Source organism: Vigna angularis, chromosome 9, assembly GCF_016808095.1.
Source record: "Vigna angularis cultivar LongXiaoDou No.4 chromosome 9, ASM1680809v1, whole genome shotgun sequence".
In the NCBI taxonomy this organism is placed as follows: Eukaryota; Viridiplantae; Streptophyta; class Magnoliopsida; order Fabales; family Fabaceae; genus Vigna; species Vigna angularis.
Window position 1 is genome coordinate 11,018,400 of NC_068978.1, and position 59,727 is coordinate 11,078,126.

Consider the following 59,727-nt stretch of genomic DNA (forward strand, 5'->3'; position numbering starts at 1 on the left):
GAAAAACCAATGTCAGCGGATGAACCCATTGCACAAAAAAAGCTCAGAACTTCGACACAATCGACACTGAACGAGACACTTTGATCAGACCAACCATAGAGATCGTTGAACGTAAATCGTTGAAATCACAAACTCGAGAGAGAAAGAGAGACTTCGAGGCCAGCGACGACGGAACTTCCTTAACGTCGAGAGAGATTGTTGAACGTCCACTTTGAGACCTTTACCAAATGGAGAGAGAGAAGTTGAAATAAAAACTGAAAACCTAAAATGAAGAGAGAGGAGAAAATACTAAACAAAGAAGGGTGGTTTCAGAATTTTCAAATATAGAACCATGTCCCCTTTTCAAAATCAGATTTCTTTAAAAAGAAATTGTTTAAAATGATTCAATACATCACTTACACGTCGCGTTGTCAAATTTTTGGTCGTTAGAATATCGCTATCCATAAAATATGCTTACTATAAATTTTGTACTCTCGAAGTAAAATATTGGGTGGTAAAAGTCAGATAAAGTTTCTAAAACCTGACGTGGAAAACAAGTGTCTAGTCGATTACAGAAATCTATCCTTTCACATGAATGAATGCATTCTTACTATATAGTTTTATTGTGTGAGAGACACTAGTACAATAAGATAAATAGACACCGGTTAATTTTGTTTATAGGCATCGGTTGTAGAACCGATGCATATACGAGCGAGGTAAAACAAGACAGGCTTTATGCCTCGGGTCAGAAACTGAGATAAAATGAGACAGGATTATGCCTCGGTTGTTAAATAACCGAGGCAGTTACGTATTTTTTTTTTTCAGATTTCAAACGCTAACCGAGGCAGTTGCGTATTTTATATTTTTCAGATTTCGATCGCGATTCATAGTTGGTTATGTGGTACAGTGGAAACCATGTGCAAACCTTCAAAATTACCCAATATGCAACCAAAAAATCTCTTGGAAACTTGGAACCTGAAACATTTATGCAACCAGAAAATTCCAACCCGAAATTACCCAAGATTTCCCAATTTCAGAAACCCAATTTCATAGAACCCCAATGCAGAAAGTAATAAAAATGGGGATGAGGATCTGGTGGTGATGATCCTGGTGGTGGTGACGATCCTGGTGGTGGTGATCCATGGCGACCAACACTCCTACTCGCAAAACGCACCTCCAACGCGTCCTTCCCCTTCGTTTGCTCCTGTGACGATCCTGGTGGTGACGATTCTTCCCCTTCGTTTGCTCCTCCAACGCGTCCTTCCTACCAAAAGATCTCCAAACCCATCATTAAAAAACCCACCTTTGATCATCCTCACCCTCAGCCACTGCCACCGTCACAGACCCAACCACCGCCACCGTCACAACCCCAGCCACCGCCATCGCCACAGCCCCAGCCCCCACCCCAGCCACAAGCTCAACCTCATAACCCAAACCCACAACAGTCGCATGCCCAGCAGAACCTGCGCACGACCGAATCTCAACGCCTCCTCCCATTCAACAGCCCAAGCCTCCCAGGTCGCGCCTCTAGTGGATTCGCCCTTCTTCCTCGACGCTCGTCTCGCTCTCGCTCTCGCTCTCGCTCTCACTCTCGGTCTCGCTCTCGCTCTCGCTCACCGCTCACCGCTCTCGCTCTCGCTCGCTCTCGCTCTCGCTCAACCGCGGCGGCGACGACGAGTGGCTCACCGCTCTCGCTCAACCCGCGTCCTCAAAGGAGATTGGGCTGCCGCGGCCTCAAGGGACTTGTGATGATTGGAGGAGGAGGACAATTGCAGTGGAGAGGAAATGGGATGGGTAGGAATGAAACGTTTAGGGTTTACTAGTGCAGAATTTTGGAAGGTGTGCAGAAATATCAACTTATCAACTCGAGTATTTTCAAAACCGAGGCACTTAGACTATTAGGCATCGGTTATTGTACAACCGAGGTATATATTTTCCCTAAAATTACAAAATTGCCACCGTTCTATTAAATGTTTGAGGTTTTCTACCTCGGGTGTTCTCAGAATCGAGGCAGTAGCCGCTTTAGACATCGGGTTTTGGTCAACCGAGGCATATATTTTTCCTTAAACTACGAAATTGCCACCGCATTATTATACGCTTCGGTTTCAGTAAAACCGAGACGTATACGGCGCTTTTAAAACCCCATTTTTTACTAGTGAGAACTTAGTGAATATAGTGTTTTAGGTACAGATTTTTTTAATCCAATTTGATACACATGTCTTTAGAAATAAAATAAATATGAGTGATATTTATGTTTGTGATTTATGACACGAGAGATAATTAATCAGATTTATGCACTTTTAATTATGATATATACTTAATAAATTTACAAAATGTGTATCTTCAATGATGTATAGATGAGATTTGAAAGACGTATATAAATTATAAAAAGAAAAATATAATTTTAATATATACATAAGTATTTGTTTAGAATAATTTTTAATTAAAAAAATGTACATAATGAATATATTTAATATATTAATAAATATGTTTTTTCTATTAACTCGTACATATACTTATTTGTTGTTCTCCCATTATGCTACTCAATAAGTGATTAAGTAATTTTACAAATAAAACCAACAATACAAAACATAGTTACAAAACTATCTATTTGATATCTTTAAACGTGTCACATCACTTAAAAAATTTAACATTTCGAGATCGCCACAAAATATTTTTATAAATTATATAGGTTCATATAGTATTTTTACCATAATATAGGATATCATAGAATAAGTAGGTCAATATATAAGAATTTTTGTACTAGTGATTTTCTATCTATTGGCACAAAATATTAATGAAATGTAAATATGGGCATGATTTGGTGGGATCCATTTAAAACCGAAAAAACTAAAGTGAAAGAAAAGAGTTATTATTGAAGTGATTAAATTGAGCAAATATTATAAAAACACTTAAACTGAAAAGGGTAAAATTAAGTGAAGTAAAAATAAGGGTAAACACTTAACTTTAGTACATACAGTTTCTTCCATCTTAATTGAGATATTTTCTGAAATTAAAATTGTGACAAAGTCAAATTTAAATTCTAAAATAGACTATATGTCAGATACAGGACTCTTTTCGATTTTAATTTGAGATAATAACATTGAAATTCTAACATTCTATTTCAAATTTTTATAAATAATATCAATATAATAATGTTAAATATGCTAACATTTTAAGAGTCCAAAAAATTGTGTCTTAGAGTTAATAATGTGTTTTAAATGATGGAATTTTAATATTAAAAATTTAAAATATAAATAAAATTCTATAACCGTGTTATTATCTAAAACTATATTATCTTTATAAACTTCTTTTAACTTCCTTCTCATTTGTATAGCGATCAGATAATGTTGAAGTGATTTTTGAGGTGAGATCTTCTATTCTAATTGATTAGTTTTTGCAAAAGAGTAAGTTAATTTCTATTATTTTTCTTTGTCTGAGCGTTTATGCACATGTGAGTGTTTTCTTGTGAGGTTTGAGTCTTTTATAAGACTCTTTGTTGATTAATGGTTTTAATAGTGTGCCTTGATAATGTTTTTGTTGTTTGTAGAAGTAAGTAGAATTTCCCTTGTTGGTGGAACTGCTTTAGGACCTTTACAGTAGTTTTATCATCTGAAAGGTAAGGCAAGCTAGTTACATTATTTTAAATTAATGGAAAAGTTATAATTGTTAAATGTAAGCTTGAATGATTGTTGATTTGTGTAATTGAGTTGTTTGATGAAGTATGACCTATTAGGAAATTCATGAATTTTCCTTAGCAACTATTTGATTGTTATTTTGATATGCTAAAATGTGAGATGCTTGTGTTTGAGATTTCATTGGAAGTGAATTGAATTATGGAATTTGAGTTTAAATTAATGGTTGATTGTTTTGACATCTAGGGTGAGTGTTAGACTGATTTTGTAGGGTTGGAATGACATGAATCTCAAGAATTCTGTTATGCATAATTATATAAACTCTATGGACGAGTATATACTTGTTGGACGAGGTTAAAGTTAGAGAACTACTAACTTGGTTGTCGTTGGACAAGAGTAAAGTTAGGGAACTCATTGACTTAGCTTGCGTTGAGTGAGAATATGGTCGCTAGACGAGCTCAAAGTTAGAGTTACTAACTCAATGGTCGTTGGACGAAAATCTCGTTGAGTGCACCTAAGGTGAGATAACTCACTGGCTTGATAGTGATTGAACGAGACAAGTCTCACTCGACAAATTTCGTGATATTTTAAGGCTAAGATTCAGTGATAATCTTGTCAGGCGAGTTATCTGGTTACTACGCAAGGGTACTTTTAAATACTACTCATTGAGTGAATAGATTGTTAGACAAGATTAACAAAGTCCAACATCATTTTGTTCTTTTTATTTATGTTTAAGAATTCAACTTTTATAAATGTAATTATAAAGAATAATTTGTGATGTTCATCTAATTATGTATACCGTTTCCCTTGTTTTTTGATGTATTAATATTTTGTATGTTTGTTATCAATATGTTATATAGTATTAGAATTTATAAAATTTTATTTAATAATCTTATATTATTAAATGAAATATAAAATGTAACAAATACAAAATTATTAGAATCAATTAATGCACTCCAAATATTGTTCACTTTCATAATTTTTTATCATAATTTTATATTTAAAAAATATTTCGGAATATCAAATTAAGGTAATAGGATATATAAAAAATGAATAAATTTGTAATGATAGTAATATAATTATTTTTTCTAAAATAAAGATATTTGATAATATTTGGGTAAAAGTAGGGGGACAGCAATGTTTGTCTTGACAGAAAAGATCTTGCAGGTGAGTGCGTGAGTAATTCGGTATCTTCAATGCAATTGTATGAACCTTCAAATCAGAGCTCAGTGGTTGTCGTGTTAACGTTATTTCAACACTACTCATCCATTTGTTCATTATAGTATTAATGCATGCTCTTCTGTATTCTTGTCTTCTTCTTTCTCACATAACCTCTCCATGTTCTGCACACATCAAATTACTCTTTCTACTCTATCACTTTATTCTTTGACATTCTTTTTCATTTTAGTGGACCACTCAAGTATTTTTTTATATTTAAATAAATAAAAATAACTCTCTTTGTGAAGTACTTATTTATACACGGAAGTAACATGTTAGGATCTTACATGGATATACTTGTCAATTATTGAATTTGTTTTTGCTAATTAACCTTTCTTTTATGCTTTGTTCACTTGGGGAAGAGAAATTGAGAGAGAAGAATTGGGAAAGAGTGAGTGGATGAATTTGAGGGGATTTGAGGAAGAATTAGTTGTTATTTATTTGAGTAGATTTTGAGATAAATGAGAGTGGATTTGGAAGTAAAGTTTATGAAAATTAACGTAGGATTTGATTAATGTGAGAGATAAAAAAAATTTGTTTAATTGATAAAAATTAAAGATTATCAAAATGCCCCTAGTTATTAATGTAATATAAAATGATAATTGTTAATGTTATATTAAATTGTAAAAAAGTTTATAAAGAATAAAAAATTAACATTAATTATTAAAATTAATTTTAATATTGTACAAAAATTTTATTTTAGTAAAATGAATTTATTTTTAATTGTAATATTTTTGTAATATTATTTATTACCAAGGTGAAATTGAATATTTTTAAAAACATAGAACCACCACCACCCAAGCCTTTCTAACTTCTCTCTTTCCCCTTCGACCCTCAAATCCAAATCCAAATCCAAAACCTCTCTTTCTCCCTCTCTTTGCCTTCTCACTTCTCTCTCTTCACCTCCACCAAACCACGCTTCCCCGCTTTCAAACTCTCCTTTTCCCACTATTCCTCTCCCCTCTCACCATCGGCTTCCTCAAGACGACGTCCTCCATCGCCTCAACTCCCTAGAATCCTTCCTCTACCTTCGCGACCTCCCCTTTGGCTCCCTCTCCGTTTGCCTCATGCACCCCCACAAGACTCGTTCGACCGTTCTCCTCCTCGCCCACTCCTTCGTCGAGTCCTTGCTCATTCCCGCCGCTTAGGTCAACCTCCTCGCTTTCCTCATCAACCAGTACCTCCTCCAATGCCTGACGCTCCTGCCCAACACCGCCACGCTCATTACCTTCTACACTCAAACACCATCGTCATCTATTGTTGTTGCGTCTAAAGAAGACGATGAAGAACCATTACAAGAAGACGATGGAGCGCCCTTGGTTGGAACTGTCGAGATCTCTTTCAACAGAAGAGGCACCCCGGAACCGAATCCAAGTCTACACCATGGTGAAACGAATGCTTGGAACCGAATACAATAAACCAGAATCGAATACACCAAAAGCTTTCGTCTCCCACTGCAGTGTAACCGAATACACACACCCCATAACCGAATACAGCAACAACTTTCTTTTTTTTACATGGTATTATGATATCTAGGAAGGACAAAGATGAGATTTGCCTTCAATTCACTGCAAATCATCCATATCTGCGAGTGATACAAAAAGGACGTATCTCGCAAATCTATTGCATTCCATCTTCACAAATCGTCCAAAGCGAATATCTCAATTTCGTCTTCGCTTTTCCTTCTCAACAGTACAATCCTCGAAAGTGAACACAAAGAGATATTCTCACAAAGGATGAGATGCCTCTTCTTGGAAATGGAAAACAGTTTATTTGTTCTTCTACCTTGATTAAATCTTAAACATGCAAAAATTAACGGTTGATTAAGATTAATGTTGTTACAATTATATTATTTAAAAAATAAATAATAATTACAACTTCCTCTTGTTACAACCTATGGATCTTGTTGCCTTGCATCGTATCATTGACCATGGTGCAACTAGATAATTATTATACCTTTTTGAAAAATATTATCAAAATAAAAATTTTAAATATAATAAATGTTTATCTTTTTTGAATATCACATTTGGGTTTTAATTTTATCTTTTAAATATTTTATTAAATTAAAATAATTATTTTATTAATTTTATTTTTAATGATTATTTTTTTTTTAAATTTAACCATTGTTTTAAAATTTAATTATGTTTTAATTAAAAAATTAAATACAAAAATTATTTATAATAAAATTATAAAAATTATTTATATTAATTTTATAATTATGATAATAATAATAAAAATAATTTTATTAATTTTTATTATCATAAATAAAAGTGAACACTTATGTATTACTCAAATGTTACGAGCATGTATTTTCACTTTTTATATATAACAATTAAACATATAGAAAGAAGGTTATAACAAATATTTAGCGTAGCTGTGTATATAATTATTTAAACTGTTAGTTAAGATTATTGCAATCTATAAGTTGTCGTGTTTGGGTATTTGTTTTTGTTTTATTATATCGTCTTTTGAGTTAGTTTATAATTAAGATTTGATTCTTATTCCTTATAAATTTTAAAATGAAAGTAAAGATTCAAAAATTTATAAACAAAAGTTAGATATTAATTTCTTATTTTATCTTTAAATTATAAACTATTTTTTCTACACTATAATATAAAATATCTATAAATCTAAAGAACAAGAACATGGATATCGTTATTATGTTATATTGTTTTTGAGAAGATAGATAGCTATATAAGTATTTGTGTAGATCGATTAATTTGACTATCAATAACTAAATATTTTTTTACTAAAAATTTATTCTTTTATTCTCCTTTTTGATGTTTTGTTGAGAGGAAATGTTACTAGTTAGTAGTTTATCTGAATTATTTTGAGATTTTTAAAAGTATGACAGAAAAAATTTGCTTATAGACATATACTTTAATCCATGTAAGACAAGTTAATAATTAAATCTAATCAATGTTTAAAGTATGCGGTAGTGTATTTATGTATATAAAAGTGGAAATATACATAGTTACATATATGAAGTTAGGTGAGAATGCTTATTAGATTAAAGTTAATATTGTTTAGGTTAAATATAATGAAAAAATTATGTATAATCTTGTTTTGAATATATACACATAAGATAGTCTGATTATAATAAATGAAATATGAGTAAGTCTAAAATACAAATAATAAATAATAAACTAATTAAAGATAAGAGATAAAGATAAAATTAAATTAATATATCTAATACTCTTCTTCAAACTAGAACATACAAAATGTATGTACCAAACTTGTTATTAATATAATCAATAAAGACTTAATGAAAATATATGTTTCTGCACTTCGGTGATACCAAATTGTTAATAATTTGTGACGACGACATAGAAGACGAAATACCAACCTAGATGACTCCTGAGCAACAAATCTGGGTGATTATTCCATATAAATCTCTTCTTACAAATCACAGAAACACATTATTGACATCTAAAGAATAAAGAGGTCATTGTTGAAGAACCACCACGACTATAAATAAACAAACAAAAGTCTTCTTTGCCACAGAAAAAGAAAACATATATATGGATGGGTCAAACACAATAGTGACAAAAGGGAGGTCACAAGAAACAACAACAAAAGAAGTCATTGATGAACAGGAGAGAGAAACCTTAAAAATCCAAGATTCTTCAATCAAGGCACCTGAAAGAGGAAAAAGAACGACTTTGATGCTCTGAATAACTGTCTGAGAGGAGACGGGATGTGTGGGTACGCATGACGAACCTGAAAGAGGTAAAAAAAAGACATCGACACTCTAAATCATTGCTTAAGAGGATACGAGACATGCCACCATGTACGAGGAAAAATGGAGTAGATCTACATATTCAAAAGGCGTTAAGAGTGCGTAGGAGATCTGATGAAGGCGTCATTAACGACATGGTGGTCGCCTGATCAAGACAATCAAAACCATCTGATCATCGGTGAAAAATGAAACTCCGGTAGTGACAATGGTAGACAAGGGCGCCACCCGTAGTGATAGATGGCGTCGTCGCCGACAGCGGTGGGTGTAGTTGCAAAGGCAACAAAAATAATTTTCCCAAAAAAACTTAACTCTAATACCATGTTGAATATATTGAAGAAATTATATGAGATTAATCTCCCTTGTGTAGAATGTACACATAGGGTACTCTGTTTATAATATATAAAATATGAGCTATGTCCAAAATAAAAATAATAAATAATAATAAACTAACTAAAAAAATATATAAAAATAAGATAAATATAATATATCTAGCAATTTGAAAACATGATAGTGTATAATGCGATTGGGGTTTTGATGAATTTGAAGTATGAAATGATAATTACTTTTTAGTTAATTTCTCTACTAAGCTTAAAAACATTGATCTTGAGCTAAATATCACTATGTAAATAATTATACTCTTCACTTACCTCAAACAAAAATATGACACTCAAGTAATGAAGTGTATAACTCAAAACATAATAAAGCTTGAGAAAGAGATAGATTGAGATAAATCGTTCTCGTTTAGAGACATATCGCTAAAGTGATAGGCTAAATGTTCAAGTGTTTTGTTGAACACTTGGATGAGGAAATTAGAAGTGTTCATGAGTTATAGATAATTGAAGTATCATGTAGCCACATTGAGGTTAGATTGCTTAAGTACTAGTAAATAGAGATTTACGAAGAATATCTACATTGAATAGGTATATAAATATGAGTATGATTGAATAATTATAAATATGAGTATGAGTAATACTTTGTTGTTTAAATTGAGTATGGAAATAGGGATGAATATATACATATATATTTGTCTCGTCTTCATAAGTGTCAATCTTCATTTTGTTAATTGATCTAAAAAACTCATTAACTTTTTTTGGTTTAAATTTATCACTTATTATAATTATAAGACACATTTTTTATCATTTAATTTTTCTCTATATTATTTAATCTTTATCCAATTATTATTTGATATTTATATTAGGCTTAATACCACTTTTTGTCCCTATTTTTGTTAGCTTTGTTCGATGTGGGACTCATTTTTTTCGAATGTTCAATGTAATCTCTTATATCGTAATTTATATTTAATTTGGTTCTTTTGACTGACGACGTTTAAATAATTAATGGCTAAATGTCCATGTAACAAAAAAGAGAACGAGTTGTCACGAATCTCGCCACGTCATCACCATCTTCCCTAAGACAGAACCTTAATTTTCTTTCCACCAGCGCGTTGTCGTGCACCACACTCATTCCATCATCTTCTTCATATCGCTAGACCACCATGAGCTTTGCCATTAGCAACCGCACAAGCCACCACGAATCAACCAAGAAACCCAATCTGCAAAATAAACCTTCCACTACAACGAATAAACACAAATTTCGTGAGCCCAAATCACTATCACCATGAGAACCACCATCAACATCTCACAATCTTGATCTTCTCCATCGCGAACTAGAGAACTTCAATTTCGTGAGAACTTGCAAAGTAAACCCCTAAAAATCACAGAACTATTGAACCTGCAGAAAACCCATAATTCTCAAATCGAATATCAACCCTAATTCGCGAAATCACATCTCTTATGTGAAAACCTGCAAAATCACAAATTACACCACCATTGAACTCGTTTAACCTTCATTGATGATGCAAAACCATTTGCAAGAAGCCAAACCCCCAAATCGCTTTCAATTAAATCACAAAAACCTACAGAAATCAAAATCAAACACAACCTACAGAAATTAGGGTTTTTGATTTGGGGAAGATGGTGATGACGTGGCGAGATGATGATGTGAATCAGCCACTGTGAGCATTACTGTGTGACAACTTATTATGTTTTTCTTACGTGGACTCTATGTCCTCAACGATTTAAACATCATCAGCAAAAATGACCAAATTGAAAATAAATTATGATATAAGGGACTACATTGAACATTCGAAAAAAATGAGTCCTACATCGAACAAAACTGACAAAAATAGGGATCACAAACGGATTACGCCTTTATATTATTATAATTTCTTTATTGATGTTTGATATTGGAGAAAATAAAATGTGTATCCTGTCAAGATATGTCAAATATTCTATTAGCAAATATTAAGTAATCAAATATTGTATTAGTTATAATTTAGGTATTATTATAATTTGTGCAGATGTCATTCCTTTAATAGATGAGGAATTATAGTATCTTTGTATGTATATATTTGGTACACTACTATTTGAAATAATACATCATAATTATTCTTTAAACCTTTTAATATGGTATCAAGAGCCAAACGTTGATATCCTCTATCAGAATCAATGCTTCTTTTTTTTATTGAATATTCTGATGGCTCCTTCCAATAAAAATCAATCGGAGAAACATGATTCTGGGACTTTTGCGGCTTCCAAGAGTTATATTTCTATTGTTGTCGGATTTGTGACCAAGTCAAGTATATCTAACTCTGCCCTTAATCTTTTTGTTGTTACTAAGGGTAGTGATTGGATAATTGATTCAGGTGCTACTGATCATATGACTTGTGATCCTCATATGTTTATTAATTTTCCCTCTAATTGTTCTAAAATTGTTATTATTAATGCCAATGGAGTCTCGTCTCCTATTGAAGGTGTAGGTACTATATCCCTCTCACCCTCCTTATCGATTTTTGATGTTTTATTTGTTCCTACACTAAACTGTAATCTTATCTCCGCCAGCAAGTTAACCAAATCACATTCTTGTGTTGCCTTATTTTACCCAACCCATTGTTTTTATAAGAACATTCATTCCAAGGAGAAAATTGTAAGTGGTAGAGAGAGTGAAGGACTGTATTATCTTGAAAATGTCTCACAATAAACCCATAAAAGAGGGTTGACTTGTCTTGCAAATGATCACATACAAGATAAAAACAAGAAGAAAATTTGGTTATGGCATAAAAAATTGAGACATCCCTCTTTTGGTTATTTAAAAAAATTATTTCCATCATTATTTCATAAATGCAATATTTCTGATTTTCTTTGTGAAACTTGTGTTATGACAAAAAGTCATCGCGTTGTATTTCCTTTAAGCAATACAAAAACTGATTTTCCTTTTTCATTAATTCACACTGATGTTTGGGGCCCTGCCCCACAACCTACACGTAATGGAAAAAAATTGTTTATCAGTTTTGTTGATGATTGTACTATGGTAACTTGGGTGTTTTTTCTTAAACATAAAAGTGATATATATGATGTCGTTCGTTCCTTCTATCATATGATCGTTACACAATTTAACACATCTATTAAGGTCATTTGATCAGACAATGGAGGGGAATATTTTAAGACTGAATTAATAGAGTTCATGAACTCTAAAAACATCTTTCATCAAACTACATGTCTTTATTCACCACAACAAGATGAAGTGGCTAAGAGGAAAAACAAACATATATTAGAGGTGACAAGATAACTTTTGATAGATGGTAATGTCCCATCTTATTTATGGGGTGAGGCTGTGAGCTTTGTCATTTATTTAATTAATCAAACCCTTGTAGTGTGTTTAACTTTTGAAGGCCTTTCGATGTGTTATCTGATCATTGTATCCTTCCTCCCATAGTTTATTTACCACCTCATGTTTTTGGATGTGTTGTATATGTTCACTTACACCCACATCAACATACAAAGCTTGAAGAATGAGCGATCAAATGTGTTTTTGTTGGATATGGATCAACTCAAAAAGGTTATCGTGTTTACCATCCACCATCAAAAAAAATTTATATCTCTATGAGTGTGACATTTAATGAGCATGAATTTTTTTTATGTTGATTCTCCACTTCAGAGAGACAATGAAAGTGAAGTACATAATCATGATGTTAGTATGTTTGATATCTTAGATATAAAATTATATTGTGAAGATAAATTATCGTGTGAGGATCATTCTGCAAGAAGTGAGCCAATCCTAAATATGAACACTTCTTTTCTGGATCATAACCAATTGGATCAATCTTCTCCATAGGTTCAACTTGACTCTTCGGAGGTACCTTCTGATCTTATATCTGATAATACTAATTTAGATAAAACTCATCAAGGAATTGATTCTTGACTGCATGAGACCACCAGCACACCAAACACTAAGTGTATTACTGTTTAATATAATCTTTCACCTCGTTCTAACCATGGTCAACTCTAGCTAAATATGAACCAGACCTCAAAGCTAAAGTTAATTATCTCATTAGTAAATATATGTCATCTCACAGGTTATCCCAGTCATATGCATCATTTGTATTTCAATTATCTTCAATTTCTATTCCTAGTAATATATAGGAAGCTTTGGCAGATCCTAGATGAACCAAAGCAATGGTTGAGGAGATGACAGCTTTAGAAAAAAATAACACTTGGGATCTTTTGTCCTTACCTAGAGGGAAGAAAATTGTGCGCTATAAATGGGTATTTACAATTGAGTAGAGGCAACGACCTCACGACGGCAATGACAGAGCGAAGGCGCGACAATGGCGCAACTATTGTGAGGCGGAGGCGCGGCGAAGGTGCGGCGAGAGCACGACGAAAGCTTCTGCATTTCGCGGAGAAGGCATCTACGTGTTGCAGCGAGGGTTTTGTTTGGGGATTTTTGGGTTCTCTGTTGTCGCATGAGGCTAGTGTTTTGGGGTGGATGATTTTGGTTCCCTGTTCTGCAGATTTTGGTTCCCTGTTCTGCAGATTTTGGTTCCCTGTTCTGCAGGTTTTGATTCACGGCACAATCCTCCTCCTAGGGTTTTATTTTGTTCTCGAATTTTGGGGGTTTTCGTTCTTGATTCTGCAATTTAGGGTTTCTGTGATTGCAAATCGTTCTTGCAATTTGGGTTTTGAAATTGAGGTTTTATTTTCCTCTTCGATTTTGGAGGTTTTTGTTCTGATATCTGAATTTTGTCATTTGGGAGGTACGGGTTCGTTCCAAATTAATTTCTGTGGTTTCTGGTCTTGTAATCTTGATCTTGCAATTCTTGTTCTTGTTGGGGTTGAAGATGGAGTGGCCATGGGATGAGATTCTATTTCTTCTACGTTGATTCAAGGCTTGAATTAAAGCTTGTAATTCTCTTTTCTGTTTTGCGATTTGAGAAGGTGGGTCTTCAGTTTTAGTTTTGGCTCTTCTGTTTATCTGAGTTTAGGTTTCGTGAGCTCACATCTTTGTTTTGGTCAGCGTTTGAGTTTGAGGGTGGTGGTTTCCTAACTCAATTTTTCCCTAATTTCAAACACTAGATTTGTTAATATCCACTTCAACTTGTAATTAAACAACACATCAGCATGCACAAAACTAAATAATGACACGTTACTACTAGCTACTTCCAGATCATTATCCCATTAGCTCCGTTTGGTTATATTTAATGGAAGGGACTAATTTAACTCAAAATTTTAAAAGTGAGGACCCATTCCAAACACTTTTATAATGAGGGACTAAATTGATATTTGTCAACGAAACTGGGGACTAAATTGACTATTAAACCTTATAACAATATCTTGCATCTGAATTTGAGATGAAACAACTTAGAAACCTCCAATATTTTTTGGGTATTGAAATAGCTAGATCAAAACATGGTATTTTCCTATGCCAATGAAAATATACTATTGATTTTCTATCGAAAACTAGGTTGCTTGGGAGTAAATCAATTGATACACCAATTGAACAAAATCATAAACTCTTTCAGTGCTCAAATTCAGCAAGCACAGACAGAGGGAGATACCAAATACTGGTAGGAAAATTAATTTATTTGTCCCATACATGTCCATATATCACCTATGCAGTACCCACGAAAGCTTCATATGAATGTTGTTGAGACGATTTTGAGATATTTGAAGTACACTCTTGGAAAAAGAATTTTGTTCTCAAATCATGGAAACTTAAAGGTAGAAGGATACACTGATGCAGGTTGGGCAGGTTTAAAAGATGATAGAAGATCTACCTCTGGATACTTTACTTTTGTAGGAGGGAATCTTGTAACTTGGAGAAGTAAAAAATAGCCTATAGGATCAATATCTAGTGTTGAAGCAAAATTCAGAGGCATGACACTAGGTGTATGTGATCTTTTGTGAATTAAAAATATGTTATTAGATTTGAGCTTTAAACCAAATGAAACTATGAATTTGTAATGTGACAATACGTCGACTATAGCAATTGCTCACAATCCTGTGCAATATGATAGAACAAAGCATGTGAAGATTGATAGACACTTCATCAAAGAGAAGCTTGAAGTTGGAATAATTTCCTTTCTCTTTGTAAGATCAAAACTGCAATTGACTGATGTTCTCACTAAAGGAGTGCCAAACATAGTGTTTAATGAGTCTCTATTCAAGTTGGGAATTTGTGATATCCATGCACCAACTTGAGTGGGGATGTTAAGATATGTCAAATATTCTATTAACAAATATTAGGCAATCAAATATTGTGTTAGTTATAATTTAGGTATTATTATAATTTGTGCATATCCTTTCAACATTAAATACTTGATAATATTGTGTTTTATTTGTTGTGATTTTTTATTTTTAGTAAAAAACTTTAATTAATATTTGAAATAGTAATAAGGCGGATATGGATGCAAATACAAGTATATATTTGTTTTTCGATGTGAATAAGGATGATACACAAATTATATACCTATTAGATATAAGGATGAAATTTTACTTTAAAGATGAAGATGAGATAGTCATCCCCACCAGTGAAGATAAGACAAAAGTTATGACGTTTATTGGAACAATTCCGATAATAAGTAAATATTATGCAAACATAAGAATGTTGCTAAAATGATGAACACTTAAGTAGCAAGTTAAGTGATGGTTCAAGAAGTTACTCAAGTGATTATTAACAACTCAATGAGAAAGTTTGTTCCTAATTATAAAAGAGGTTTCCCAATCTATATAAACTCGCTCAAACTACATGTTTCAATATATGTATATATACATATATGTATGTTGGCATGAGTTGCAATGAGAATTGATGATATATAGATTATTAGACTAATTCACTAGTACAAACAGGCGAAAAGACAGCGGTTGTTTTTCATTATAGGCACCGGTTCTCGAACAGAGGCATATGCAGGCGAGGCAAAAAGTGTACTACTTTTGGCCTCGGCTTGAACCGAGGCATAAAGGGAGGCAATTTGACATCGGTTCATCTACAACCGAGGCCATATGTTCCACCCTACTGCCTCGGTTGTAGTCTGAACCGAGGCAGTAGAGGTTTTTTTTACGCAGCACTTTCGGCCTCTGTTGTGGTCATAATCGAGATTATTCCACCCTACTGCCTCGGTTCAAGCTACAACCGAGGAAGTAGAGGTCTTTTTTTTTACGCAGTACTTTCGGCCTCTGTTGTGGTCATAACCGAGATCATTCCACCCTACTGCCTCGGTTGTAGTCTGAACCGAGGCAGTAGAGGTTTTTTTTTTACGCAGTACTTTCGGCCTCTGTTGCAGTTATAACCGAGGCATATATCGCTTTTCTACCTCGGTTTTAACACTAACCGAGGCATATATTGTTGTTTTTTTTTAAAATGAGGTATGTTTCTGCGACATTCCCAACAACAGAAACAGACCTGCATATATATTTACAGCCAGAACAGTCGAGAATAATCCGGAAACGTATATTTTGAATGAAAATTATAATAAAACATAAGTACATTCAATTGAATCATAAATCAACTTCTTATAAGCATAAATCAATCAAATTATAATCATAAATCAAGTTTGAAGCATAAATAAAACTGAATGTACAATGTTAAACTAATAATAATGTAGAAAAACATCAAACAACTTAGAAACATAAACTTAGAACTTAGTATATCTTAATATCTAGTATATACTATTATATAAATGAATTACATATTTAGCCAGTGCTTTCCTCACAAGTTGAAGTGACTTCTCCAGAATTGGAGCAGTCCTATTGAATCTCTGCATAAAATACAATGATTTAACTTAGTGTATTTGAAATCTAAACTATAGGGAAAATAAAATTGAAACCTAAATAATACCGTTTCCCATCCATTGGTGTAATGTGCACGAATAATGGTCATCATCCAAAACATGACATAGTAACCACATTCATATGACCCCGTTTGTATATTACACTACAATATATCATCATAATTATAAAATGTTAAGTAACATCAATTGAATGGAACCAAATGTAAATGAGTATGGACTAAAATACCAAACCTTAAGGGCAACCCATGCAAGCTTTTTAGCTGTAGCAGTAGATCTCCCAGATAACATCATATGTGTTGCAAGGGAACTATTAAAAGCAATTCCTTTAGCATACATTTATATATAAAAAAATTAGAAAAATTGAGATTCTTACCAATCTACTACATGTCTAAGAGGGCTGGGAGGAGACTTCTGCAATGAACAAAACCAGACAGCAGTGTTCTCCGGTATGGAGATCACAAGTAGCTGCCAATGACACCTGAAATTGGTAATAACTTATGAATCATATACCAAAATTAATAAATGAATGTGTTGAAGTTAACAAACTTCACTTACCCATGTATATAAGGGAGAAAATATATCTCCTTCCCCATTCCAAAATAGGTGCTGATGTATGTCTGGATATCATCAAATTTATTTCTTTCATGAGTCATAGAGGGGTCAAAGAACCCATATACATCGTTGAACCCCTTCTTGTTACTAACATCAGACATATACCTAAAATGAAGAAATAATATGATATAAGTAAGTTGATAAAATAGAATTGTATAAAAAAGTTTTCATAAACTTACATCATCCACAGCTGAATGAGTGTAATATTAATTTCTTCTCTACCCGACGCAAGCTCCCTAACATCTTGATGATGCAAGTACAATGGGATCTGAGTTTCTCTTCCAAATGTAGTAGAATCCCAGTGTACATTCATCGGCACATCTGAAATGATTTTAGCAAGCTCGTCTAACGCACCAAGAGGGTCATCCTCAGATAAATGAGTCTTCTTCGGTGGACGACTTCCCTCTTTACCTATCTGTTGTTAAATGCAAAAATGGTTATGTTATAACGTCAATTAGAAGTAAATATTAAAATTGAGAAGTATATAGTACCAGTGTTTACCGGGGGATTAGATACATCATCAACCAAATGTCTAGGCCAGGCGACAAAGGACTTAAATGCTTCTTCCACAGTGAAGAACTCATCTGTAGGCACAGGAAGAACGACATCCGCTATGACAACTTCATCTACTGTGACCTTGACCTCATCTTCTGAAAGTTGTACACCATGCACTACAGTGGTTGTCTCATACACTGTACCACGAGCCACTAGCACGGTCCCAATATCAAAAAGAATATATAACTGACATGGACGAGTTTCATCCATGTCGTCCCCTGAGGCACCGGAAGCTGAACAACTTCCTTTACCGCTTCTACCTGTCAAATTAAATGTTAGGTTATGCAAAAAGTAAATTAGTTACCAAAAATAAATAAGTTTACCTGTAGGGGCACAACATGTTCCGCTACAGGAGATGGCGGAGGACGATTGCCATAATCCTCATAATGCTGCTGGAACTGGCGCGCAACCATTTCAGCAACTTCATCATACAACTCTGCTCGAACCTTCTTTGTGATCTCCTGCGTCATCTCTTTTCTTATTTCCTCCTTCATCTTTTCGTATGAATATGGACGCGAGGAAGACCCAAAAAACTGTCGTATGCCTATGCCAGTCCCAGCACCACGCACTCGTCCTGGGTGCTCAGGTCGTCCAATAGCTGTGGCAAGAATATCTTGACGACCTTCTTGTGTGAATTGACCTTGGGAGCTCTGCTCAACCAAGGAGTCCTATCACATAACAAAAGTTCAAAATCATTAGAAAAATCTATGTAATATATATAACAAAATTAATGTAAAAATATAAGGAATGACATCTTACAATTCTTTCAGATATTTCTCTGGCAGACTCGGAAGTGTAGGAGCCCGATGGTCTTATACGGGCTAACTTCCACTTCTCGTGCCGAGATGGTGGTGAAGGAGGAGGAGGAGGGTCACAACCCTCAGAAAGTGGAAGTCTGCTATCTGACTTCTGCTTCATTATTTTTTCTTCAAGCTTCCTATATCCACCACGAGACAGTTGGTGTGGATTTTTATTCTGAGCGCTTATTCCCTGTGCTTTTGACCTTTTTTCCTGTGACAATATAGAACAATTGTCATAATATAGAATTATGAATGATGAATTGAATGATTTTACTGTACTTACCTGCCACGCCTCGGATGAACGAAGCTCTACAAACTGACGCCATGTTGCTTCGTCAATTGCTGAATATTTGGAACATGGATTTTCATTACTTTTTGGTCCAAATATATATCTAGACGTCAATTTTGTCTTAAACCCTCGAAATCTTTTTGCAATTGCAGATAAACACTTATTCCTTAAGCTCTCGACGTTTGGCATATCAAATGTTATCTGCAACAAAGAAAGTAATAACCTTATATCAATACAGATTTATCAATATAATGAATATAGAAGATGAAGCAATATTGCTTAACTTACCAATAGATCTTCAGCAATATATATTTCAATCATCGAACCTTCTGGACGATATTGATTTTTGACGTACCCTTTCAAAATCTTCATATAACGCTCAACAGGATACATCCATCTTAAGTATACTGGTCCACACAACTTTATTTCTCTGACCAAATGAACAAGTAAATGCACCATGATGTCAAAAAAGGATGGAGGGAAAAACATTTCTAGTTGACACAAGATGATGATAATTTCGCTTTGAAGTTCATCTAACTTTGTAGGATCGATGACTTTACTACAAATTGACGAGAAAAATGAGCACAATCGAGTTATGGTCAGCCTAAATTTTTTGGGCAAAATTCCACGAATTGCCACTGGTAGCAACTGTTGCATTAAGACGTGGCAATCGTGAGACTTCAGTCCAACAAGCTTTAAGTCCTGCATTGACACTAAGCTCTTGAAATTTGAAGAGTATCCTTGTGGTACCTTGATACTCTTTAAACAAAGACAAAAACTTATCTTCTCTTGTTTGGACATTGTGTAACATGCAGGGGGCAAATAAGTACGTTTACTAATCTCTCTTGGTGCCAACTCTTCTCGGATTTTCATGTCAACCAAATCCAAATGCGCATTCACTCCATCTTTTGTTTTTCCCTGGATGTTTAGTAGTGTACCAATCAAGCTATCACAAACATTTTTCTCAACATGCATGACATCTATGCAATGTCTAACATCTAACTTTGACCAATATGGAAGATCAAAGAATATTGATTTCTTCTTCCAAGGGGTTTTTACAGAAGACTTCTTCGACGTTTTCCCAAATATATGATGTACTTTATTAACTTTCTCAGCAACTTCAAGTCCAGTAAGTGGAATGGGTGCATTGTCTTTCTCTTGTTCTCCATTGAATGCTTTCTTTAACCTTCGATATGGATGATTAGATTGTAAAAATCGCCGATGACGCATATACACTGTCTTCCTTCCGTGTTTTAATTGTTGAGCTGCAGTGTTTTCTTCACATATAGGACATGCTTTATGACCCTTCACACTGTACCCCGACAAATTACCGTAAGCTGGGAAGTCATTAATGGTGCAAAATAACATGGCATGCATCATGAAAGTTTCTGAAGCAAAGGCATCAAATATTTCAACCCCATCAACCCACAACAACTTCAAGTCTTCAACTAGTGGCCTTAGATAAACATCGATGTCATTTCCAGGCTGCTTTGGACCAGATATCAACATTGACAACATCATGTACTTTCTTTTCATGCACAATCCAGGAGATAAGTTGTAAATTATCAGTATAACGGGCCAACAACTGTGATTGGTACTTAAATTACCAAATGGATTCATTCCATCAGTAGCTAAGCCAAACCTAAGATTTCTACATTCTTCACCAAATTGGGGGAATTCTTGATCAATAATTTTCCATTGCTTTGAATCAGCTGGATGACGAAGCAGCCCATCAGTTGTTCTCTCATCTGCATGCCATCTTAGGTTTTTAGCGTCTTTGGGATTCGCAAACAAACGCTTAAGTCTGGAAACTAGTGGAAGGTACCAAACTACTTTCAAAGCAGAACCATTCTTTTCTGTGTGACCACCATCTTCACCGTTGTTTTTTGACTTGTATCGTGATAACCCACACTTTGGACACTTTATCAAAACTTCATTCTCATTCCTATATAATATGCAATCATTCGGACATGCATGTATCCGTTTATATTCCATACCCATCGGACAAAGAATTTTTTTTGCATCATAATTACGATTGGGTAACGTATTTCCATCTGGCAGCATTTCATTCAACAACGACAACAATTCTATAAAACTCTTATCACTCCATCCGTTGCTCGCCTTTAAATTCATGAGCCTTAACACCGCTGACAACCGTGTGAACTTAGTTGAACCCGCATACAAAGGAGTCTCCGCATCAGTGGACATCGTTTCATACACATGTGCTTGGGCAAAAGCTTCTGCACCAACATCGCGGATCATGTCCTCTAAGTTGTCTTCTTCTGCTTGATCTTCCATATCCATTGTGGAATCATAAACATTTTCAGTTTGAGAGACAGTTGGAAAGTCTGTTAATTCGCCATGCCATATCCATGTTGTATAACTTCGTATGAAACCATCACAGATAAGATGTTCCCTAATATCACTTGCGTTCAACTTCCTCCCATTCAAACAGTTCACACATGGACATCTGAACTTCACTTCATTATCACCACTTGTACTCGCATTACATTGCGCAAACTCTATAAATTCTTCTACCCCTCTCTCGTACTCAGTGCTGATGCTGGTAAATTAATCCACCCTCTATCCGTACGCATCTTTACTGAAATTGTTTACACAATTTCAATAATCTTGAATGATCACTTTGATCGTGTTTGTATTCAAGGTGTGACCCTATCCTATTCAAGAAGATTCACTTTTTTTAGTTTATTAAACATATCAATTTTAAACAACATATCTCATATTTCACGAAATTTTGCCAGCATTTCGCATTGGTCTTCAGGTTACACGAAATGAAAGTGATTATAAATCACAATCAAATATGCACCCGAAGATCAATACAAAACATACCGACAAATTGTCGTGAAATTTAAGAAATGTATATTAAAATTGATATGTTATAATAAATTATGAAAAAGTTATTACTCTTCTTAAACTGTCCAACCGGACAATTCAAGATTCAATACTGTAAATTATTATTACCATCTCCTCTATTTTCATTTGTAAAAAGTATGTTTGTTCAAAAAATCTGGAGATAGTAAATAATTTTTATATTGAATCTCAAACGGGAAACTAAGGCTAATTCACAACAACAATATATATTCAAGCAAACAAATAATTACATACGCAACATGTAATATATTCAACCAAGAGTAAATAATGTCATTTCAATTAACTTTAGGGTTTAAATAATGTAAATAATGTCATTTGAGCAAAGTTGATGAAGAAGGGTAATTTAGTTTTTCTCACTAGCGTGGAGTGGAGGTAATAACTATGGGACTGCGTGAAGCAATACCATAAGTTTAATTAATAGTTATGGTAAAACAAAATGTTAGTCCCAAAGTTACTTATCGTTATACTTGAATGTAGCATTAAAAAAACTAAAATGAAGGTTGTGTTACAAAACGATGTCTTTTATTTTACTTATCTATTTAGCTAACAATTGATGTGTTACAGTTATCACTTTTATTGAAACATTGAGGAGCTTATCTACTTCTGCATTATTCATGTTCTTTAGTCATATTTTTTAACTTGATCAATGATAAAAGATGTACAGTATAATTGTATTTTTAATGCTCTGAATGAATACGCTAATATACATATTAATAAATTTTATACAAGAAAATCCATTTGTTTTAGTCCAAATCAAAATATTCTAACTACTTAATTTGGTTGTCACTATAAAAGTAATAATAAATTTTAAAAACAAAATAATTAATCAGTCACTAATTTAGATATTGATTTATAAAATAAAAATTATTGACATATAAAATAACTTTTATTATAAATACAAACTCATGATTAATTTGTAAATTATAGTTTAAATTGGTGTCTGATATTAACTATATATCAAGATTCTAAAATTAAAAACTAGTTTAGTCACTAATTCTTTGATAGTTTTAAAACTTTAATATTTAATGTTAGAAACCAATTTATATTTGCTTAACATTAATATACATACCTTAACTTGTTTCAGTCTTAAATATGAGGAATATGAGGAATTTGCTTTATTTTGTTGTAAACCAGTGAAACGGGAACAAATTGGTCCACCTATTTTCTCACATTATTATGTTCTTGCCCTCGACAAATTGAGATTCTATACCTTTCAAATTAATTTCAAGCATAAATCTGAATGGTCCTAAGGTATAGAACATGGTCTAGAAAGTATTAGATTTAGTTAATAAATATAACAGATAACATTTATAACTGGCAGTGGCAATGGTGGTACTTATTCCTGGTGAAGTGAAGTGTTTCCAGGAAGCTAGTCAATGTTATTAGTGATGCCTCTGCTAGTTCTTAATCTGGTGCCATCAATTCATAGTTAAAACAAAGTACAACAAATATGACAAATGTGATGTTAATTAAGGACAATATATGCTTGATCCAACAAAATTAAAAAAATCACCTCAACCAATACATACAATTTGATTCTCCTCCAGAAACAACAATTATTATCAGCAAGAAACAACAATTATTATCAGCAAAAATACAATCAACTAACCTCAATGTAGACAGGAAGAATGAAACAGTGTTGGAGGCAGTACCGGCGGAAGCAGCAGTGGCGGAGGAAGCACCGGCAGGCGAGAGCACTGGCAGCAACAGTGGCGGAGACCGGCGACGTACCAATGGCAGCAGCAGTGGCGGAGGAAACACTGGCAGGCCAACGATGGCGCGTAGGTGAAGGGTGGAGGCGCGACCAACAACGAGGACGAGCAGCACTGAATGCGCGAGCACTGGCAGCAGTAGTGGCGGAGGTACACCGGCGAGGCACCAAGGTGAAGGGAGGCGAGTCAAGGGGAGCCAATAGAGGTTCTGAGGAAAGTGAAGAAAAAACAGGTACGAGGAAGAAGAAGAAGTTGTCGCGATTTGAAAATATGAAATTGCGATACTGCCTCGGTTACTGCTACAACCGAAGTCATATCACAATATTGCCTCGGTTAAAAGCATCAACGGTGTAGAATATGTGAAGAATCGACCTCGGTTCAGTGCTTAACCGAGGCCCTACGAGTACCAGCAGTTGAACAGGTGCGTAGCAGCAGTTGGACAGGCGTATGTCAGGTGGTTTTGGCCTCGGTTTGTCAGCCACCCGAGGCAATAAGCTACGCTTTAGGCACCGGTTTTAGTGCTTAACCGAGGCCCTAGAGGTATGAGCAGTTGTGGCAGGTGGTTTGGGCTTCGGTTCGCCTGCAGACCGAAGTAATAGGCTACACGTTAGGCACCGGTTTCCAAGTAACCGAAGCAATAGGGTGTCGTTTAGGCTTCGGGTTCTGGCCGAACCGAGGCAGTAGCTAGTGGTCAGAATACTTTGCAGTCTTATCAGACTGAGCATCAGCAGGCTTATAGGCCTCGATTAGGCACTGAACCGAGGCAGTAACATGTTGTCTGCCACACCAGTGCCTTTTCATTTGTTCATCAGGGTTGTATAGGCCGCAGGTTTGTCGGAACCGAGGCAATAGGTTTTTTCCAAAACGAGTTGAATAAGCACCGATGTATATAACGTTGTACGCTTCAGTTTTCGTATAACCGAAGCGTATAATGGTTGTCAAAATCCAAATTTTTTACTAGTAATTATATATTTGAGATATATAATTATTATAAAATATGCATATCAACATGATGATCATGATAAAGGTAAGATCATGATATCAGTTTGTGATAGAATAATAAGTATGTCAATTTATTAAATAAATAAGATAGGTTGATTTCCATGTAAATTATAAATCGATTTGAATAAATAAATATATGAACTATTTCGACTTAGAATATATTATTGGAATATGCATTGATACCTCTGGGAAGATATCTTATTATGATTACACTCTTCATTGAAGCTTTAGCTAAGATTTCTTACACCTTAATAGCAATATTTCAACATAGACAATTCATAGAGGTATTAGAAGAATACCTTCATCTTATTGTATAATAAAGCTACTTCAATTAATTTCTTACGTGTTTTATTGTATTTTTGTCTCTCAATCTAAACAATTTTATTGTATACCTTTCTTAATATTAATTGGGATTTTGAATATATATTTATTTAATGATATGAAAAACAAGTATTTGATGAGGTGCGAACAACACATGTAAAAAAATTCAAAGATAGAATAAATGTGGAAGAGAGAGGGTAGAGTGAGGCTTTATTTTTGAAATAAAAGGAGCATGGGAGGATGTGACGTGTGATCTGAGGCCTATTTGAGATGAAAAGGCCATGAATTAAGAATGGTGTCTGTGTAAGCCTTAAACTGCTTCTTACCTGTGAGTCATGGCACCCAAACTAAATGACAAAACCCACCATACTATCATCTGCATCATAGTAATCCCGTGAGACAAGTCCTTTAATTTCTCCTCATAATTTTTATCAAACTGGGTCCCATTTCTTCTTTTTTTTTTAAATATGAATAATAATACTTTAACAATATTTTAATATCATTTACGTGTCGTGATTAGTTCGTGTTGATATTTATGACTATTATTATTGATTGTAAAATAATTTTGAACCAATTATACATAAATAATATTAAAATATTGTTAAAAAAATATTATTAAAGTATCATTATAAAAAAAATATTGGTATCAACATTCATGCTCTTTCTTTCACTATTGCCATAACTTTTCCATCTAATTTTTTTTTATGGATGATACAAAAACATTTTGAATCATGTTCAAAACTACATTTCAGATTACTCAAACATATTTTGGATTTTGTAACATAAACTCAAAACAATGCATAATGTATTTACATTATATACTATAGTAGATTCTATCTATTTCGGAGGTTATGGATTTTACATTGTGAAATATATTTCTCAATTATATAATTTATTTTATTTTTGGATTCAAAATTACATTTTTTAGGTTGTAAAATTAAAAAAATTATATATTTTTTTTTAATCTAAAGAATATTTTAAATTACATATTTTCAAAAACTATGATATATTTCTAAATTTAAAAATATATATTTTTTTTTAATTTTAGAATATGATTTTAGACAATTAATCTAACCATCTCACTTTCTGAATATCCCCATCAATTAGATGTGGTGAAGGAAGAAGCTTCATACGTCATTACTTCAATCACTAACTTCTTTTTATCTTCTGGTCCAATTCATATATTACAATTCATTACCAACTATTCCTTCCTGTACTTTTTTTTTCGCATTTCTATATACTAATAAATTTCATTAAAATTGTATTAAAAACATGCACCCTTTTTTTTAAATGCATTTCGAATAGTGAAATTCGAAAAATATTTTTGGATTCGAAAACATGTTTTGAATTGTACTATACAAAAACTATTTAAAAAATATATTTGACAGTATTTTTTTAAGATTACATCATATTTTAAAAAATTATATTTCAGAATATATATATTCTGAAAAACATTTCTAAATCTAGAAAGATATTCTAAGATGTGAATCCGGAATATATTTATAAATACATTTCTACAATTTGAAAATATGTTTCTATCTGAAAATACTTTTTTTACTGTACAATCTATACTATACTTTTGAAAAAAAAAATTCTAAAGGTTATACTTCAAAAGGATATTTTCAAAAATAAAAATATTTTCTAGATTGTACAATTCAAAATATATAATTTTTAGAATCTTACATAAATACCTTTCGGATTGGATGTTTTGGTATGCATCTTTCACCAAAAAGCACATCCAGTTTCTTTTGCATGTTTACAACCCAAATTAGAGACACTGTTATTAGACATGTCACTTTGAGACTCCGTGCAAAAAATTTATAAACATGCAAAAATTTAAAAAAGAATCACAAAAAAAACATTTTCTTATTTTTGCAAAAAATTTATAAAGACTTTTTTCTTAATTTGTAGCACACTCCTATGACCTTTCATTTTCATGGATAGTTTATATGTGTGTATAAACCCATCATTCACCACCTCTTTCATTCATAGTTTATATACATGTGTACCAATAAATCATCCCTTCCTCTTTTCTATATTTGATAACCAATTAGCCTTCCATTAGTCCCACCTCAATTATGGAGAAGGGAAAGGACAAATAATTTATAACTAAAAATGGTAAAGAAATAATTGTATTGTCATGTATTAATTATTCTCACTTATGGATTACTTTATAACCACTAATAATAGGAATTGTTCACACCCAACTAATGTCAATAAAATTTAGCTGGTTCAACATAGTTTTAGAATTTTAATGTTATATATTCTCCACTGTTTATCATTAATCTGTTTTTTTTCCTCAATTTGTCAATCTCTCATTTCCCAACAAAAACTCTCAATTATGGAATATTCAATTACGACAGACTAGAATTATACAAATTTATGTCTTAATTTGATTTGAAACAACCAAAAACACTATAAAATTCCATGGTTGTTGTTTCTTGATGTCGCACATTTTGACCTGAATATGATCCTTATTTTGTTCATGAATTAGATCATCCTTGATATTTAAAATCACATGAAATCTAATCTAGTAAGTTTTTATAAGCATATTACCAATAAATATGATTTTCTTTTACATTTTAAAGTACATTACAAGTCCATGTCAAACAATTTGTTACATCAAGTAGGTGAACTGAATAAGGAATGCTTACAATTTGTTGAGTTTAAATACAAATTCAGGTAAACATAATCACAGACAAAGATGATACAACCATGGAGGAAACATTATAACAGCCATGGAGAAAACATTATGGTAAGAAAATAAAGCAACAAATACACATGTAATCTATCTATTATCAAAGCCTGAAGCTGCAAAGATTCATCCATTAGTCTTACAATACACAAAGAAAAGAATCAAAGAGGCTTTGCACCACCACCATTCTCCTGTGCATTATTGACTGGAGTTGAAGAGCCACTCTTTTTAGAGCCACTATGGCCTGTGATTGTCCTTCCCATGAACTTCCCTGCCTTGCTCAATCCACTGCTAACGGCTCCAAAACCACTGCCAACTAGCCCTGCTCCAGCACCGATGCCACTGCCAACTAGCCCGGCACCAGCCACAACGCCACTTCCCATAAGACCGGCACCGGCCACAACACCAGTACCAACCAGTCCAACACCAGTACCAACCAGTCCAACACCAGATCCTAGTGCATCCATTGTGCTTCCTATCATTCCTGCTTCTTTCATTTTCTTCCTTTCTTCTAGTATCTTTTTCTCTTCTTCTAGTGCAGCCAGTTGTTCTTCCTTGTTAAACTGATAGTATAAGACCTGAAATTGAAACATGATTATGATTTTCAATCAACCAGGATTGCCACAAGTGACCAACATATAGGAGGGCTTAAATTATCCAAATGATGGTAAGATCAGAACATATGAAGGGAAGAGAAAAAACTTTATATACACCATGCAGAGCTCCATAATATTGTCAATGCCAAGTACGTCAGATTATTAGAAGTACCTTTATTGTCAAGGTTCCTCGATCCTTCTTATCTTTCACCTTCAGTGTATCAAGTGATGACAGCAGCCTCAATTCCATCTCCTTTTCAGTTTGTGAGTCTAGATCATTAAGGCGTACCTGAACTATTCCCAATCGCTTATCTTGCCCAATGTCTTTATCAAAAACCTGTTTGAGGAGTCATGGACATCATTTGTGTTAATTGTCTTAAACAAATCAAATTATAGAAGCAGTTTAAGTTGAGTTATAGGGAGAAAAACATTAGATTTCAAATCAAAATAATAACTGCAATAACCCTGTAAATATGGATAAAATCTTGGGCTTCAACCAGGCTAAACAAAGACACAAGCTCTGTCAATATTACAGAAACAATCACAAATTTTTGAGAAGTCAGTAATCAAACATAGATTATAATATATATCACTGATATATAGAACTGCCACTGGTGGAAGATCCAAAATTTGTTGACTTGAGGCAACAAGATATACCAACAGAATTTTATGTATTAAAGAAATTCTAGTTTACAACATGTATGGTACAGGATCACAATAACAAGGTTCAAACAAATTGAACTGTTAAACAAAAGTAATCATACTTAGAAAGAAGTATGCAGTATGTTTCTAATCCCCGTGTCAGAAACAAGAGCAGGTAAATAACCAGATTTTTATTTTCACACATATTGAGCATATATGAAAATATTTCTTTCCAATTCTTCAGTAAGTAATTGGCTTAATTTAAGGGCATATATTTATGAAAACAAAAATGTCACAAAATTTCCCTAAGAAATGAGGCAGAGACTTCAGAATAAAAAGGAGATAAAGTATTGGTATGGTAAAACCTCTAGAATGAGTGATTGGGTCTCCTTGTCTTCTGCAATCAACTCAAATCTCTCATTCCAAGTAGGATTCAAGTTGTTATCAACAACTTTGGTTTTATACTTGAACAATGGTCGAATATGCACAACTACATACGGATCTGACTTTCCAATCATTTCCATATTCTTCAAAGCAGTCGCTTTCACTACAGTCACTGAAAGTTTTCCTTGGGGTTTAAGCTCCAGCTCACTGCAAGAAAACAAAAAAAGTGCTTTTTATGCTGTGTGATTGTAAACATATTTGAGCACTAACATTGAAATTGACATTCCCAGTTTATTTTCTTCAAAGGTAGGGTTTAGAAGAGGTTATTTGCTGGAAAGAAGTGGGAGAAACACCTGCTTACTTACAAGAGAGAATCTCATAGTGGCAGATTGATTTTCTTAAGGCTATATTGTTGTTTTGTTGCTCACACAAATTTCAAAATCAAATGTAAAACTTTGTTAAAAGGATATAGCAACATACCTATTTTTTTTTTATCTGCAGTCACAAAGAATAAATCCAAAAGGATAAACTTGATGATTCACATTTACCTTAGATCACAAGGAATACCACCAAGTGGAACCACAATCCTATGGGGCCATTGAAGCATGTCAGTAACAATTGAATTCACAGTATCCTATAAAATGGTGGGTAAATGTTAGAGTTATGCATGCTACTTCAAAGATGCTCCAAGGGAAAGATGCAGTAGACAATAAATGACTCACATCAATCATATCTGATATTCCAGGAATAGCTGTTAAACTTCCACCAACTGCTTTCAGAGTATAGTCAATCCTTGGCTTTGGCTATATTTAAATGGAAAAGTCAGAATTCAGAGAGTAAAAATAAGTTTAGTGGGTATCATGTGGCAAGGCTGATACAAGTTTTAAAGAATAAACTAAATTACACATTTAGGCCAAAAATAGAACAGTTTTTGGTTATTAACAGTAGTTTCCCCCATTCACAATCTTTGAAAAGTGTATTATCCTAATAATGTCCCCAATTAATCACTCTGGCAATTCACTTAAATTGATATCTAAATACATTTAACACGTTTAATATGAAGGAACACTCTATCTACCTTTTTTGTTTTGTTTTTTCTTAATCAACCTTATCATTTTATCTTTTTCCTTTACCTCAGCAAGTAGAGCTACAACAACAGCAGAAATGCAAGGGATCTCTTCAGAAAGTTGGAATATAACACGGATAATGGTGAAAACCTGTAGATCCTTCAACTGAAACCAAAGGCAATAATAAAACTCTAATGTTGACAAATTGTACAAGGAAAGTGATGAAAATCAAGGGAAAAGTACACTGACAAGCTAAGTCTTACCTGAATAGGGATTGATGCAACAAGTGCAGCCTCAACAGCCAAAATAATACTAGGATCACCACCCCAACGGAAATCAATATCCATTATGATTTGACCTTTGGTAAGACTCTGAACACGAATCCCTGTATGGATGAAGAATTATGCATATAAAGATTATTAATTTATGAAATGAGAGGAAAACTTGATAAAGGGAAAGAAACACAAATAATTTTAATCGGTTTTATTGAATGCTATGCACCTAAGTCCGCAGTAGAATAACATTTTCATCACTTATGTCGAGTATGAAAAGAAGATTCCATAACCACATTAAACTTAAGATTTCTTTTATTATCCATGTCATCTAGTTGCCTTCAGATTCAATTTGTTAAAGATAAATAAAAAGAGTAATTCAGATATAAAATAGTCTAGATATTTTTCAGATTAAAAAATAATAATTTATGTTGATTTAAAATCATAAAATCTCGCTTTTTAAAAACAGCTGATTTAAATAAGATTTGAATCATAGTTTCAGAACTTTTACAAGATTTTAGATTCTTTTAAGATTCTAATCATCTTGAAAAGATAAAAATGTTGGAAATCCCGTATTTGATTTAAGATATAGCCAAATCATAGTATATAAGTGTATACAAACCCCAATTTGCAAACTAACTTTGTGAGATTGAATTAGTTCTTAATTGCTTTATAAAATGGTATTATAATGAATCCTAGCAAAGTCCATTAGGCCTATAGTGTCACTCACTATTAGGCCACTATAAGATCACCCATAAATATCGCGTCCCACACAATGTTCAATCCTTGACGAGATGAGTTATGTTAGAGATCCACATCAACTAAAGATATGGTTAACTTGTAGTATATAAATGGATGTAAACTTTATCTTTCAAACAGATTTTGCAAGGCTTAGTTATGCCTAAATCTTTTTCTAAGAGAAACAAATACATTCAAAACTATGGAAAAGTAATTCTTTAGTGAAAAAGAAAAGAAAAGCATAAGATACAGACCAATGATTTTTGATATATGTTCATATGTTTGGTTCCACCTTATAAGTCCATAATGGAATAATAGATAAAGGCCCCCTATATATAACTATATACTAAAAAGATAGAAATACATATGTGAACTTCGTTTTTCGAATTATATTAATATTTGACTCCTACAATTCTTTATCCGTTCGGATAACCCCTCTTTTCTTTATTTATTTTAAAGTAATTTTTTGAAAGTGTTCAAACTAGATAGATTTTGCAATTGATAAATGAATTGAAAATGTAAAATATATATTGCAAGAACAAGTAAACATGTAAAAAATGATAAGGTTTATTAAATTATTCGAGTTAGCAAATAACATAAGTCTAACAAATCTCAAAAAGATGTATGACATTGTTCATTCAATTTTACTTGTATTATTGTTTATCATTCGATTTATGGTCCAAAAAGGAAAGAAACATACACACGCACACAATATGTACATGTAACATTTTTATAAAGATTTTATACAACTTTATTTCCTAAATTTTCTCCATTTTCTTTTTCTTTCTATTTATCTCTCTCGTTGTGTCTCCTAATACATCTCACATTTACTCTCTCCTCTTCATAGCCCTCTTACTAAAGATGAATACACAACCCAAAATGTATACAACAAACATTTCGAATAATGTTCAAGGCTCTATTTTTTCCCTTCAAATTTCTCAACTAAAAAACAAATAATCAATGTGATACTTTCACTTCAATAATGAGGGAAAAAAGGAAAATATTATTAACAAAATCATACTAATTAAATTCTTTACTACTCTATTTGTAACAATCACTTTCTCTTATAAAAGGAGAAAAATCTTATGGAATGAATGTGAAGATTCTAGGATATGTTTTTGCTAACTACCATGGAGATATTAAGATATTTTTATCCTAATAATCTCCTATTTAAAGCACGTTCTACATTACAGTTTGAATAAAAAAAGCAACAATTTCATTCGTTCATGAAAATAACAAAATGATATAGTTAACATTTACTGCACAAGTATAAGCATTATTTTAATCTTGTGGGCCCTAGGCTGTCACTACCAAATGTGCCCAAGGTCAACCTTGGCTTCATGTTGAGGAATTAATTCTGGGTCCAAATTTGATCATAAATTAAATCAACTTTAGGTAGTTTTTATGTTGGATTAAAAAAAATTACAATTTTTGCCAGTACACTTTGCAATAAAAACTACATCCAAAAACAGAGATCACATCACTTCAAATGAATTTTGTAAAATAAATTTCATTCAAAAACAATTTTGTCAACTATCGCCCAAAACAGTTAAATTATTGATCCAACTGGTAATTGAATAAATTACTTATTTCCCCAAATTTAGAATGATAAAATGGAACAGTATATATATATGTTATAGATATTATGTAACTAGTTAAAAACATCCTGGTTTCCTCCCTCTAAATAGCTTCCAAATTGACTTCCATCATATTGATTTCTCACCCATCAATACCTCGGTAGGAAGCAAGAAACCATATGCAGAGTATCAGTGTATTTACAAGTTAAAAAAATATGTTTTCTTAAAAAACATCATTAGCTCCAAAGTTTTGGTCATGGCTCCAACACTGATCTAACAAGATTTTTGCTTTCAAATTATGGATTGCAATATATGAACGCATTTTTCTTTTATCTCATGGAATCCAAACAAGATTTTTTTTCTCTATTAAATTATTATTTGTTGATAGAAGAATATTATCAGTGGACAGAATCCAATCCCAAAAAAAATATAAATCCTAAACCCAAAGGGCAAAGAGATACCCGGGAAAAATAGCTATAATCTTCTAACCAAATTGTCATGAACAAAAAAATTCCCAAAGCTTAAGTTGTTAAGTGCAACCAGTTGTAATTGGTAAATTTACTAGACAAAGATTGTGCAGAGGAATTACTATTGATTGCTACCTTCTATTTTTGGGGCCACATTTCCAAGTGAGAGTTTGCTGAACTTCAATGAAGTAATTCCAGGTGGTCTGTACTCTTCTAGCAGTGGTTCAACAGATTCTCTGATCACCAAAGTTGCAGCCTATGGGCAAACAAAATCCATCAATATCAAATTATGTATTTAAGCAAAGAAGGAATACAACTCCAGATACTTGCAAGGAAATTTAAACCAAAACGAAGAGAAGGGGGTTGTGCCTAAGCATGGCATGGTTCATATTGAACAGCACATAATTAAATACAATTTTTCATAAAACTTTTCAAAAAAAGATAAATAATATACATAAAATGAGAATATTTGTTGGAAATCTTAATATTTGGATTTGAACATAAATCAACCATAAAGATTAAGTCAATAATAGCAGACAATTTTTCACTTATATATTCTGTTTTGATCATATATCTCCAAAGGGGTTAGCAAGGAATGGGTGGAGACAAGTTTGTCTTTGTCCTTATCCGACAAAAAATCTTGATTAGTTAAAGAACAAACTTAAATTAAGCTATATTTTATAATATGTATTTGAAGTACATAATATCTTTTTAGATATAACATCATGTCTAACAAAATATTATCAATTAAATACAAGTTTATTATTAATATGTAATTGTTATAAGTAAATTTACATTTTAAAGTAAAGCCTTGGCTTGGGCTTGGGCTTGGGCTTGGGCTGAGGATTGAATATCTAAAGTGTAAAGTTGGCATGACCAAAAATCTTTTGATGGCCAAATACTGAGTGACTCAATAAACTCAACAACAAACAATTTCTAGGATAGACCATAATATCATCTTAAATGTATTCAACCCTAAAAGTTAGCTCAAAGATAATTGAGTATATATATATACATACATATATATATATATATATATATATATATATATATATATATATATGTATATGTATATATATATATATATATATATATATATATATATATATATATATATATTATCATAATCATATCTCTAATTGATAAGGTATCTCTAATAAGAAATTAGAACTATAAATATGGGACATTGGATTTTATTTTAAAGGTAAAAATTAAAAGAAAACGCATATTGACTACTTTAAAGAGCTTTTAATCTTGCAGTTAACTCGTCATAAAAATGAGTGGGGTTGGACAACTTTAAGATCGGTTGAAAATTTCACCCTATCAAGTGGGTTGCAGATTGGATAGGATTGACCAACCAAAATTTGAAACAAAAAGTTATAAAAAGGCATGATTCATAAGTTGGCATACCAAACTATAAAATAAATAAAAAATATAATGTCAAAGTCACAAGTTATTAACCTGGTAAATTGTCTAAATAAATATAAGTATAACATTAAACCCTAAAACTTCATTAGACACTATGTTTAAAAAATAATATTTATTAAAAACAAAATATAACCAACACACTAGATTTCAAACCTGTGTACATCTATACTACTTAATACCTTCAGATAAAATATGAAATAAACCAATCCAACCATTAAGTTGAAAGTTCTTACAGACTAGATAAACATAACTACTAGCTTCATCACACTAATTTATTCTGACGAATAATATGCTATTAAAAAGATAAATAAATGTTATTACCAGATAACAAATTAACAATGTCCAATTTATGTGAAAATTAATCCTGTATACGTAATTAGAAACATAATATCAAATGATTCAATGGTTGAACTTATTATTGGTACACAACTTTTCTTGCATTTCTATTGGTAAAAAAAGATTCATGAACACGTGAAAACTAATACTTAAGGAAAAAATTTCTTTCGAACTGGAGTATTAAAAGCAACATAGTCCAATACTAGAATTCAGAAATTATTCAAGCTTAACCCCATAAAGTCAATTTGTAAGGTAAGGATTTGACCAAGCTATATAAGCTCTATTTAAACCATAACTCTAGTGTAATGAAATTAAACACCACTCTTGAGCCTATAACTAAGGCAGTCCTAAAGTGGTCCCAACTAAGGCATGATAGCTGGTGAGGTCACAATTACAGAAATTTTCCAACACTGACTTCACTGGCTTGCAGGATATAGTAATGTGAGTGGTTCAACAATAGATCTAGGATAAACTCCAATAACATTACAGAATTTAGATTTAATACTAACTCAACCCTTATAATGAAAGGACTGCCAAGACTTTATAAGCTTTAAATGTCAGACTAAACATCACCCTAGAGACTGCAAACAAAACAGTACTAAAGAGACTGTTACTAAAGTGGACGACGGGTAACCACAATTAAGATGACTTCTGAACAATAAACAATCTAATTTTGACTACAAACAGTATAAACAAAATATTTTATAAAATAACAATCCCAACTAGACATTTTGGGAGCTTTTAAGTTCAAACATATAAAGAAAATCTTGTAAACTGCCCAAATTGTTGTAAATCATCATACAAATACATTACAGTGTGCAAGCATACTCACTTCTGCCACAAATGGCCAAAGTTTGGTCAGTTTCTTGTTTAGCCATTTCACCTGTAAGAGCCCATGGTAGGAAATGTCAAGCACACTACACAATCATATTAGAATAATAGGTACACTATATGAAGTTCTTTCAAACCCACCTGTTCATATACAGGAAATGATATCCATTCAGGCAAACTTTCACCACAAATTTTCTTCAAATCATCTCTGCTAAGGGATGAAAGGAGTTTAATGTCAGCTGCCTGCAAAGCAAATAAATAATGAACGTTAATAGTGTGTTTAGATATGGAATTTTAAGATGGTAAATCAATTTTATAGAGAATTTGGAATGCTATATATATTTTTTGGATAAGAAATTTTAAAAGAAACTGTAATTTTAAAATTCCATGAATAATTAGATTTCTTAAAATTAAAGAATATCAAATTCAACCTAGAAAGTAAAATTTGAAATTCTTCCTATTTTCAAATTCATGTGTCTTCTCTACCCTACTCTTGGTTAGAACATCGTCAACTTGACTAAGATCAAGACATTATTGGGATGACTTTTTTTAATTGATGTAAACTAAAGTTTTTCTATTGATGCATATTTAAATTTTAGGATTACTGTTGTTGTAGACCACGGTTATTTTCTCGCTCGATATCAGCCAGGGTTTTATCAGCCAATTTCAAGGAGGCTATTTTCTAGCATATGACATTTATCGTGGCTATTTTTTTGTTGATGTTTGCCATAATTACTTTCTTATCATTGACAACGATGTTATTCTTTGTCAATAGTATGGCAGGATTTCTTTTCTAATGCTTAATAGGAAAACTTGCGGTCAACATTAACTAGGAATTTTTGACTCATGTCACTCGGGGAAATTTTTCAGCCAATATTGATCAAAAAGTCAATAAGACGTCAAATCAAGAAACAGCTTCATCAATATTAGTTGAAAAAATCTTGACAAACTATGACCAAAAAATAACATCAACCGGTATCAACTAAAAACTATGATCAATATTGATATATTTGAATTATTAACAATTGTTTGATATTTAATTTTTTTTTTTCATTTTGCATTTGGTGGTAATTGAAATACTTTATGCAAATGAGAAAAATTTTCAACAAATTTGAATTTCCTTATATAAGCAAAATATTTGAAATCCGGTACAATTTTAAATGAAAACAATTCAAATTTAATGTATTTGAATGTCTTAGAAATTTTGAAATTCCCTATCCAAATGTAAGGTAAGACTAGAAAAGAAATGTTTAAACAAGATATCTGTTTAAACAGAACATATGAACAGCTTAGAACTCAATTTCAACTTTCTCCTCTCTCTTTATTTCTCATTCCTACATACATTTCAAAACTGATGTGCTCTGTTCAAACCGGAACATTTCAAGTAATTTTTGGTCCTTTGGTTTACTTTATTGATCGATAAATTTTCTTTTGAGATTTAGTTTTAAAAAAAAATAAGGCTGAGGTTTAGAATCAGAACCACACATATGGCAATTTGTCATTAGATGACTTACACTTTTCATGCATTCTATATCAACTCCTTTATAAATATCGAAAAAGGGAACTTATTTCCACACATCTCATTTCTTTCCACCATTTCATTCCATTTACTCACAAAAATACTAACACACATTGAAATCTGCATCCCTTCCCTACTATATCATTTGCCATTTTTATAATGAAATTTCATCGTAATTTTTAATCAATCTAAAGTGACAGAATAGTCAAGCAATTACCCTGAAATTTCGAGCAATCTCATTCTTGAGATCTCATTACCGTGTTTAAATTTCCACAACTTAACTTTTTTAATATAAAAAATTACTTTATTAGAGAGCACAGAAGAATACAAATAGGGACAGAGATATACTGCAGACAACAACACATCTGAAGATTCAAGAATGCAGTAAAGCTGCAGTTCATATAAGTCAATGCAAGCTATCAATGGAAACAACCATGAGAAACACCAAAAAAAGGCCACAGACATAATCCTATTTCACAACAAGTTCAAGTGCAAAGAAACACTCTTAAAGTGTAAGCATGTTGTATAAACAGCACACGGCTGCAAAATCCATAAAGATTGTTTCAAGGGAAAGTGGCTATAAATAAACAGCAATACAGTTTTGAGCTTCCTTCATTTTTACCATAACCTTTATTCTAAACCACCAAAAAGGGTTCCAAACCAAAGCTGTGAAACACATTCACATAATGCTTATCTAGGAATACTTCAAGATTATTTCAATGGAAAGTGGCTAATTTACAATTATCAGGAGAAAGGGCCACCTGAGGCCTCTGAATATGCAACATGTTGTCTGTATTAATCTTGTTAAGTACCACTAGACCTAACCTTTTGAGGGATATTTGGACTTCAAAATGGACTTGCCAATATTGGGAACTTAGTTTCCTAGAAATAGAGTTTAGAAATCGAAAATAGGATCTACAAGAAAATCTTCCAGAACAATACAAAGTCCAAATTGTTTTGTCTTATGATCAAGCAAAGATAGATTTGAGTTGAGCATGAATAAGAGGTTGTACTTCACTAACCTATCTATTATAAAGGTGAGACAGTAGCCAAAGGAGGCACTAACTAATGTAAGGTCTATTCGGTAAGTGCAACATCGTTATGACTTGTTCACTTCTCAAGTCCACATGAGAAAACAAAACCGTTCTTCATGAAAGAGGTAGAAAAAATAATAGAATTCACAAGTTTAAAGTTCCACAAATCTCGTTTGTTTTCTTTAATGTTGTAATAGAGTTTAATTGCAACATTTTCATATAAAGGGGCATTTGAGTATTTCAATCATAACTCATAAAGCTAATTATAGGGTAAAAATTTAATTAGGGTCAACCGGTTATAAACATAATTAGCGTAACACATGTTATTATTTTGACGTCCTAATTCCCACATCAGTTGTTGAAGGCAATGGGAGATTGTATTTTACTAACCAAAAGAAAACTAACCAGTACTACTACTCATTAGGTTTTGCTTCTGCATTTTACTGAACAGAAAACTCTGTAAATTGTTGAAGCATCTCCTTTTGAGCCATGATGTTTCATCCTCTAACTTTTAGTATTCATCAATCAAACTGGATCGTTTCCCTATGATCCATTTTCACATTGATTACTTGCACCACACCCATATGATAATCTCTATTATAACCCACAAGTGGATTATTCACACCCCCTGAACCCAATCATCACCAAATTTTATGCTCTATTCACAACATTTTTCCCTATTGATTGCAAAACTGAAAAATTCCCCCACCGTGATGTTCTCTATTCATCAACGTTTTTCCCAACACAGCCTAGTTTATAAAATCCTCACCATCTCTCAAAACACGAATCAACAAAGCAAAAGTCAAAGTATGATTGAACTGAAAACAAAAACCATCATCACCCATACCTTTGCAATTCTTTTGGCGCTTCGGTACCTCATCATGCGTGCCCATCCAGCCATCAATGCGATGCCGAACACCAACCCCATGAAAATTCCAGAAAACAAACCCATCTTCCGAGATGCCAAACACCACCTTTCCCCTTCCAACACCAAAAACACAAACCCAAAAGTCAAACCAGAGACACCCACATGAGAAAAAGACACAAACTCAACCCTCGAAACCGCAAAACAAAACCCAAGTCAAGCCAAAAACCAAACTTTCAGTGAAATTCGAGTAAAACAGCCCAAAGGGTCTCACTTTAGAAGATGAACGCCAATTGGAATGAGATTTTGCAGAGAGACCAAAAGTTGGAAGCAAAAGAAAATCCCAAAGTGTTAATTTTTGTGGTAATGGTGGGATGTATGGACAGGGATTCCTTCCAGTGTCGTGTGAGTGAGTTTTCAAAACTGTAAATTATGCAAACCTTCTCGTTTCTAACGTTACTTTCAGTGTTGTGGGTTCATCTTCTCTCCCTCCACAAGATTATAAAAAAAGCATTAAAAGCATTGTAGCTGACTTGTAGGGTCTCCACATCTTCAACATTGTTGGCATTCTTAAATTTATTTATCTATTCATAATTTCCCATCACTGTAAAATTATTTATCTCTTTGACCTCTTAAAATTATTTTCATTCATTCAAATTTTTAATAAAAATTAGAGTAAGTTTAGTAACTCAAAAAGTTAAATGTCACAGATTTATTACAAGCCTGATGCTAAAACAAAAAATTGTTTTACACTATCCACAAATTAGACACATGTTGGTATAATCATAATAAAAATCTTATCTTTTATTACATTTCCTAAACATTACAATTTGTGGTGAATCCCTCCTTTAATTCAAGACAGACTAACTAAATGAAAAGAGAGTGATACTAGTATTTTTTTTTTTGTTCTTATGAAGTTAACAAACAAGGTGGAAGAGCAAAAGTCATTTTCTCTTCATAATTTTTAATAAATTTTATCTTTTTATATACATATAAAAGTTTAAACTTGACAAAATAATTTGTGCTTTATAAGTTAATTTTTTAAATTAGATTTGTGGGTGTTGACCATTTGGTTATGGAAAGAAAAATCTGAGAGTGAAAAATGAAAGGTGGTATTTCCAGTGATTTGATGACACTTGGAATTTGTCTCTTTCTTGCTCCTCTCACAATGTCTTTGTCCTATCATATCCGCCAGCCTTACCAGTTTTTGGGGGAAAATCATTTGTTACCTTGACTTTTCAGACCAAGTTGTTTTCTGAATAGGGTTTTGAGGACCTAAATTTGCCTTTACCATTCATTATGAACCAGTTATTTACATTTCTTACAACAGTTTCAGATGCTCCTTTTTCTGTTTTTATTATAACTCATAAATTCACAGTCCCTTTTATAACTTCACATTGTTGTCCAAAATTAGATAACACACAAACTCAGAAGTACTTCTTTTTAAGTTTAAAGAGTATTCAATAGTTTTAATTGTACCTTATTCAAAGATATTTTGTAATCATTGTCATTTTTCAACTGTTTTTCTTTAATGAAAAGGAACAGTTCTTTAAAAAAATTACAAGTAAAAATTATTTAAAAGTACTTTTGTTTTAACTTCAATTCTGTTTAATTAAATAAAGGTTTCACATTCAAATTATCATATATATTTTAATGATCATCAGAATTTTAGTTGAAAAGGTGTATGGCATATTTAGATGTATAAATGAGAATTAAATGGTCTAGATTCTTCTTTTCAATATTAATGTTCTACTCTTAAATTGATCTATATTGTCAGGATTATCAAATTCAAAATACCAGTTACTATACTTTTAGAGTTAAAAAAATTCCAATACATTTTCTCCTAAAAGGTGTTTTAATAAATAAACAAAAATATGTATAAATTATCCCTAATCTATATTTCTGAATTTTTTTATTAGATTTTGTACAAAATGCATTGTTTGCAAATTTAAAATTTAAAATTCAATTTTCAAACTCCTTCTATACAATAAGGTTGTGTACTTTTAATATATTTTTGGCTAAGATGATAGTTTTCTCACACACAATATATATAAATCTAAAAAGTATTTGAATAGTATATTGTGTGAAATATTTAAATACATAATACGGTTTATTCTATTTTCAAGATAGAAAGTTATAATTTTAATTCTAAAAAGTTGAATTCCGAATTGTGTTTGAAAAGAAATTAAAAAATAAGTTAAAATTTGATTTTTCTTTAAATGGAATTTTAAACTAGACTTCTTAATTTCTTTTTCTTTTTCATTTAAAAGAAGGAAGAGATCTTTGAACAGAAAAAGATATTGCAGAAAATTACATAATAGCTTAGAATATAATATCTGGTCTGATTAAAAAACTCACTAGATTTATGTAAATATTTAACATAATATATTATTTGGATAATTTTTAAATCGAATTGTGTTGTTTGAGAGGAAAATTAGACTAAGATAAGCACAATATCATGTCATGCCCCCAATTGCTTAACTATTAAGGTGCATAATGAAAAAAGGCTATGCATTTTAAAATAGTTTATGGTGTGTTTTATTATTGTAAAAGTTTATGTGGATTTTGTTTGTCTTATTAATTTATTTATTTAAATTAGAAAAATATCCAGCTTAGTGTTAGCTGGATGATGAATGAGAATGAGAATTTCATATTCCTTAGTCGCATTTTGGGTCCTACTTTCCAAAAGACAAGGAATCATAGTCCCTATATTTTAGGTTACTACATTTTCTCTACTTTTCAAACCATTTGCTTCATCCTCATATAACCAACCATTTGGTACTTCTTTTTTGTTATTTTGAGCTACAGCTTTCTTTTGTTTCATTTAGATCTTGTACAGTTTTAAAAAATTACATAATTTTAATTTCTATTGTTTATGGTTTATATATATAAACATCTACACAGATAAAAGTGTAAATTCTCTATCCATGTTTTATTATTTCCTCTTATCCATTTATTATCTTAGTTGGATATAAAAATAATATTTCGGATTGTATTATCATGTGAAAATGATTCTTATCTTTTATTTATATATGTATAATAAACAGTGCATAGAGTGCAGTTAGGGCCTATTTTGTTGAGTGGATTTGAGGGAATAAATTTGAGGAGATTTGAAAATAATTTTTTTTATCGTTTTTTTGAACGAATTTAAAGGTAAATGAGAGTGAATTTGAAAATAATTTTTTTTAATTTGTTACGTCAATACAATTTTATATTAATTTTTACAAATTTTATTTTCAAATTAACTCTCGTTTACTTCAAATTCGTTCAAAAAAACAATTAAAAAAATTATGTTCAAATCCCCTCAAATTCACTCTCTCAAATCCAATCAAAAGAACAAGAAGTTAGAGTTGATATTCACATAGTTTTTAAAAAAGAAATAGTTTGTTTACAGCACTTGGACTATGATACGGGCGTCGCGACCCGTCAAATTTGATGTGCACGAAAATATGTAGTACAGTGCTAGGATGTGACTCCTAGGTCGTCTCTCAAGGACCAATTTTGTGTCGGTTCAGTTTCAGATTTTTTACACGAAGGGAGGGTTTGATGGTGTTTTTGTGAATACAATAAAATAAAATTGGAAATTAAACGAAAATACAAAAGCTTTGAAATAATTTCAAAACAGTAAAAACTGTGTAGAAAACGGTAAATTCAGAAATAGTTAAATTGTAAAACAAATAAACTTTTACAGAAATTAAAATGTGCAAAGAAACTTAAAGGAAATTGATGTAAGCAGAAACTTGCAGTGACAGTGATTTGATCAAGGCTTAAAACGTGCAGTCGAAATTGTAAATGAAAGGTAATTCGCAGATGAAAATAAAGTTTTAATAACATCAACTGAAAATGCACGCAGATTAAAATACTCAACTGAATTTTATAGCAGACCAGAATTGGAATTAAAATGCAGAATTGAAATTGTAATTGACAAAATGGAGTACATGGAACATGCAAATGAAATCAAACACAAAACCTCCCCCAGAGGGGAGGAGAAAACCAAAGCCAGAACGTAAATTGCTTCCTAATTCCTACTCCTAAAATCTAATTGGTTTGCTTCTCTGCATGCTGCTGGATTTATAGCCCAAAAATCTGAACCCGTGAGCTTCTCCTTTTTGCCAATTTGTCTTCTTCTTCAATCACTTTTTGTGGACATTCCACCCAAGCACTCTTCTCGTGACATTCTTTTCCTTCCCGTGAAGCTTCCTTGGACGTGCTGGGATGGTGCTGTGCTGCTGTTATGGAGTTGCTGCTGGACATTGCCTTTTTTAACTAAACCAACCGAAGCATCTCCTCTGCTGCCATGGCTTTGCTGGATGTGCTCTCTATTCATCAACCGTGGGATCCCATCCAAACTGATGTGGCTTCCTCTGCTATGAATGCTTGAACGCCACTTCTTTTCTTGCTCCAGCTCCTCTCCGGTGGTAGCTGCATGCTTCATTCACGCTTGCTGGACCAAGTGTCTTCAATCAAGCTGGATGTGCTGCTCCAGCCGTGACTCCTCCCAAGCTGGACGTGAAGGAGTGCTGGACCTGTTTCTTTGTTGCTGCCGCTGGAACCGTGAGTTTGCTGGTCTGGAGTTGTGGTGGTGCATGCCGTGATGCTCCTGGACATGGTTTTCTCTGCCGTGGTGAAGCGTTAGGTGGTGAATGGTCTGTGAGTGTTGCTGCACGTGAAGCTGCTGCCTCTGCTGGTTGAGTGAAAGATCCTCATGAAATCAGCCCTCACCGTGCTCCCAGGCCTTGAACTTCTTCCAGCTTCTACAAACTCTAACATGCTGCACCTTGGACTTCTAAAAGAAATTGTAATGTGCTTCTCCCAAGTGTGCAGCCGTGAGATATCAAGTGGTGACCCCTTCTCTGTTATTCTGTGATGCAAGGCAAGATGCAAGCCAAAATGAATGGAGAAAACCGTGAGCTTCCCTTCATCTGCAACACTCCATTTATTCTCATCCAAGGTGGCTGCTGCTGGAACGCTTTCGAAAGTCCTCTCCTTTATTCCAAAATATAGTGCTTTGGTGTATGCTTGCCACAATGAATTTTCCTATGGCCTAAGCCGTGTGCAGCTGTTGTTCCGTGCTTTTCCACTGTATTGTCCTTGCTAAATTCTTTAATCAATTTAGACTAAAAGTAAGAGAAGGGGGCCATGTGTTCAGCTATGATACTTCAGAAATTTAGCATCCGTGAGCTTGTCAAGCTTTTGTGAAGTGGAAGAGAATTAAAATCTGTACCACCAATTTTCTATTATGTGGGCCGTGACACTATAACATTATTTTAATAAAATTCAGCTTGTATTGTGGAGTTGCTACGTGAGCTTTCAACCAATTGGTGGCCCCTTCATTCTATCAAGCACCGTTTGCTTACTTCAAAAAGAATTTTCCAATTTGATTCCATAATATTGCTTGCTATATAAAACAAAACCATGTGGCCCTCCATCATTTCACGGCCTCCTTCATTTCTCATAAGCCAATCAACATTCTTCAATCCTAGTGGCACTCTACAATTTGGATGTGCTGACCGTGCACTTCTTGTAATAAGGAATAAAAGAATTACAATTGCTTGTGCCAACTGTTCCCTTATTCTCATCACCAAAGAGCAACCCCACAAGATTAATCACGGTTCTTTTTCCCATTCCAGCAAAGAAGCAACATAAGGCTTGTGCATCTCTTTCTAGCCGTGAAAAGCACCTCATCATTCAATGAATTTGCTGCACTTAAACCAACTCTACGTTTTCCTTTTAGCAAAACTTAAGAGATCTATGTGCTTTCTCAATTTTCCAGTGATCAACACACAAATTAATTCATTGCAACACAGCTTCTTCCAAGTAAATAATATATTGTGCAAATAAATTTTCTTCCAAATGTCCTAAAATATTTTTAGAATTTTCCCTGCACTCAGTAATGTAAATAATTAGTCTCAGACAATTCAAATTAATCAAAATAAGAATTTCCGATCGGATTAAGCTCAATTCAATAAAATGGAAAAATACTGGACAATTAAGCACAATTTCCTGATTAATTTTAGTACAATAAACTAAGTGAAGTGAAGAAAATATTGGTTCATCAAAATAGACCACACTTAGTCTTTTGCACTCCTGGGCAAAATTAAGACGCAAATCAGAGAATAGTTCAAAGGACTTCTAGGAAGGTGACACACACTCAGCACGCAGAAAACAAAGACTCAAGAAAAATAAAAAGAATTTACAGAATTCTCAAGAATTATGGACCGATGAAAGAAGTAGAAATTTTCCAACACAAAATCAAGAAAAGCAGATACTTACAGAAATCATCCAAGCAATTCAATACATAGCAAAATGATTAATCAGTTCAAGAGGTGATTCAAAAATAACAAAACCTCACAGATGCACTCACAGTCTCAAGTGTCTAGGGTAAATCAATGTCACTCAATGCACTCAAGAAAACAAACACAAATAGACTTGGCAAGCTTCTAATATCAACACTTAAAACATATGCATGTTCAGATCTAAAGGTCTTTCAGGGTTGTAATGAGGCCAAGGAAAGGGGAGGATAAATATGGATAAGTAGCTACAGCTCAGAAGAAATAGAAGAGCATTGGGGAACAAGTGTAAACACAGTGAAATCATCACTACTTTAGATTTAACTTTTTAGTTTGGGTAATATGTTTTGGTTTTGAAGAAAATAAAATATATAAAAATATGGTGACAATTTTCAAAATTTTGTCAAAAATTTTTTTTAGCTATTTTCAAAACTTTTGGATTTAGTTATTTGTATAAAATTTTCAAAACTTTAGCTATTTTTTTAATTATTTAATTTGAGAGAAGATATTTGGTTTCGATTATTAGAAAATCGAGGTTGATAGTTGTGTCAAAAGTTTTCAAAATTTTTACCATTTACTTAAATATATTATTTGAGAAAGGATATTTGGCTTCGTGGTTAGAGAATTGAGACCATATAATTTTATGACTTCAATTTAAAAAATTAAATAAAATTTCAAAATTATTACTCATTTTATTTTAATATTTTATGTGAGAAAGGAAATTTGGCTTTGGTGGGTAGAGAAATGAGATCATATACATATAGGACTTAATTTTCCCAATAACCGAAACCAAAAAGTTGAATAAAAATTCAAAATTGTCATAAATTTTAATATTTTTTATTTTAGGCTTCAATTTTTTATAGAATGGAAGTCAAAAGTCTGTCTAGGATAAAATTAGGCGTAATATTTACGAAATCCTCACCATTCTATCTCTACAACGACATTTTCGAACATCCTTTACTTCGTTCATCATTATTTGCAATAGCTTCGTTCACCACTATTTACAACGACTCTTGTCTCTCTTCCCTTCCCTTTTACGTTTCACTTCTCCATTTCCCATTTTTTTGTTCACCAATATTCACAACCCTTTTTTTTGTTTTGCATTCCACCATCATTGATTGTTGTTATTGCCACTATTGTTTGCTTTTCTATTACCCTTAAGTCCTTCTCGCAATCTCCTCATCGCCACCCACCAATATTCTCTTTGTCTTTTCTTTTTATTGTGAAAGTGAAAGGCTTATATGATACTCTTTTTTTCTTAACTTTTGGATTCTAACAATGTAATGTTTTTGTATTTTTTTTTCCAGGTTTTTATTTCTTTATTTTATACTCTAAGCATTTGAAAGCCCATTTATAACTAGTTTCGTTGCTTCCAGGTTCCTAAAAGTTTAATATTTTTTTACTGAAGCCAATTACCCTTAAAATTAAATAACATTTTTATATCAAAAAGGGTATTTGATGTGAACCTCATTTACAAAAGGGTTGATGGAGGATCTTTAGTGTTAGAACCTTGAAAGAAATTTTGAAATTTAGTAAAAATTGGAGAACAAATGTAACATCCCAATTTAATAATATAAACTACTAAAATGAACCTTACATTAATAATGATAGAACAAAACTACAGATCTTTCGAAGAATAAAATTCTTCACCTGAAGAATAAGAGTAGAACCTACTCTGCAAGTGCCACTCCCAACTTTCGCTGAAAGAACTGAAAGATTTTATCCCTAAGCTCGCACCATTAAAGTGATCATCGCAAAAGAAAAACAACAAACAAAGACAGACCACAGAAAAGCAAGGGTAAGCTAGTTTAAATAAAATAAGACAATTATATTTATCAACTATATTTCATACAATCATACATAGACATTTCCAACATAAAATACTTGATGCAAGACGCTACACTAACTTTGACTGTCCGAACCTAGAATGATTGTCGAGCTATGGCGGGTCGTGCATTCGTGGTGGCCTCTACTACTTTGCAAAGCCATTGCAAATGGGTTTCACCCTACCACACTCACGAGGTTAGTCCGTTATCACTCACCTTAGATCATATTGGAAGCACCCAAGACTAGGACCTCCTGCTACTCCTCACGACATGGATCAATCTTCTCTACGTGAGAGTGAAAGACCATTGGAGTTTCAGGATAACCCCCAAGACTAAGCTTCCTGCAATCATTCTAAACTTACACAGGGCACCACCATCTAACCTCTCCGTGAGGATCATGGAATTACATCCATCAACCATACTTTCACTTTAAAACTTAACTCAAGACATGAACAACCAATTACTATAATACATGATCATACATACTTCATACTTAGGCTAGAACTTCATTTAAATCAAATTAAAGCAAGGATGAAAAGAGTGAACTAAACTTAGACCATTCGCTCAGCGCACACTCTCGCATAGCGAATCCAGAGACTGCTCGCACATCGATCCATCTCGTTATGCGAATAAACTTCCAGTGATACCAGACTTCACCCACTTGCATAGCGCCTTCAACTCGTTATGCGAAAGTCTAGACAGTGGTCCATAGCTCTCAAACACTCGTTGAGTGCACCCATTTGCTATTTGAATAAAAAATGGCAGTAGTCCCAGACCCCAACCAGTCGCATAGCTCCCCAATTTGCCATGCAGATCATCAGATAGATAGCAAATCTCTCAAACCATTCGCACAACGCACCAGTTCGTTGTGCGAATTCCCTAGCAGAGAGCATCTCGCCAGGGGCGACTCGCTGTGCAAATCTATTCGCTCAGTCAGTCTGCATAATCTACAGAACAAAAATCTGCAGAATTATGCAACTCAAACCCCACTTACCAATTCTATCTATTTTTTCCAACTTCTAACACTCCTAGATTGTGTTATATACCTAATTAGACTTGACTAAGTGATTCTAAACCTTCCTAACATCAATCTAAAGTGTTTATGGATCAATTCCTACTCTAGAACATCAAATTTATCAACTTAGGGACCCAAATCACAATCTACCACTTTGAACCTATTTTTGACCATTTTGATGACTCAAACAAGTCACATTTGACTTAGCCAAACTGTCCCAACAGACCAATTGAGCATCTAACCCCTAATTCTTATTTTCACTACCCCACTTCCTCATCAACGACCTACAACAATTATAGATCACTTCAATTTCAACTAAACACCTTCCTAACAAATTTTAAACCTTTCATACCCCCCCCCCCCCCCACTTACAGATCATACAACATCTAAACATACTTAATTACACAGATCATAAATTTGCACATTATCACATTCAAGTTATGTTAAGATATGCCAAATATTCTATTAAAGGATATTAGGCAATCAAATATTGTGTTAGTTATAATTTAGATATTATTATAATTTGTGCAGATTTGTGCACCTGTCATTCCTTTAATAGATGAAGGATTATAGGATCCTTGAATGTATATATATGGTACTTTACTCTTTGAAATATACATCAGAATTATTCTTTAAACCTTTTATTATGACATCAAGAGCCAAACACTGATATCCTCTACAATATAGGAATCAGTGTTTTGTTTGAATATTTCTGATGGCTTTTGCCGATAAAAATCAATCGGAGAAACATGATTTTGGGACTTCCGCTGCTACCCATATGCATGAATCGCTCACCCCTGAACGGCTTGACGACACCAACTATGTTGAGTGGTCATTGAACGCACAGAACAAGATTAGAGGCAGAAAACGTTGGGGTTACATATATGAAGCATGGGAAGATGAAAACTGCCTAGTCAAGTCTTGGCTTCTAGACTCCATGACGAAAGAAATCAGATCCCTCTTTATTCGCTTAGCTACGGCAAAGGACATTTGGGACACTGTGCAACAAACATACTCAGTCAACCAGGATGCATCCCGGTCATATCAATTATATCGTGAGGTAATCTCTACTCAGCAAAATGGAGTATCTGTTATTACATATTTTGGAAAATTGCAAAGATTATGGCTAGAGTATGATATTATCACGAATTGTACCATGGAATGTCCTAAAGATGTTGAAAAATATAACAACATGATTAATTCTCAACGAGTTTATGTTTTTTTGGCTGGCCTGGATACACATTTGGATGTTGTTCATGGTCGTATCCTTGCTACCACTCCCCTTCTAAATGTTCAATCCGTTTATGCAACTGTTTGTGCCGAGGCAAACTGTCAAGCGGCTATGCTTGATAGTGAGTCTACTATGGGGACTTCCTTTGTTGTTAAAAAGTTTCCTAAGAAAGGAATCCGCAAGTGTACCCACTGCAACGAGGATAATCATGTCATGGAGACATGTTTTAAACTCCATGGTTATCCGGATTGGCATCCAAAGGTAAAACTACTCCCAATACCATGGTAGAAGCTACTTCCAAGAGCCATATTTCTACTACTGCCGGATTTGTGACTAAGTCAGGTATATCTAACTCTACTATTAATCTTTCTGCTATTACTAGAGATAGTGATTGGATAATTGATTCAGGTGCTACTGATCATATGACCTGTGATCCTCATAAATTTACTAATTTTTCTCCTAATTGTTCTAAAACTGTTATTATTAGTGCCAATGGGGTCTCATCTTCTATTGAAGGTGTAGGTACTATATCTCTCTCACCCTCCTTATCAATTTCCGATGTTTTATTTGTCCCTACATTGAACTGTAATCTTCTCTCTGTCAGCAAATTAACCAAATCACATTCTTGTATTGCCTCATTTTACCCAACCCATTGTCTTTTTCAGAACATTCATTCCAAGGAGAAGATTGACACTAGAAGAGAGAGGGAGGGACTCTATTATCTTGAAAATGTCTCACAACAAACCCATAAAGGAACGTTGGCTTGTCTTGCAAATGAACACACACACGATAAAAATAAAAAGGACATTTGGTTATGGCATAGACGATTGGGACATCCCTCTTTTGGTTATCTAAAAAAATTATTTCCATCATTATTTCATAAATGTAATATTTTTGATTTTCTTTGTGAAACTTGTGTAATGGCAAAAAGTCATTGTATTGTGTTTTCTTTAAGCAATAAAAAAACTGATTTTCCTTTTTCATTAATCCACACAGATGTTTGGGGCCCTGCCCCACAATCTACACATAATGGGAAAAAATGGTTTATCAGTTTTGTTGATGATTGTACTTGCTTAAACATAACCTGGGTGTATTTGCTTAAACATAAAAGTGATGTGTGTGTGATGTGGTTTGTTCCTTCTATCATCTGATTGTTACACAATTTAACACATCTATTAAGGTCATCCGATCCGACAATGGAGGGAAATATTTTAAGACTGAATTAATAGAGTTCATGAACTCTAAAGGCATCTTACATCAAACTACATGTCCTTATTCACCACAAAAAAATGGAGTGGCTGAGAGGAAAAATAGACATATATTAGAGGTGACAAGATCACTTTTGATAGATGGTAATGTCCCATCTCATTTATGGGGTGAGGCTGTGAGCTCTGCCGTTTATTTAATTAATCGAACCCCTTCTAGTGTGCTTGACTTTCAAAGGCCTTTTGATGTGTTGTCTGATCATTGTACCTTCCTCCCATAATTAATTTACCACCTCATATTTTTGGATGTGTTATATATGTTCACTTACACCCACATCAACGTACAAAGCTTGAAGAATGAGCGATCAAATGTGTTTTTGTTGGGTATGGATCAACTCAAAAAGGTTATCGTGCTTACCATCCACCATCAAAGAAATTTTATATTTCTATGGATGTGACATTTAATGAGCATGAATTTTTTTATGTTGATTCTCCACTTCAGGGAGGCAATTAAAGTGAAGTGCATAATCATGATGTTGGTATTTTTGATAAATTATAGTGTGAAGATCATTCTGCAAGAAGTAAGCCAATCCTAAATATAGACCCTTCTTTTCTGGATAATACAGTGTCTTCTGATCATAACCAATTGGCTCAATCTTCTCCATAGGTTCAACTTGACTCTTTAGAGGTACCTTCTGATCCTATCTATGATAATACTAATTTAGATGAAATTGATAATGGAATTGATTCTTGTCTGCGTGAGACCACCAACACACCAAACACTGAGTCTACTACTGTTCAATATATTCTTCCACCTTGTTCTAACCGTGTTCAACCTCCAATTAAATATGAACCAGACCTCCAAGCCAAAGTTAAATATCCAATTAGTAAATATGTGTCATCTCACAGGTTATCTCATTCATATGCATCATTTGTATCTCAATTATCTTCAATTTCTATTGCTAGTAATATACAGGAAGCTTTGGCAGATCCTCGATGGACCGAAGCAATGGTTGAGGAGATGACACTTTAGAAAAAAACAACACTTGGGATCTTATGTCCTTACCAAGAGGGAAGAAAACTGTACGCTGCAAATGGGTCTTTACAATTAAGCATAAAGCTGATGGAACTATTGAGATGTATAAAGCACGACTTGTGGCTAAAGGTTACACTCACTCTTATGGTGTAGATTACCAAGAGACGTTCGCACCGGTAACCAAGCTTAATACTGTGAGAATAATTTTGTCGTTAGCTGCAAACCAAGATTGGCCTCTTCTACAATTTGATGTGAAAAATGCTTTCCTACACGAAGAAATTTCAGAAGAAATTTATATGGATTCTCCACCAGGCATGACTGATTCAATTGGAATGAAGGTTTGCAAATTAAAGAAGGCTCTATATGGATTAAAACAATCCCCAAGAGCATGGTTTGGAAGGTTTACCAAGTCTATGAAGGCTTTTGGCCATAGAGCAAGTAACTCTAATCACACCTTATTTTTTAAGAGAGGAAAAGGAAAAATTACAGGTTTGATTATATATGTAGATGACATGATTGTTACAGGAAATAACCAAGATGAGATTTCTAGTTTACAACAATACCTTGCATCTGAATTTGAGATGAAACAACTTGGAAACCTTAAATATTTTTTAGGTATTGAAGTAGCTAGATCAAAACATGGTATTTTTCTATGCCAAAGAAAATATACTATTGATTTACTATCGAAAACTGGGCTGCTTGGGAGTAAACCAGCTGATAAACCAATTGAACAAAATCATAAACTCTTTCAATGCTCAAATTCAGCAAGCATAGATAGAGGAAGATACCAAAGACTGGTAGGAAAATTAATTTATTTGTGCCATACACGTCCAGATATCACCTATGCAATGAATGTTGTTAGTCAATTTATGCATGACCCACGGAAGCTTCATATGGATGCTGTTGAAAGGATTTTGAGATATTTGAAGTTTGCTCCTGGAAAAAGAATTTTGTTCTCAAATCATGAAAACTTTAAGGTAGAAGGGTACACTGATGCAGATTGGGCAGTTTCAAAAGATGATAGAAGATCTACCTCTGGATACTTTACCTTTGTAGGAGGGAATCTTGTAACTTGGAGGAGTAAAAAACAACCTGTAGTAGCAAGATCTAGTGCTGAAGCAGAATTCAGAGGCATGGCACTAGGTGTATGTGAACTTTTGTGGATTAAAAATGTGTTATTAGATTTGGGCTTTACACAAAATGAAGCTATGAGTTTGTACTGTGACAATACTTCGGCTATAGCAATTGCTCACAATCCTGTGTAACATGATAGAACAAAGCATGTGGAGATTGATAGACATTTCATCAAAGAGAAGCTTGAAGCTGGAATAATTTCATTTCCTTTTGTAAGATCAGAATTGCAGTTGGCTGATGTTCTCACCAAAGGAGTGTCAAGAAGATTGTTTAATGAGTCTCTATTCAAGTTGGGAATGTGTGATATCCATGCACCAACTTGAGTGGGGGTGTTAAGATATGCCAAATATTCTATTAAAGGATATTAGGCAATCAAATATTGTGTTAGTTATAATTTAGATATTATTATAATTTGTGCAGATTTGTGCACCTATCATTCCTTTAATAGATGAAGGATTATAGGATCCTTGAATGTATATATATGGTACTCTACTCTTTGAAATATACATCAGAATTATTCTTTAAACCTTTTATTAAGTTACACTTCACATATATTTTAAAATCAATTTCAGTTCAACCAACTCAATATTCACAAATCACCAATTGGTGATAGAAAATCCATCTAGTACCTAATTGAGCTAGAATTTGAAGAGGAGAATAACCAGATACATTCAACATAAATCGTTGCATGATCACAGTCTAAGAACGTACGGAGGAAAAAGGGGAAACGACTTACCGACTCAAAATAAGAAATTGATCGGTAGAGATTGTTGCCCTTGACGCAAGGATCGTCTAGGCACTTCCTAATCGTCGAACAGATGATCCAAGAGTGAGAAAGGTTAGAGATATGATAGAGAACTCTAGAAAAGTAGTTTGTAGAGAGATGATACGTTTTAAAATAATGAAACTCGTTTATAACAAAAATATTTATAATAAAACCGTTTAATATTAAAATAATCAAGTCTCAGTATTTTTAGACTACCACCACTTCTAAACTACCATTTTTTGGGGTTTCACAACAAAACTTTCAAAACGTCAATATTTTGAGCTATAAAACTCTGATTGAGGTATTTCCAAAACAATGTGAAAGATTATGTTCTAAACAACAAATTTGGATCAAGAAACATTCAATTTGGATATGTAGAACGAAAGTTATGAATATGAGATTAAACTGGACACAGATTGAGATTCTATAATCGAGAAGAAGAATAAAAAACAAAGAAACAAAGATAAAATTAAAAGGGAAGAATCACTCTTCCGTAGGAGGCAAACACACAAAGGATGGAAAATCCTTTGATCTAGTCAAGGATTCTTGAATCACTCAAGAACCTAGGAAAATAACTCTCACTAAGATATAAGGGATAAAATCCTAATTTATCTGCATAGAAACCTGACTTGTGCATTTGATCAAAATAATTAAATTCATAATGGCTAATGTCTATGTTTCCAAATTGATCTTTATTATAACTTGAAAATAAAGTCAAACTGAAGTTTGCTAATTAATTCACCCAAAAACATAATTTGTTGAATAATTTTAAAAAAATTGGACTATTTTAAAAATAAATTTTGTTTGACTCTTTGATCGGATGAGGGCGTATAATTCCTCGTCACAATTCTCCTTCAGGATCTCCCACAAGAAAAAGATAAGATCAATATCATAGAAAGAAAAAACAGAAAATTTAAAATAAGTTTTTAGAGAAATAATAATTGTATAAAAATGGACGTCAATTATTAGAATCTATTTTATAATTTGAATATTTGATTGTTAAAATATTATAATATTATTCGAATCTGTTTTATAATTTGAATATTTTATTATTAAAATATTATAATATCATCTCTTTAAAACCACCACGACTGTTTAAATTCTTTTCTAAGTTCGCATATAAAGATAAAACACAAGTTACAATTAACTTTCTTTTTTCTCCTCTCTTCAACAACACAATTTTATTTTATTTTTTAAATCTAATTAAATAATTTTAGTTAATCTAAATAAATAAATAGATTATACTATTTTTATTTTAGAAAAAAAAACTAGATGCTGCAATTATTATTAAAAGAGTTTTTTTGTTGGCATGATAACATATTGAAACTTTTTCACACTGAAGTTTATTACTCTTTGTTAAAAGTAAAAATGTATAGACATAAATAAAGATGTACTTAAAAATTAAAATAATTTTAATGGAAATAAATAAAATATAACATCGTTGGTAACAAATTACAAATAAATAAGTATTTTTAAAATAATTAGAATAAAACAATTACTCATAAAAGATTAAGTTAAATGGAAAAGAAAAACATAAAACCATGTAAAGTTAAACTGAACTTACGCAAACCAATATGTAAAAATAAGAAAAATTAAATCACACGAAACTTAAAACAAAAACAGCTGACAAACACAACACAAAGTATAATAAAAGTATAAACACTCAATACGGAATGTACATACACATTTATTGCATTATTAAAACCATGGAACGTGTATACATTTATTGTCTAAAAAAAAATTCGAAGAGAACTAATTATTAATTAATTTAATTTAATAATGAAAATATCTTCTAGGTTATGCCAAATCGGACTATTAAAACAAGATTGATTGGATTATAATTTTCAATCCACTAGTCCGTTTTAGCCCTCGTCAAATTGGTGGACCAAATGGTAGATTAACTTGTCCTGACCCACTTCTTGTTTTTTATTTTTATTTTAATTTTTAAATTAAAAATTAAAATTAAAATAATTAAAAAGATTAAATTATACTTTTATAAAGATATAATATTATTATAATTTAAATCATTAATACTTATAAATTAAGATTTAATCATTTTTTATAATTTAGTAACTTAACCTGTAAATGTAATAATTATTTTAATGTATTCAATTAAAAATATAAATTAATCAATTCAAAGTTTAGAAAATACTTTTATAATTAAATATATTTTGACAAGTTTTTAGGTGACGAGTCTGACCCATTTTTCATAAGTCAAAAGGTGAAATAAATAAGTCGATCTAACCAGTTTTGCCACTCTTATTTCTTACATGTCAAACTAGTAGAAATTATGATTAAACTACTAAGTTAAATTTAACTGTTATAAACACACAAATTATTAACAATAAAAGTGACATCCTTTAAAAAAGACATACCAGTCAAGAAATTAGATTTCACTGATATATTACCATCAAGATTCTTAACAAAAGAAAATTGATTTCACAACACAATTATTATTAAGATTAAGACTATTGAGCAAGTACCACGATAAATTATACTATAAAAGACTCCACCACTGTTACTTAAGCTAAAAAGTCTTTGGTCTCATCTTGTGTACCATCAAACAATAATGTTGTTGTATTTTTATATCAACTATTTCATTTCTACTAAAAATAATATTTAGATAAATCATGAGTAATCATGACTTGAAACTTAATTTCTTTATGAATGACGAATCACGACAATTTTTTTTACTTGTTATTATAAAATAAGAGTTACAGCAAAATTTTGGTTGATATAAGTTGACAAAAGAACAAGAAATATATACAATAATATATATGTTTCCATCATCTATTAAAATTATTTTACAGTGACAACAATAAGATGTGAGTGTTGATTTTACAATCATGTCATTCATGTGCATATTTTAACAATGATAAACAAGAGAATTTTGATTTGTTTAGCATAAATTATTGTGTAAAGCAAGTATTAGACGGAGATAATAGAAGGTGCATTTGTATGTGAATTGTTATTATTTATCGAACGTTTTAATTTATTCTTGATTATCTCTTTAAACTTTGTTTCGAAAGTATTTTGATTCTGTTTCATAAATCATCATACCACCTTTAGGACACGATGAACTGCTTTGAAAAAAATGTTTTTTAAATGTATTCAAACTCCCTTTATATAATTGATCTTATATTTCAATGCAAACTTTTATTATTTAAATTAAAAATGAGGATAATTAAATATAATGTAATTTAATTATAAATAAATAAAATAATTATATACATAAAAAACTAATTATAATTATTTCTTAGTTTACAAAAAAAATCTTCCTTTTATAAAAGAAAATTATTACAGAATTTTCATTTGTTTTCAAAAAACAATTACAATTTTAAAAATTATTACAAAACTTGTTTGACATAATTTTTTATTTTAAAAAATGCTAACATCATATTGATTTTATTTAATTAAAAGAAAAAACATTGAAAAAGAAGTTTAGTACATTAAAAATATGAAAGTGTTATGAACATTTTTTAACAACTTTTTGTCCCCTATTAATTCCTTAAACTCAGTTTTTTGAGGATCCTTAGATTCAGCTTTATAGAGTAATCTCAACAAATTAGCTTGTGAGTAATGATAAAATAAAATTAATGATGCATAGATGTATGTTTAGTCTTTCTGAGGTTTTTATTTATTTATTTTATAAGCTATCAATGATAAACTTGTGTATAATAAATCATAGTTACGATTTTAAAATAATTATATACATACACAAAAAAATATAAATTTTTTACCGAATTATACAGTAGATACACAATTTTCTCTAGCTTGTGTGATAAATATTATTGTTATTTAAAAATGAGTGGTGACTGTGTAAGAGAGGGACTTCAGGTGTGAATGATGCATAGACAAATGGCATTGCAACTATTGATGCAATACAAACAAAATTGATTTCTCCATCAATTAACATGAACATTTTCTTTTTCATTGTATTCCAAATATTACCATGAATTTTTCTTTTTCAATTAATACAAACATTGTTTTCAATTGACATTATAATTCTATAAAAAGAATAATTCATGCAATTAAGATAGTATGAACGGTTTAGAAGTATGAAATAGTAGAGAAGATTATGAGAAATCTCCTTTATGTGTTTAGCATACACAAAGTAGTTTATTTATAATGTAAGATAAGGGTTAAACCCTAAATAGAGAATGGGCTGAGCCCAATTAACATAAACACACAACTTAACATCTAACACTCCCCCTCAAGCTAGAGCATATAAATCATATGTTTTAAGCTTATTACAAAGATAGTCAATTCTAGGTCCTCGTAAGGACTTGATGTTTATCAACTGGTGAATATGTCTGTCAACTGGTTGCTTGAGTTAACGAACTCAGTCTTGATGTTTCCGGATATGATTTTTTCTCTAATAAAATGACAATCAACTTCAATGTGTTTGGTTCTCTCATGGAAGACAAGGTTAGAGCTAATATGAAGAGCAACTTGATTATCACATATAAGTGTCATGTGAGTGACATCTCCAAATTTCAATTCACTAAGTAATTGTTTAAGCCACACAAGCTCGCAAGTAGCAGATGCCATAGCTCTATATTCTGCTTCTGCGCTGGACCTTGCCACAACACTTTGCTTCTTACTTTTCCAAAATATCAGGTTGCCACCAATAGAGACACAATATCCAGAAGTAGACCTCTTATCAGAAGGAGAACCAGCCCAATCAGCATCTGAATAGCAAACGATTTTTGTATCGTTGTTAGGACCATATAGCAAACCTTTTCCAGGTGATCCTTTAATATACTTCAGTATGTGAACAACTGCATCTCAATGGTCTTCACATGGGGAGTTTAGAAATTGGCTCACCACACTAACTGCGAAGGAAATGTCAAGACGCGTAACAGTAAGATAGTTTAATTTACCAACTAATCTTCTGTACCGTTCAGGATCTGAGAAAGGCTCCCCCTGATTTGGTAGGAGTTTGATGTTAGGGTCCATAGGTGTCTCAATAGATTTACAGTTCATTAACTCTGTTTCCTCCAAGATGTCTAACACATACTTCCTCTAAGATATGAATATACCAGCATTGGATTGTGCTACTTCAATACCCAAAAAGTACCGGAGTTTGCCAAGATCTTTGGTTTGAAAATGGTGACAAAGGTGTTGTTTCATCTGAGAGATGCCAGGATAGTCGCTTCCTGTGAGAACAATGTCATCGACATACACTATTAAGTAGATACATCCAGCACTTGAGTGGCGATAGAACACTGAATGATCCGCTTCACTGCGAGACATACCAAATTGTTGAACAACACAGCTGAATTTACCAAACCAGGCTCGAGGAGACTGTTTTAGGCCATATAGGGATTATTGAAGACGACATACCAATCCAGATGACTCCCCCTGAGCAACAAAGTTGGGTGGTTGCTCCATATAAATTTCTTCATGCAAATCACCATTAAGGAAAACATTTTTGACATCAAGTTGGTAAAGAGGCCATTGTCGAAGAGCGGCCATGGCAATGAATAGACGAACAAAGGTCATTTTTGCCACTGGAGAAAAAGTATCACCATAATCCAAACCAAAAATCTGTGTGTAGCCTTTGGCAACCAGTCGAGCCTTCAAACGATCAATTGTACCATCAGGGCCAACTTTGATAGCATACACCCACCTACCACCAACAACAGAATTTCCAGATGGTAATTGGACAAGCTTCAAAGTTCCACTTTTCTGTAAAGCACTTAATTCATCCAGCATGGCTTGGCGCCAGCTAGGATGAGTTAAGGCATCACCACAAACTTGGGAATTGACACAGAAGAAATGGATGAGAGACATGTGTAAAAAGATGAAGATAATCTGTGGTAACTAAGAACAGTATAATGGGGGGAAGGGTTACGAGTTGAGCGTATACCTTTACGGAGGGCAATGAG

General features: G+C 32.6%; 2 protein-coding genes across 3 annotated transcripts; both read right to left on the minus strand.

Moving 5' to 3' along the window:
* Positions 1–5,842: 5,842 nt before the first annotated feature.
* LOC128193876 (uncharacterized) lies at positions 5,843–18,805 on the minus strand. The gene is made up of 4 exons (XM_052868062.1): positions 18,626–18,805; positions 18,307–18,534; positions 8,472–8,552; positions 5,843–6,034 (listed from the first exon to the last, which is right to left on the minus strand). The coding sequence occupies exons 1-4, from the start codon at positions 18,782–18,784 to the stop codon at positions 5,843–5,845; spliced, it is 660 nt and encodes a 219-aa protein (XP_052724022.1). The 5' UTR covers positions 18,785–18,805.
* An 8,682-nt stretch (positions 18,806–27,487) lies between these two features.
* Positions 27,488–39,867, minus strand: LOC108338042 (calcium-dependent lipid-binding protein). 2 transcript variants are annotated; one of them, XM_052868281.1, is made up of 12 exons: positions 39,774–39,867; positions 39,316–39,449; positions 36,057–36,158; positions 35,917–35,967; positions 33,456–33,576; positions 30,530–30,651; positions 30,333–30,431; positions 29,922–30,002; positions 29,748–29,833; positions 29,181–29,406; positions 28,346–28,510; positions 27,488–28,155 (listed from the first exon to the last, which is right to left on the minus strand). In XM_052868281.1, the coding sequence occupies exons 2-12, from the start codon at positions 39,418–39,420 to the stop codon at positions 27,739–27,741; spliced, it is 1,575 nt and encodes a 524-aa protein (XP_052724241.1). In that variant the 5' UTR covers positions 39,421–39,449; positions 39,774–39,867; the 3' UTR covers positions 27,488–27,738. The 2 variants fall into 2 exon arrangements, with proteins under 2 accessions (XP_052724241.1, XP_052724240.1); XM_052868280.1 differs by having other exon boundaries at positions 39,608–39,836.
* Between the last annotated feature and the right edge of the window lie 19,860 nt (positions 39,868–59,727).

Excerpts from the sequence above, each read along its gene's own strand:
- LOC128193876 (XM_052868062.1), bottom strand. The coding sequence starts at position 18,784 with ATGAAGCAGAAGTCAGATAGCAGACTTCCACTTTCTGAGGGTTGTGAC. Across the intron at positions 18,535-18,625 it reads GAGAAATATCTGAAAGAATT|GACTCCTTGGTTGAGCAGAG; the intron begins GTAAGATGTCAT and ends GTTATGTGATAG. Across the intron at positions 8,553-18,306 it reads AGATCACAAAGAAGGTTCGA|GTTCGTCATGCGTACCCACA; the intron begins GCAGAGTTGTAT and ends TACCTCTTTCAG.
- LOC108338042 (XM_052868281.1), bottom strand. The coding sequence starts at position 39,420 with ATGGGTTTGTTTTCTGGAATTTTCATGGGGTTGGTGTTCGGCATCGCA. Across the intron at positions 30,003-30,332 it reads TTGTAGCTCTACTTGCTGAG|CCAAAGCCAAGGATTGACTA; the intron begins GTAAAGGAAAAA and ends ATTTAAATATAG. Across the intron at positions 29,407-29,747 it reads GGTATTCCTTGTGATCTAAG|TGAGCTGGAGCTTAAACCCC; the intron begins GTAAATGTGAAT and ends GTTTTCTTGCAG.